Source organism: Candoia aspera, chromosome 1 (assembly GCF_035149785.1).
Source record: "Candoia aspera isolate rCanAsp1 chromosome 1, rCanAsp1.hap2, whole genome shotgun sequence".
Classification (NCBI taxonomy): domain Eukaryota; kingdom Metazoa; phylum Chordata; class Lepidosauria; order Squamata; family Boidae; genus Candoia; species Candoia aspera.
The window spans coordinates 234,451,823-234,523,911 of NC_086153.1; the positions used below are offsets into that span (position 1 = coordinate 234,451,823).

The 72,089-nt window shown below is 46.4% G+C and overlaps 1 protein-coding gene across 1 annotated transcript; it reads right to left on the reverse strand.

The window, feature by feature from the left end:
* Positions 1-16,347: 16,347 nt before the first annotated feature.
* Positions 16,348-36,098, reverse strand: LOC134487413 (acyl-CoA (8-3)-desaturase-like). Its single transcript, XM_063289201.1, has 12 exons — positions 35,877-36,098; positions 32,416-32,526; positions 29,738-29,935; positions 29,158-29,259; positions 28,341-28,469; positions 26,024-26,081; positions 25,427-25,503; positions 24,225-24,322; positions 21,197-21,293; positions 17,304-17,383; positions 16,562-16,687; positions 16,348-16,399 (listed from the first exon to the last, which is right to left on the reverse strand). The coding sequence occupies exons 1-12, from the start codon at positions 36,096-36,098 to the stop codon at positions 16,348-16,350; spliced, it is 1,350 nt and encodes a 449-aa protein (XP_063145271.1).
* Between the last annotated feature and the right edge of the window lie 35,991 nt (positions 36,099-72,089).

Consider the following 72,089-nt stretch of genomic DNA (forward strand, 5'->3'; position numbering starts at 1 on the left):
CTGTGAATACAAAAGTAGAAAACTCCCAAAATTTCAAAAAGAAGAAATTCCAAGTGTCTTTCAGAACAAGCTATCATGACAGCTAGGGAAAAAGGGAAGATGAAAGCCCTGGGCAACAAGAAGGGCATATGATGACTGAATGCACACTTTCAATGAAATCCAAAAGGGAGAAGGAGAGATATCATAGTTAAGAATGTAAACCAGAAGAATATAACACAAAAGGAAAATGTAAGATTTTTAAAGAATATCAGAGAAATCACAATAGGATAGAAATATTGAAGAGCTGTCACAGAAGAAATTTAATAGAGGCAAATGAGGTTCTGAACTTGACAGAACATGAAAGTTGCTGCTTGTGGTTGGAGACTGGACTGCCAAAGTTAGAAAGAGGAAAGAGGAAAACATAGTTGAATTGTATGGCCTAAGAAAGAGAAACAAAACAGGAGTTATACATTTCTGCCAATCCAATAATTCCTTCACTGCTAACATGGTTTTCAAACAAGCAAAATGATGCCTATACACATGGACATCATCAGATGGAGTATACAGAAATCAAATTGACTTCATTATTGGTAAAAAGAGGTAGAAGAGTTCAGTAATAACAGCAAAGTCATGGCCAGGGGCTGACCAAGGAACAGATCATGAATTGCTTATGTGTTATTTCCAAGTCAAGCTAAGGCAGAAGAACAGCCAACCAGTTTCCACAATATGATCTTGAGCATACAGTATATCTCTATTTTCAGGGAGAACATCAAGAACTGCTTTGAAGTCCTGAACCTCATTGATGAAAACCGGAGGGACTGTGGAATGGACCCAAAAAAGTTATTAACAGCAAAAAACAGAAGAAAGAAAACTGGATGTCAGAACAGATGTTGGAAAAAGAGAGAAACCAAACCCAAGAAAGACAAAGTTCCCAGGAAAGAACTTAACAATTTCAGATTGCTATTAGAAAAGACAAGAAGCAGTATTAAACAATATGTATAAAGACAATTTGAAGATGGAAACAGACCCAGAAAACATGGAAAGCCTTCCAAAAGATCTCTGAACTCAGAAGGCGATTCTAAACTCAAATTGGCATGCTAAAGTATACCAATGGACATATGGTAATTGATACAATTTTTAAAAAAAAAATGGAAGGAGGATTCTGAAATTCTTTACAATAGAGATGCCAATGTCCAAAATACCTTAGAAGATATTCCCTATTTACCAGAGCCAGTAGTAGTAGTAGTAGTAGTAGGAGTAATAAAAGATGAAGTTAAATCAGCACTCCAGTCATTAGCCAGTCAGAAGGCTAGTGGAATTTATGGAATATCTACAGAAATATGACAACCATCAGAAGAAGAATCAGTAATGATTCTTTTTTTTTGTATGAGTTTTTATTAGATTTAGAACAAAGATAAAAACTACAAAAAAAGCAAAAAACTACAAAAAGAAAAAAGAAAAAACTAAAACAGTGTGAAAACACAAAAAGAGAAAAAAAATTAAAGGTTAAATAAAGAGGTGACTTCCGACTTTTAACAGCAAGAATATACAACAATTTTCCATAATCAATCCCTTGTTGTCGTTTATTCGTTTAGTCGCTCCCGACTCTTCGTGACTTCATGGACCAGCCCACGCCAGAGCTTCCTGTCGGTCGTCAACACCCCCAGTTCCCTCAGGGATGAGTCCGTCACCTCTAGAATATCATCCATCCACCTTGCCCTTGGTCGGCCCCTCTTCCTTTTGCCTTCCACTCTCCCCAGCATCATCATCTTCTCCAGGGTGTCCTGTCTTCTCATTATGTGGCCAAAGTATTTCAGTTTTGCCTTTAATACCATTCTCTCAAGTGAGCAGTCTGGCTTTATTTCCTGGAGGATGGACTGGTTGGATCTTCTTGCAGTCCAAGGCACTCTCAGAATTTTCCTCCAACACCACAGTTCAAAAGCATCGATCTTCCTTCTCTCAGTGTCATGAGCACCGTTGAGCTGAATGCATCAGCACAACAGCACACATGACAATACCTCGGAAACTAGAGGAAGGGATTTAAAGATAAGCAAAGCACGCACAACAACAGACACAGACCCCGAGGAGAAGGGAACGATCCCGGCCGGAAGAACCAGTCATTAGAACACAAAGGGGGAAGAAAGAACGACAAAGACAGGGCGGATCACGAGGCACACCTGAAGCTGTCAGCAGGAATGCAACGGATATCGCCCAGCTGACAGCAATCACCAGCCAGAGGAAGAAAATGATTATGAGCGAAGCCCAGGGCACCAGCAGGGGCCCCGCGACCCCTCACCTACCGGCAATGAAGCATACAGGACTTGGGGGGATGACACAACCCAAGGTGGGGGGGGGCGCTGACCGGCGCGGGCTATTTAAACCCCGCACCGGTGCACTCCCTTCACTCTCAGCTTTTTCTAGCTATGCACTATGCTGAAATAAACCTGAACCTGATCTTCCCTGGATTAGTGTCTGTGTTTTACCCAGTAGTAGGCAGCGCATGACATAAAGCTGAGAGTCATAAACTCAGCCTCGCCAAGCCCCACCGGACAACAACGAGCCGCGGGAGGAACAGACGGCGAGAAGAACACGAGCGGAGAGCGATGGAGCCGACGCGTCGCAGGCAGGACGGGCGAGCCGCACGGCGAGAGGCGGAGGAGAACCGACAGAGGCCAGAGGCAACGCGGACCCCAGGAGCCGCGGACACCCTCCCGGCCCATCCCAAGCCTCAGCCCCACCCCCAGAGGGAGGCAGAGGCGACTCGACCACGGGAGGGAGCAACATACCTCCCGAGACCCGCGGAGACCTCCCCGCCCCACATCACACCCCAGCCACAGGCGTGGAGCTTCAGCCCAACTGCAACAAACGCGGTGGAGGACGGAGAGATGAACCAGCTGATTCGCCCCCAAGTCGAGGGAGCTGACCAGCGGACAGAAACGCCTGAACCCCACCGGTAGCCCAACTATGCGGAGACGCCGACCGGTCCGATCACAGCTGCGACGCGGACCTTGGACCGAGAAGCGCAAGCCAGACTCACAGCCATGGAGGCCCAACTAAGGGACCTCAGGACCATGCTGCAGTCGCTGATGTCCTCCATGCCTCACAGGAACATACCCGTGCAGGTACACACCCCTATTCAAACCCCGAGCGGGTCTTGGCACCCCCATAGGCCAAATGCTAACCGGCAAGCTTCCCCAGTGGAAGAAGCCATGGGTCGGGACGAGAGGAGAGGGGATCCACCAAACACCAGGGCCCCAAAGGACTTCCCCATTTTCTTCGACGGGAACCCCGCGAAGCTCTCGTTTTTCGTCACAAACGCCAGGGAGTTCATGGGGCGGCATGGACACTCTTTGACTCCGAAGCGGACAAAATCGCAGCCGTGGCAATCAAGTTGCAAGACAGGGCGGTGGACTGGTACGTCCAAATGTACGAGTCCAATTCCCCCGCCCTCTCTGACTTCCACGCCTTCATCACTGAGATGAAGCACTATTTTGAGGACCCGCTAGCCAAGGAGAGGGTTAAAAGCGTGCTTCAAGCCCTCAAACAGGGCGCACAAACTACGCCCTCGAATTTAAAGCCCTCGCAGGGAAGATTAATGACTGGTCCGAGACTACCCTGCTAGAGATTTTCAAAAGGGGCCTCAGCCACGAGGCACTCCAATGGGCACTCTACCGAGACGACCCGGAGACACTGCAAGGCTGGATCTACCTAGCGGGGAGAGCGGAACACACTCAGCGCACTTTCTTAATGATGACGGCAGAGGACAAAACAAACACCAGCCCAAAGGTACCCGCGCCACACTTGGGGCCGGCCGGTCCCACGTACCAAAAGAAGAAGTTTGCTCGCGGACCCTGCGCAACGTGCGGGAAAATGGGGCACAAAGCGGCAGACTGCTTCTCCAACCGAACACTAACTACCGCTCCCAAACCCGCACCGAAAACGACGTCCAAACCAACTAACCCACCGTCGCCCCCCCACCGCTGGATGACCAGAGCCACAGCGACACCGGACGAAGACGTGGACGCTTACTTGGCGGGGGAGGATGCCGAAGTCCCAGACCGGCCGGCGGGAAATGCTCCCTGCCTGCCTTAAAACGCACCGCAAGGCAGGCGGTGGGACAGGGGCACGACCCACATAGACAGAGCGACGAAAGCTCCGTAATAATGGGGTCAATCAGGCTTTCCTTCGGCAACAGAGCCACCACGGCCGCGGCGCTAGTGGACTCGGGGTGCTCCAAGAATGGATATGTCCTGCCATGGGTAGGCAGGGGTTGCCACAGGTTGCAGAAAGCCTTGAGGCTTGCCAGGTTTGCGCTTGGTTGTTGCGCACACAGGGCAAGCGGCCACATAAGTTTTAAGGTCCCTTAGAAGAGTTGGCCACCAGAATTGACGCCTGATGAGGTGAAGGGTTTTAAGGTACCCAAAATGTCCAGCCAACTTATCGTCATGGCAGCGCTGTAGGATCGTCTTTCGTAAAGCCTCAGGGACATACAGACGATTGTTTCACCAGGCAAAGTCCTCAGTAAAAGTTACAGTGTTTAAATTTGCTTGTAACCAAGTGTCAGATTTCAGGTGGAAAAGCAACTGTTGTTTCAAGTCTGATGGAATTGGCAGATGCGCCGAACGGGAGGGAGGCGGAGCGGTCTCGTGTTGAGCCTGTTGCGCTCGCGTCTGACTGCGTGTTACAGCTGCCAAACTCAATCGCTTTTCAGTCCATACAGTACCCTGTACCATTGGCCCAGGGCCAGCATCTTGGGGTCTGCGTGATAAGGCATCTGCTAAAATGGTTTTCCTGCCTGGGATAAATTTAAGTGTGAAATCAAAGCGAGTGAAAAATTTGGCCCATCGAAGTTGTTTGGGGCTGAGTTTTCGACTGGTGCTTAATGCCTCCAAGTTCTTATGATCAGTCCACACTTCGAAAGGGTGGGAAGCCCCTTCCAATAAGTGACGCCATGTTTCCAAGGCTGTTTTTACAGCAAACGCCTCCTTTTCCCAAACATGCCACCTTCTCTCTGTTTCTGTGAACTTGCGAGAGAGGTAAGCACAGGGTTTTAGAGTGCCAGATTGGTCTGCTTGAAGCAGAATTGCTCCAATGGAGAAGTCGGAGGCATCCACCTGCACTACGAAAGGCTTAGTTTGGTTAGGATGCTGCAAAATAGGTTCAGTGGTGAAAACCTGTTTGAGCGCATCGAACGCTTGCTGGCAGGCTGGGGTCCATTTAAGGAGCGCGCCTGGGTTCTTGGAGCGCCGCGTATCCCCTTGAGCTTTAGTTTTTAGTAGTTCAGTAAGGGGAAGGGCGGTTTCAGTGAAATTTTGGGCAAATGCCCTGTGAAAATTGGTGAATCCAAGGAAACTTTGTAATTGCCGCCTGGCACGGGGAGGTTCCCATGCCACAATGGCTTCAACCTTGGCAGGGTCCATCTCAATGCCCTCTGCTGAAATTCTATACCCTAAGTAATCAATCTGTGATTGATGGAAGGCACACTTGGACAGTTTTGCATACAACTCTGCTTTCCTCAGTTTAGCAAGCACTTGACGCACCAAGTGAATATGTTCTGTCATAGTTTCAGTATAAATTAACACATCATCCAAATACACTAAAACCCTTTTAAATAGGTGGTCATGCAAGACCTCATTGATAAGTTGCATAAAAACCCCAGGTGCCTCAGACAGACCAAAAGGCAACACTTTGTATTGGAAAGCCCCAAGAGGACAGTTAAACGTGGTTTTCCACTCATCCCCCTCCCTTATGCGAATGCGAAAGTATGCCTCCCTTAAATCTAACTTTGAGAAGATTTTGCCCTTGGCCAGATGTGATAACATGTCTTTGATGAGGGGCAAAGGATATTTATTTAATATTGATACTGCATTGAGCCCACGGAAATCGGTACATAGCCTCAAAGACCCATCTTTTTTTGGTCTAAAGAGGACAGGTGCCCCCACCGGGGAATTTGCCAGCTCAATAAAACCCCTAGCTAGATTTTTATCAATGAATTCCCTCAGCGTGGCCAGCTCTTTGGGAGACATGGGATAGATTTTTGGGTGAGGTAATTTCACATTGGGCAGAAATTCAATGGCGCAGTCTGTCTTTCGGTGCGGTGGTAAGCGATCTGCTTCCTTCTCTCCAAACACATCTGCCAGATCTTGGTATTGCTTAGGCAGTCCTTCTAGGGGTTGAAGTGTCTGTACAGTAGTGGTAGCCACCCATCCACCCTCAATGTCCTCCAACAAGTCCTTTTCTGGTGCTTTATAAAACCCATCAGCAAATGTTACAGTTCTATGCAACCAGTTGATAAAAGGATTTTGTTGTACGAACCAAGGCATTCCCAATATAACCAAAGGACCCCCCACTGGAGCTATGACAAAAGGCAATTTCTCCCAATGGGTACCCATTTGCAAAGCTACAAGTCCTGTAGAGTGGGTAACCGCTTTTCCCCCAGCCATAGTTCCATCCAATTGCGTGAAGATCATTGGTCGTTGCAAAGGAAACGTGGGCAGTTCTAGGGCGGCTACAACATCGGGGTGCATTAGTGAATGTGAACAGCCCGAAACTTGCATAGCCCAGACTTCGACAGTTTTGGTTTTAGATCCCAATTTCACTTTGACAGTCAGTGTAGGAAAATTCCCACTCACCGAATCGTGGTCGCGCCCAGTTTCTTCCACCTGCCCAATGGCGCCCTTCAGAGCAGGTGGTAGCCTTTTCCCGCCGACTGGTCGAAGTGCAATTCCTCCTCCTCTTCTCCAAATAGGAGTTCTGCAGGGTCGACTTCTGTGCAGGCAGCTCTCATCTTACGCGGTAATGCTGGCGATTTTCCCGGTGCTTTCGCCGGCCGCTCCTCTGGTCTGCGTCTCGGGCACGAAGTGGCACGATGCCCTTCTTTCCCGCATCTTAGGCACTGACCTTTCGCAAATCGTCGTTCCCTTTCCTCTTCCCAACTTTTCGTTTTCGGGCGGCTTGAAAATCCAGGGGCACGAGCCCCCCTACTAACTCTGGTTTGCCTCAGTTCCTTGCTATGGGCAAATGTTTGTAGAGCATTTTCCGCGCTGCCCGCCAACTGAATCCACCCATACAACGTTTTGGGGTCGTCCCGGCACAAAGCCCACCGGAGGACCTCCGTCTCCAGTCCCTGTTTAAACATTTCCACTAAAGTCGACTGGGACCAATCCTCCACTTTTCCCGCCAGGGCTTTAAATTCCAAAGCGTAGTCTGCGACGGAGAGAGTTCCTTGATAAAGTTTTTTCAGGGTGCTTTTCGCTCTCTCTTGAGCCAAGGGGTCTTCGAAGTGCTGTTTTAGTGCCCACAGAAACTCATCAAAGTCCTCTAACTCCATGGCTTCTGCTTGGCATAACTGCACATACCAATCCGCTGCCCTCCCCTTCAACTTGTTGGCAATAAAATTAATTTTGCCCTGCTCTGAACGAAAGCATCGCCCCCAATCATCCATGTAATGTCTAGCATTGGTAATGAAAAAAGAGAGCGTGGTAGGGTCGCCATCAAACTTTACCCCAAATGGTGGAAAGGTTCTCATCGGCTCTGCTGGCTGCGATGGCTCCGCAAACGTCAACGCACGTCAAGCCCCCAGTGGTGGCCACTCCCTCGTTGCTCTCGACTCCCTTCCCCTCGATTGTCGGGAAGCCCGAGTCCTACTTCTTCCCCTGAGTGACGGGGACCTCTCTCTCGGGTAAGCCAGCTGGGAGGGGTCTTCTTCCCAATCTTCCTGTAGGGACCCCGACCCTCTGGGAATATCCTTCAGGAGGGTCACTATCATGCCCATTTTATCCTCTATTGCCTTCATGCGGGCAGAGGTGACGGGCTCTTCTAGGGGTCTAGTTGTCACCACCACCCTCAGTGATAAGGGGATTTCATGTTCCCAGGATGGCTGTGGTGATTCCCTCCCTGTTCTTGCTTCCACCTCGGGTTGAAGTTCACCCCTTGTGGCACCCTGCACTGCCAACAATAGTTCATCCAATTGGGCATCCCACTTCTCTCAACGTGCTGCCCTTTGGGCTCGCAAAGTCGGAGCTACCAGGGTCTTTGTCGAGTCTGGCTCCTCTTCGCTCCCCTCACTCTCGCGTAGTTGAGGTTCTGTCATCGCTAGTGCTCCCCGTTACCCAAACTTTGGATGGGGCTAGCGGAAGATGTTTTAAATGATTCTCAGCTTTATGTAATGGTTGCCTAATCCCAAATACTCAGTCTCACAAGCTCGGGCTTAAAGATAACTGATTTATTAAAGGAATAGTATGCAAATACAGAGAAAGCTGAGAATGAGCAAAAGCGCACCAAATACAAACTTAAAAGCCTTGCCTCCACCCCAGCCCCACCCCGAGCGCTCGTTAGCAACCACCCCCTCCCAGGTGCTAGCAACCGTTACATCTGCCTGGGAAAGCAACCTTGAACAGAGTTGCAAACCCAAACATACCTTCCAAAGGAGCAAAATAAGGAGCACAGCAATAATGGAAAATACCAGCAAACATTCAAGCATGTAAGATACGGAAGAACGGTTTGACATGTGAAATGTTACGATGTGAACAACACATTGAAATGGTGAACATGACAACCTGCCACCCAGCCAAAGAAAAACCATCATCTGGGTGGTAAAAGACTATTTTTCCAAACAGGCACACTTCATACCCTGCGCATCCATCCCCTTGGCGCAACAGCTGGCACGCCTGTTCCTCACCCACATCTACAAAATCCACGGCGCCCCCTACCGTTTGGTGACAGATAGGGGTACACAATTCACCTCCAGGTTCTGGAAGGAATTCCTAAACCTCATTGGCACCAAGCAAGCACTGTCAACGGCCTGGCACCCCCACACAGATGGCTCTACGGAAATCCTCAACTCCACCCTGGAGCAGTTCCTGAGGGCATTCATTAACTACCAACAGGACAATTGGGTGGACCTCCTCCCCTTTGCAGAGGTGGCCTACAACAACGCAGTCCACCAAAGCACAGGTCACACCCCATTCAAGGTGGTTTATGGCAGAGACTTTGTACCAATCCCGGAACTGCCCCAACCAGACACCCCACCCTGTTCCCCGGATGACTGGGCAGCACAATTGGGCACGGTTTGGCCCATCATCCAGCTAGCCCTGGCTGAGGCACAAGCAACATACAAAAGGTTTGCAGATAATCACAGGGTGGCACAACCGAACTACAAAGTGGGAGATAGGGTCTACCTCTCCACTAAGTTCATCAAATCCCCACAGCCATCCAAAAAACTGGCACCCAAATTTATTGGGCCATTTCCCATCACAGAGATCATTAACCCAGTCACCTTTAAACTGGACTTACCACACAATCTAAGGTGCATACACCCCGTTTTCCACTGCGCCCTCCTGAAACCAGCCACACCTTCAAAATGGCACACAGAAACCCCACCACCCCCACCCATCATGATAGATGGGCAGCAACATTTTGAAATTCAAGACATATTAGACTCAAGGAGGCAAAGGGGCACACTTCAATATCTTGTAAAATGTAGGCATTTCCCACACCCAGAGTGGGTCCAAGCCCAACATGTCTCAGCAAAACGGTTGGCAAGGAACTTCCATGAAGCTTACCCATCGAAACCAGCACCCTAAAAGTTTCTTTGGGGGGGCGGCATGTCATGTCCCCCATTGCGAGGCATAGTGCCTCACAACAGGGAACATGCACATTAGGCAAGAGGAAGGGATAAGCGTAATCCCTTAATCACTCACACGTCCCCCTGGCACCCATATCAGTGAGGCATCCCAAACACAATAGATAAACCCATCAGACAGAAATTAAAACACATTGAAAGACTGGGGAAAACGCCTTACCAGATCCCCAGGGGACGCACCTGGTCCGGACGACGGTAGGAAGACAAAGGAGGTAATCGGGATCGCCCATCAGATGATGCATGGCAGCACAAGCACCCATCCGATCCTGACCCAGGGGGGGAGAAGCTCAACATCCACCGACAAAGTATAAATGGGGCACCCTGCCAACACAAAGGGATTCCCGTCTTTTTTCTCGCATGCACTCCATTCTAATAAATCCAGAAATCCTTAGAACCTCTAAGTGAGTCTGTGTTTTGTTTGGAGCGTGGCTGCCCTGACAGTTATGCAGAGTGCGTTTTCTTGGCAAAATTCTATCAGCCTATGTCCTGCTTTGTTTTGTTCTCCCAGGCCATGTTTACCTGTAATTCCAGGTGTCATTTGACTGCCCACCTTAGCATTCCAGTCTCCCATGATGAAAATAACATCTCTTTTAGGCATGTTGTCCAGTAGGTGCTGCAGATCCTCATAGAACTGCTCTACTTCAGCTTCTTCAGCATCTGTGGTTGGGGTGTATATTTGGATCACTGTGATGTTAGATGGTTTGCCCTGAATTTGAATTGAGATCATTCTGTCGTTTTTTGGATTGTATCCAAGCACTGCTTTAGCCACTTTACTATTAATCATGATGGCTACCCCATTTCTTCTGTGGTCCTCTTGTCCACAGTAGTAGATCTGGTGGTCATTTGATCTGAAGTGGCCCATTCCAGTCCATTTCAGTTCACTGACGCCCAAAATGTCTATCTTTAATCTTGACATCTCACCAATAACCACATCCAATTTGCCCTGGCTCATAGATCTTACATTCCAGGTTCCAATGGTGTGTTGATCCTTAGAAGATCGGATTCGCCGTTCACCACCAGCACCGTCAGCCGCTAGCCGTCCTTTCGGCTTTGAGCTAGCTGTGCCATCATGTCTTGGGCTAGTTGAGCTCATCCTCTGTTCCTCCCCAGTAGCATTTTGACCATCTTCCGACCTGGGAGTCTCATCTTCCAATGGTATACCGACATATCTCTGGTTGTACTGAGTTTTCACGGCAAGAATACTGGGGTGGGTTGCCATTACCTTCCCCAAGGATCGCATTTAGTCTGACCTCTGTGTCATGACCTTCCCGTCTTGGGTGGCCCTTCACGGTTTAGCTCATGGCATTATTGAGGTGCTCAAGCTCCAGCACCACAACAAGGTAATGATCCTTTGCTGAAGAATCAATCCCTTACTCTATATTAAACCAAAATCACATTATTTCTATAAATCGTTCTATTAGCACATTATAAAAATTAGTAAATACATTTGCTCCTTCCCCTTATATTAAAAAAAAGAAAGAATATAAACCTAATACAAGCTAAGCTTCCTCAGAGTGCTGTCTGTTCTTTGGGAGGCAAAGTAAAGGGTAAAGCTTCTAACTTTGTCTCACTCGATGTTTCCTTCCATTTCCCTTTCAAGTGAATGCCTTGAAATATCTGGGTGAAATAAGGGTTAAATAGGGGCTATGAGGTGCGTTTTATTAGTCGGCAGAAGAGATAGAGAACTAGGCAGCTATTGAACCTTAGCTAGCTAGATTCTTGACTGGCATTAATCCAAAAGACAGAACCTATCCTGCTTCTAAAATGTGAGTATGAGTTCAAGTGGAAAGAACACATTAAAGAATTGCTGACCTTCTGTATTAACAGAAGAAGACCGACAGCCAGTCTGGTGCAGCAGTTAAGGAGCTAGGCTAGAAAGCAGGAGACTATGAGTTCTAGTCCTCCCTTAGGCATGAAAGCCATCTGGGTGACTTTGGGTGATCATTTTCTCTCAGCCCAACCTAACTCAAAGGGTTGTTGTGAGAAAAAATAGGAGATGGAAGCATTATGTATGCTGCCTTGAGTTGTAGGCTATAAGTTTAATGAGAGCCAGTTTGGTGTAGCAGCTAAGGCACCAGGCTAGAAACCAGGAGACTGTGAGTTCTAGTCCCACTTAGGCACAAAGCTAGCTGGGTGACCTTGGGCCAGTGGCTCTCTCTCAGCCCTAAGAAGAAGAAGGCAATGGCAAACCATTTCTGAAAAACCTGCCAAGAAAACTGCAGGACTTGTCCAGGCAGTCTCTGAGAATTGGACACAATTGAACAGATTTAAAAAAAATTAACAACAACAACATCAGTTGGGAAGCCTGCCATTCATTAGATTAGCCAGGGGAGGGTGGAATATTATGGAGCTGATTTCTAGCTTGAGGTTCTGCTTGCCATGCTCAGGTTCTCAGGAAAACATGCAGATTTGTTTCTTCACATTCTGGGGGCAAAACCTACCATATATTTAGCAACAAGGTGAGATTATTCACACAATGCATGTCTTCTGAATCACAGTTTCAGTCAGAATGAGATTTTACCTTTGATTGCCCTTTTCCAGAGTTAGGATGGGAAGGGGAACTTACTTTTAAAATGCCAATACTTTAAGTCCAATATTTTTATTGTGCTTGTACACAGTATAGCTTAAAAGGGGAATGATCTCTAACACTGCAAATATACTGATCATGGTGACCCCTGCGGATCATTGCTATTTTTGATAGGCATCTCATAATGGCAGTGAAAGAGAAATGTATGTCTTCAGCATTCGGATCATGCCTCTGGCTTCTTTTCTGAAGTGGCTGATTGCTGCAATATCATTCGCTTTAGAATTAATCATTATTCCTCTAGCTGCTTGTCCATGAAAATCACCCAACTCAGGGGAACAATGCTAGAGAGCTGAAGATTTTGGTAGACACAGAAGCACTGAAGGTGAGAAATGGTATTCCACTGATGCCTGGATATTGATCCTCACATGCCAAAAGCTGTCAAATAGTTCACAGCTCTATATTCTGCTGTGCACTTCAGAAACAAGTATGTGATGTTCTACTACATCACCATCCATTGCTGTAGGTCACCCAGCTCTGCCAGTTTGGTTTGATAATGTATTTGTCCAGCATGTGTTGATCGGACTGGCAATAGTGGCATATTGGGATCTATTGTTTTTCCTCAAACCCAAAGCATCCTTTGTGATTGAAGAGAATGTGTGAGTGATACAGACAGCCTCAGGCACTACATTCATCATATTCTTCCCTTTCCTGGGGATCACAGGTGAGCAGGGACCCACCCAGCCACTATTATTTATTGTAGTATTGATTATATTTTTGCTCATGTGTAGAATTGGACTATGGACTATGACTTTCACCTGAACAATAGCTTTTCTATACTTTGTCTTCAAAGTTCCAATGCTGTTGATTTCTGCTGTTGTCTTTACAATCAACCATCTCAACTACGGTATGAGAGAGACAAACATCTACCATGATTACTTGAGATATCAAGGAGAAGAGCATCTGTGGCTCTGCCCTCTGCAACTGAGCTAATAACTTCTCCATGGCTGTCTGGCCCAGGAGTGTGTCAGCTGGACTGCTTAAAAGAGTGTGTGATGGCAGTGATGGCAATGTGTGTTAAAGGCCTATAAACTATATGATGTGTTGACTCTGACAACTTCTATAATGCTTAAGCACTAGTCGCTTAATGTCAACATGTTATAAATAACCAATGTGGTTGGTTATTTTAAAAGGCAGAGAGAGAGAGAGAAACTCCTGATACATTCTTGCTACCTAGCTTCTATGCCCCTAGTGGGCAATTCACAGTCTACAACCCACGTAACAGGCTCATGCAGCCCACTGTGAGAGTGGCTGCCCCTCTGATCTCCCCTGCAGACCTTGATTCAGTTGATTGATTGAGTGCTGGGAGCTGAATTACTGTTGGGAAGCTTCTTTCTAAAAATATTAACTGTAGGATCATTATAGGTTCACTCCCATTACAGTTATGACTGACAAACTGATTGGAGTTGGAGAAAAGGAAATTCAGAATTGTTCCACTTCCAGTTGCAAGGTCAACCTCTGTTGAGAAATCACCCAGTGATGCAATAGAGTAATTCTTATGGGAACACCACTTTGTGCAATAGTTATTTAATGCATGCGGCTGTGCTGATAACCACAGAAAGCTGATTGGAGAACAGATGTCTGTATGTATCAGAGAAGGTAGTAAACTAATCACCTAATCATGTGATGCATAAAGATGGCCAGACAGGATTATTTTGTAATTGAGTTAATTAATATATAGTGGCAAGTAAAAGCCTGTTTTTACACACCAAGATCTTATAATTTCAGCAAGAAATTAGGCTTTGGGAATTTTCTTCAAAGCTTTCTATAAGAAACAAAACTGAAGAAAATTTAACTCCTTTTCATTTCAGATACTCCAAAGAACAGGAGTACATCAGTATATCTACTCTTTGGCAGGAGTCTTTTGCAGCAAAAAGAAAAAGAAAATTCTTTTGACATCTTAAGCAGGAACAAATTTATTATTGTATATGCTTTCATGGATCACAGTCTAGTGCATGGAGTGTTATTCTAAACGAATAAATAAATATGAATACAGGTAGTCCTCAATAACCATTCATTTAGTGACAATTCAGACTTACGATGGTGCTGAAAAAACCAACTTACAACCAGTGCTCACACTTACAACCGTTGATCACAATTTGGGTGCTTGGCAACTGATTTGCATTTATTACTATCACAGCATCCTGTGGTCACGTGATCACCATTTCTGACCTTCCCAACCTTCCTGACCTTTTGGCAAGCAAAATCAATGGGGAACCGCATGATTCGCTTAACAACCATGGTGATTTGCTTAATAACTGCTGCAAAAAAGTTGTAAAATCGGGTCAGATTAACTTAATGACCACTTCGTTTAGCAACTGAAATTCTGGTCTCAGTTGTGGTCATTAAGCAAGGACTACCTGTCAATCTGCATCCAGTCTGAAGTATTAAGGGAGTGTGTCTGTTGCATAGCTGGTACACTCTGCCTGGTTTTGTCTTCTGCACCTGGAGCTCTTGTGACAATGCAACAGCTCAACTCTCATTTCTCTTGAAATATTTTGCTTCTTTAGTACATTGCTATGTATCATTGCAAGAAAACTGAGACAAGCATCTGGTGAAACTAAAAAAAAAAATTGGAACAGTAAAGAGGCCCTTCAAATGAAGTTCAAGAGGCCCTTCAAATGAAGTTGGGGACTGCAAGGACATATTCATGCAATTTTCTTGGCAACAGCATAGAAGTCTTTTGAGGGAGATGGGCAGTGACAAAATTTGATAAATAAATAAACAAGTGGTTTTTAATTGTCTTCTCCTGAAATGTTTTTTCAACTCCCTGCCTGGTGTAGCCTACAGTTATTTCCTCATGTTGCCCCCCATCCAAGTACTCACTTAGCCTGAACATGTTTTGCTTCCAAGCCACTTTCACTGCATTTGATATTTATGCTCTCTCTCTCCCCCATCTATATTCTATTTTTCTATTAATATTTTTAAATATATATATTTAAACAGGGGTATTGACAATCTAACCATTTTAGCAAATGTCTGATTTGCACTTACGATATACTTCTTACCAGTAATTCTTATAACTGTAGCCTCATCTATGCTTTGCTAAGCCATCCTTCCCTTCCCTATCACACCCAACTCTGAAAAAGACAGTGCTCCCGACTTCAGATAGGGTATACCCAAATGCCTATGGCAAACGTATTATTGCCTGATTTAACTATAATGCATAATTAGTATGTAAAATTAAATTAGGAATAAATCGTCTCCAAGAGATGGGAAAGGACGAAAAGTAAGACTGCTGTAGGTGAAGAAGAATATTGCCTAATCTAGAAGATAAGTAACAAAACATTTATGAATTCTGAAGATGTGATTCTATCCTATTAAAAGAAATGGAAGAAAGGAAATCTTGAAAGAGCATCAGCACAACTATAAAAAAATTATATAATTTCAATAAAAAATCCTTTCCTGATGTTGCCATAGTAGCACAGAACTTGAATTGGGTACAATGGCCTTTCAAAATTCTCCACCAACTTTGTGAGGAAAGAGACTGAGTGCGTGATTTTTCTGAATTTCTCTACAGAAAGAAGCAGTTAAAAGTGCAAAAAGGAAGATGAAAATCGGAACTCCAAAACAAGAGGTGCTTCCTTGTGAAATATTTTTATTTTTGTTATTATGGCAAGGCAAGGCAAAGAATAGAAATAAATTATAGATGTACAGCACTTTCAAAACTCAGAATGGTTGCAATTTGGGGCCAAGCTACTGGTGATATCCTGTAGTCACACAATCAGTCTAAACTTCAGAACAGATTTGCCGTTGAAAACTGTATATAGAGAGGTGGAAAAAACCAAATCATCCACTCATCTTGTACGTTTTCAGAAGTTTTCAATTCCTCTCTGTCTCTAAATGGACTAGCAGATTTTTCTCTGGACTTTCCATTAAATATGGAGAGGTTTTCTAGAAGGATGGAAATCTGCCTTACAAGATTTCACCTGAGGAGCTGCTTATTTTAGCACTGCCTCTTTTAAGTCCCTGGCCTGTCTAAAGTCCAGAGAAGCAACTGAAGGAGGAAAACTGCTCACAATCTGACATTGGGATATTCCTATCCCCTAGCTGCAGAATTAAGTTCACCCTTTCCCATTAAGAACATTTGTGCTGTGGATTTGAAGGGCTGCCTGAGATTCCTTTCCAAGATACGATTTTCTTATCCCTGGTGATAAGCATTCTGCCAATGCTTCCCTGATTCCTTCAGGCTGCTGCAGAGGAGAAGAGAAAAGGGATCACATTCATCTCAGAAAGCACATTTTCACAGTAGTGATATCTCCCATGCTACTGTCCACTTTTGATGTTCTCTTGCCCCACTGATTCTCCCTTGGTGACGTGCCTGCAAATGGACTTTCCTGTTCACAAATACTTACTGCCATATATCCACAAAAGCAGTGAGTAGCGGCTTGCACTGATACTTAATGTTATGCTTGGCACACAGGGATTTCACCAGGGGAGCCACCTTCCAATAATTATGTCGAGGCATGGTTGGAAAGAGGCTGTGGAAAGAAAGGAAAAATATCAAGGGGATCAGTAGAAGATAGTTTGGGTCCTGCTCTCATTACCGCCATTCACATCCCAGTGCCAGAGAGATGTCATCTCCCACTGAGTACTGCATACAGGCAAGTTCATCCAGTAGGAGATGATCTTTCACCTGTCTAGTTCCCAAAGAATTTTGGACAGGGACGAACAAGCTGAGGTCCTTCTGATTGTTGCTGAGCCAGGATCCTTCCTAATGAGTCCTCTTGTCTTAGGGCACTAGGAGCTCAGTCCAGAAAGAAATTATCAAGTACTCCCTCTGCTCTAAAACTCAATGAAAAATGTGAAAAGCCCAAGCTCTAGACATCAGTGTTGCTGCAGCATTTTGTATGAAATGCTGCTTCTAGGCACTTTTTTCAGGACAGACCCCAGAGTCCAGTCTGGAATAGCCAGGGCATGTAACTGGGACAAGTCCTGCCTTCTTTAAAACTAGCCAAAGCTCCTGGCCACAGCCATCATTTGGAACAAAGCTTGAACCATAGTATTCATGTGGTGCACAGTTTTATGAAAAAAAAAATACAAAATACAAAAGCTGTATTATATACTGTACAATCTTTCTATTTAACTTATACTCACTGATGTTCAATCTGGAAATTCAAGTGCCCAGTGTACCAGTCATTGAATAGAGATTGATCCACATTACATGTTGCTGAGAGCTAAGGGAGAAATAGAAGCATGTAGAGTTCCAATGACTTCCTTCAGTGCTAAACATTATATTTCTTCAGTAGTTTCTGTCAGCGTTATCGTATGGTAGACCGTAATTCCTTTTTTATTGTTTTTGTATATTTATTGTATGTTCACTGCCCACAAGGACATTAGAAATGTTTCTGAATCCAGAGCAACTACTGCACTGTATGTATGAGATGAAATCCAATGACATATATGTGTGGGGGAGAATTTGGCACATAGTAGGGTACTGGAGACGTTTCAGATTCAATTGCATATACTGCTTAACAGGCTAGCTGCATTTCAGGAGAAATATAGTTCTCTTTCTCGGATTTAGATTGAATCAACCAACCAACCTGTGAATCTAAAATTGGCTTCCCTGAGAGACATCCTTATTGAACTACTTCTTTAGAAGTAGACATGGAAATATTAAATTATTTCTGCAGGAGTTAGAATTTAGGATCAAGAAGACTGATGTCCAGATCTCCATTCAGCCATCAGCAGACTGAGGAACTTTAGACCAAACATTTATTTCTCTTCTATTTTCAGAGGAAAGTACCCTTCTAAGATAGTTTATGAATTATTATGATATTTTATTTTTTTAAAATACAGAAAACAGAAACCAATTTAAAAGGTTTAATTGATTAGAAAAATAGTTTGTTTGTTTTTCAAAAATTGATAAATCACATATTTCTTGAATCCAGGTCTTAATATCCAGAGAAATAGTACTTTTCCAATCTTGCAATATCTTTTACTTGGCTGTTCCCAATATAACTAAAGACCACCACCACCCAAAAAAACAGAACAGCTTCCATGATTTTGGAATATATTCGAAATAACATTTATGTCTTTAATATGTAAACATTTATTCATACATCTACTTATATATGTTTCAATATTATTCCAAACAGAAATCAAAACTGGATATGACCAAATCATATGAATTAATATACCCTCCAATTTCAATAATAATAATAATAATAAAAATAATAATATAAACATGCACCAGTAGTTAACCACCTCCCCACCCACTCACCCCAGTTAAATCATGCTACTACAAACATAAAAAAACAAAGAACAAAACAGAAATTAGAACAGGGAAAGTGTGTGTGAATAAATCGATCTTTATGGCTACCTAAAAACTGGCACTAAGCCCCATAAAGAAAAGGTGGAATCTAAATAAAATATATACATGCCTAATATAAGGATAAGGGACGCGGTGGCGCTGCGGGTTAAACCGCTGAGCTGTCGATCGGAAGGTCGGCGGTTCGAAACCGCGCGGCGGGGTGAGCTCCCGTTGCTCGTCCCAGCTCCTGCACACCAAGCAGTTCGAAAACATGCAAATGTGAGTAGATTAATTGGTACCGCTTCGGCGGGAAGGTAACGGCGTTCCGTGAGTCATGCTGGCCACATGACCCGGAAGTGTCCTATGGACAACGCCGGCTCCAAGGCTTTGAAACGGAGATGAGCACCGCCCCCTAGAGTCGGACACGACTGGACTTTACGTCAAGGGAAACCTTTACCTTTACTAATATAAGGATGGAAGAACAGAAATTATGTAATAAAGGATGGCACTTGCTTAGTTTTGGAGGACATACAAGATGATAAACAACTAGCCATTGTGCATTTGTATTTATGGTTAACCTGTTAAAAAAGATAGAAAAGCTATCTTTTCTCTCATCATCTCTCATTCGCTCTTTGTGATAGGTCAGGTTATCTATGGAGAAATGACCTGGTATTAATGTCACAACAACTATATAATGTTTCTCTTCTTAAGTTACATCCTTGTGATCAGGTTTCAGGGCATCACCTTTAATTTGCCTAATGCTTGCCAGAGGCCTATTCGTATAATCTATTCATCTAGACACATCCCTTAATTGTCTTGCCTCAACCACCGTCTTGAAATTGTAGTATTACAGCCATTTCCAATTCAATCTCTAGTTCCATAATATCCTGTGCAAAGCCCTAAGGGAAAAGGGCACTAAGAAAGCTTGAAAGACATGCTTTTAAAAAACTAAAACGAACAAAAAAAATAGTTTTTTTTTCAAGTGCACATAGTCACTCTAAGCTATCTGGGGAGATTGCCCTTGCTACCACCAAAGATGATGGCTGAAAGCGAAGAGGAACTGAGGAGCCTTATGATGAAGGTGAAAGAAGAAAGTGCAAAAGCTGGCTTGCAGCTAAACCTCAAAAAAACCAAGATCATGGCAACCAGCTTGATTGATAACTGGCAAATAGAGGGAGAAAATGTAGAAGCAGTGAAAGACTTTGTATTTCTAGGTGCGAAGATTACTGCAGGTGCTGACTGCAGTCAGGAAATCAGAAGACGCTTAATCCTTGGGAGAAGAGCAATGACAAATCTCGATAAAATAGTTAAGAGCAGAGACATCACACTGACAACAAAGGCCCGCATAGTTAAAGCAATGGTGTTCCCCGTAGTAACATATGGCTGCGAGAGCTGGACCATAAGGAAGGCTGAGAGAAGGAAGATCGATGCTTTTGAACTGTGGTGTTGGAGGAAAATTCTGAGAGTGCCTTGGACTGCAAGGAGATCAAACCAGTCCATGCTCCAGGAAATAAAGCCAGACTGCTCACTGGAGGGAATGATATTCAAGGCAAACCTGAAATACTTTGGCCACATAATGAGAAGACAGGACACCCTGAAGAAGTTGCTGATGCTAGGGAGAGTGGAAGGCAAAAGGAAGAGGGGCCGACCAAGGGCAAGATGGATGGATGATATTCTAGAGGTGACGGGCTCGTCCCTGGGGGAGCTGGGGGTGTTGACAACCAACAGAAAGCTCTGGCGTGGGCTGGTCCATGAAGTCATGAAGAGTCGGAAGCGACTGAATGAATAAACAACAAACCACCAAAAGAATTAGACCTCCTCCAATATGTTCTTCTCTCCAATACAGAAAGAAGATGGCAGTGTTTCTTCCATCACCATCAATGTTGGGCTAGTCCTATCTGGAATCAGTATGTTGGCATTGTGGATCTATGAAGTGTTCATTCTGTGGACCAATGCATCTTACAAAGTCCATTTTTTATGCCATTAAATATCTGGGTTCATGACCACTTATCCAGTTGTCATGAAGAAGGTGCAGGGGAGATCAACAGGCAATGGACCACATTGTTTACTACCAGTGATCTCATCACCTACCATGGACAATGAGATCATTTTTGGTCCCCCCACTTCTTTCTCATGAGAAGAGAAAGGGCATCTTTCTGGGGGTGGTTAGTGCCCTAAAGAGGCCCCTGTGTATTTATGAATTTAAATTAAGAACTTATAATATCACCATCCTGGATTTCGTATTTTGTATTTCTTTAAGCAGACTACCTAGAGACTTTGTATTTCTAGGTGCGAAGATTAGTGCAGGTGCTGACTGCAGTCAGGAAATCAGAAGACACTTAATCCTTGGGAGAAGAGCAATGACAAATCTCGATAAACTGTTTTTATTGTATTTTAATCTGTATTTAGTTTTAGTTTTATTGTAAACTGCTCAGAGTCCCTCTTTTGAGGGAGATGGGTGGTGACCAAATTTGAAATATAAATAAATAAATATAAATAAATCATAGTCAATTGCATTTTTCCCAGTGACTGCAATATGAAAGTGATTTCTAGCTGCCAGCATAGACATATCATTTGCATTACCTGCTCTTTACCAGATCATGTTCCCATGTAGATAAGGGCATGAAGTATTTAAGAAAACAGCAGTGTAATCTGCTTTCAGTACTAAGGACCCAACATTTGTGAATAAGATTATCTAATGAAAGGAAATTTCCCCTTTAAATAGAAACTCTCTTACCTGAGCAGAGAACCAGTCTAAATTCTGATCATAGTCAATGTTCATTGGAATGTGGTTCATCTGTGAGACCCAGATAAACCATGTACTTTCTAAATACCTGTGTAGACATACAAGCAGTAACGATCATTTCAAACAAGCTCTCTAAATGGTTTATTTACTAGTAAAACTACTTTGCTTATATCTGCCCAATACGTGCCATGATCATTACTATACCATACATTCATTGGAATGGAAAAGTTTTAAAGTTTCAATTGTTTTTGTAAAGAAGATTGTTTACAAGACAATGTATTTTGGGATTTCAACAATGTGAATGTAGCCCATCTTTATCTAGAATGTGTAACAAAACTGCATCTATGAATTTGAAGTTTCTGGCATCTTTAGAAATGTATATTTTCACCCACACACCTTTATGCACCACAACATTATAGACTATATAAGGAGGCAAATTTTTATAGATAGAAGCAGGGAGTTAAAGCTATAGTATTTTGTAACAACCCTGTAGATTAATGTATCACACTTTAAGCCCTCGTGTCCAATTAGAAGTTTCAGGTATTCTAAAGATGTGCAAGAACTCACATCTTCAGAGTTCTCAACTAAGCAAGTAGTGCTATTAGTTGCACAAGTTGATGGGCTGCCCACACTTGGATTACCTGTTGGGCAAGAAAGGTGGATAAAAGTGCTTAAGTTCAGCTTTGTTTCTAAAGAGAAAGAAAAGCTCTTAAGATTTGCCTTCATAGCTCCTTTTCCATATTGACTTCCACATCATCAGTCTTCCCATTTGCAAATAATCTCAACTTACTTTAAAATCAGCCTGATTTCTCCACTGTGTCCTCACTACCAATTGATCAAAATCACTTTTAGTTCAATGATAATTATATACTTAGAAGTTTGGGTGTCATAGACATCACCCTGAGCCAATTGTTGCTCAGTCTGAACTAGCCAACAGCAACACTGAGAATCCCAGCCAATGAATCCTCATTCTTCTGGCTTGAAAATCACTAAGTGCACTGTCCCCAGAGCTTTCAATGGCATATGAGTTACAAACAGCTCCTTCCTCTTCTTTCACAAAAAGAGCAAAGAAGTTTCTAGTCCTCCCCACAAAACACACCCGTCCAGGCATTTATCAACATGCATTTGTGTGTTTGTTTAGGAAACAATCTTTCTAGTACAGTAGATTGCTAAGGGGATTGCAATGGAGGACTGATTTGTGAAAGTGTTAAAGAAGTCTAAAAATCCTTCATTTCCATGGTGCCAGATCAGCCTTAAAGTTGATTGTCCCGGCAAATCCTGAGAGGGTTTCAGGGCTACAAAACTGCATTTGAGGGCTTTTGCCTTGAGGTAGATTGGATGAAGCACAAGTTGGGAGGCAGGTTATATATGCATATGGCAGGCAGCTCTCCAAATGCCCTCATGCCTTGGATGAAATCACTGAGATGTGGTTTTTTATTCAACTTTGAAGAGCAAGAGGAAGAAATAGTGCAGGTTTCTCTGAGGGTAGAAAATAGATTGTTTTAGAAGTTTGCAGCCCATGACTGCTAGATTGCAATCAATTTCATGATATCAGCAGCAAAGGTGGAATAAAATTGCCTTGTGGTATGGTTCTTTATCTGTTCCTTTTAGCTGGGCATTTAGCTGAGCAGGTTTAGCCTCTTTACCTGTTTCTTTAGTAATTATATTAATTACAGTTGTTTGAATGAGGGGAGGGGAGCATCATTAGCTCCTGAAACATCAAACGTCTAATGTTTACTTACAAAGCCTTCAGTCACTTGGAGCAGACCAGTCCTTAAAGAAATGTCTATTCCTCTACCAACCTGCTTATAGTCCAAGGTCATTCTTTTAAATGCCATTCTCTATTATTAGATGAAGCTATTTGGCAATTAATGAAGAGCATGTGAGACTAGGAAACCTATTTTGAGAACCACTCTTCTGAAGTGGCATCTCTAGCAGATGTGCTGTCATTTCCACCCTGGGACCTAAGCAGAGTCCTCTGAGACCAAGGCTTCTTCTACCAAGACCATCTCCAATCAGATTTGGCCTTACCTTGACTATATTGGCTGGTGCCAACAGAAATATTGGGGCACTTGACACCAGCAGCTCACTCTTCTAAAAAGCTTGGCTCCCATTTTTAATTTCCCAAAATATTCTCTCCCAGAAATCTAAAGCAGTGTCTCTCAACCTCAGCAACCATAAGATTCGTGGACTTCAACTCCCAGAATTCCCCAGCATGATCAGGGGTATTGAGTATTGGCCTTCTGGGAAATTTAAAATGGTAATATTCTTCCAAAGGGATGTGTACTAGCACATTTACTAGGTAAGGCTGCCAGTTTGGGGAAAGGGTCAGTTACTGTTGTGGTGCTGTAGGGTATAAATATTGACAGTGATGGCATGGAAGACATAATTGGTGGTTGCAGAGGTGCTGGCAAGTAATATTTTGATAACTGCTGATGACCTGAACAATGACAGGAGTTTGATCAAGGTCATTGCTTGGTGGTTGTGCTGTTTTAATGGCATGGCTGTTTTTCACTTATTTTAGTTTTTACATGTTACAAACTAGTTTGAGGTGAGCTTGAGGAAGGATGACATATAGTTTTTTAAGTTAAAAGCTCAGTCAGTATAGACATAGATATTACTTGTTGCCTTTTTGAGGCAGGCACCTTGTGGAAGATTTTCTATTCCATCTCTCAAATCTGTAGTCACTAACTCCATCCACAGCAAATAAAAGTCTTGTGATTATAATGACACTTGCTCTGATGCAGAAACCATTGTATCATGTGAAAAGGTCAGTAATAGTGTATACTGATTTTAACAGGGGCTTGTCTGTTTTAGGTCCACACACTGTTAAGTCAAGATGAAATGGAAACCTCATTATCTTTTTCAGGTTGGAGAACAAAGCTAGCAATGTTCTGGTACAAATTAATTAGGAAGACGTTAATTTGTACATATTGAAGGTCACCTTTTGACTTCACATTCTTTAAAAGCTTTAGTTGTGTAATGGAAACAAGATAGAATTTTATAAAATTATTATTACCTGGCTAACCAGTAGTAAGCCATGAAGCTCTTAAATCCCATTAAAGGAACATACATGAGGCAGACACGGAAGTTGAAGAAAAGAGTGATAAACAGCTCCTGCCAAAGAATAGAGTGTTGAACAACTGCAATAGCAACAACATATGGATCACTATTATGAGTTCTTTTGTTAATTTCAGACTAATTGCCTGTACTGTGGCAAACAGAGCAGCTAAAGGCTACAGTGCAATAACGTTCAGAGTAATAGGCAATCTGCAGTGTAGTGCTGATGGACTTTCAGGGTCTCCTCGTTCCTGCACCTCATATAACTCCCGCGTGATGAAGGAGTGAGGGTGGAGAGAGAATCTGTCCCACTACTAGCATCAGTTGTGCAGAAACCCTGTTTTACATCAAAAGGGAAAGAATTTTCTAGAGCAGGAATGGGCATTCTTGAAGCTGTTAAAGGTCTCAGTGTCTTTTGGAGTGGCTGAGGATTGCAGTGGATGGGGACCTGACTCTACCTGAGCAGAGTTGTGTTACACACATGGGTAGGACTGAGGTTTTCTACCTACAGTATGTATAACTGTGGAGCATTAAATTATAGCCACATGCCCCAGATGAGTGCCCCAGATAATGCCTCCCCCACCTCTCTGCAACTGCACCTCAGTACCCATGGCAACTAGAAATGCAGTCTCTCCCTCTGCTCATCATCCCATGCTGTTCCGGTGCTGCCTCTGCCTCTACCTGGAGGAGTGTATGCTTGTTTTCTGAATTTCAGGTTGACTTGGAAAATTAATTAAATGATTTTCAGTCTTGGAGATAACTTTACTAATTTCTGATGCAATCCAGTGGGAACAGCCTCATTGCTAACATCAAGGTAGCTATTGTGGTCTGCTCTTTGGGGCTGTGACAAATGTTCCTTGGCTTCCATTGTATCATGCCAGTTGCTCACCCTTCCCTTCCCAGACAAACCAATTGTACTTTCTGCTCAGTGGTGCCCAGAAAAAGGAGTGTCAATAAAAGCATGAATGGCAGGGAATGTTCTCATGATATTAAGGATATTACCAGTTCCCATGATATTACAGAGAACTAAGAAAAGGAGAGAAGCTGCATTTTTCCAGTGCATCTCCTGTAGCTCATTAGAAAGGAGGAGGATTCAATACATCTATGTATTACCCTTGACCATACACCAATCCCCTAAAATAAAGAGCCATTGTGACTTACCAACCATTTTTTCCTTTGGAATAAATAGCGGAACACAACCAGTTGGACACCGATCGTTAACGTCAATGGGGCTAAGACTAATGTAAAAATGCAAAAGAAGAATACAGAAATGAGTGTGTGACATGAACTAAAATAAAGGTAGAACATATCCAAGAGGAAAAAACAACCACTGCTTCTGAACCCTATCTTGCATTAAACTATCCATCTTATTCCCTAACATATTGTCCAAATGTCCATCAGGGTATTTCTGTAGTGATTGAGTCAGAGACCTGATGTAGAGGGAATAGGGAACAGCCTTGAAGGGCAGGAGGAAGAGCTGCTACCAAGGCAATGATCAGACAAGTATGGCTTGAGCCCTTCCCAAGAAACTAAATTGAGTAAATGTCTCAGGCCACTCCCTGGTTCACATGAAGATAAAGGGAGGAAGCACATTCAGACTTGCAAGATCCTGTTACTATAGCTGTTCCAATACAAGTAGTCCTGATTTATATGGCATCGGTTTCTTAGTCTGATCTAGCTTATAGGTGACATGTGATACATGACCTCATTGGTTATCCTCCTCCAAATTCAGGCCCTGTGAATATGGCAAACACTTACAGATGAAGTATTTATGTTGGTGCTGGTAAGGCATATACTTCATTTTCTTCTTTCCGAGCTGCACGTGGATAGAAAGAGCACAACAGTTAAATTCACACTTACGTAAATTCCACATCAGTGTTGGGTTGTCAGGGCTCATTGTTTACAATATGACTCTTGAAGAGTTTGATCTTTGCAGATTGCTATATCACAGATCACTGGGTCTGTGTCTCTTGATCTTCTGCAGTGCACACAGCCTTTTATGGGCTGAGGGCTGCACCTGATCTTTGAGGGTGGCCACCTTTCCAAAATAGACAGGGCCAGGGCCAAAAAGTGGACAATACCAAAATAAAATGTCATGTCATGTCATGTCATGTCATTTCAATTTGATTCTGTTTAATTCAGTTCATATATTGGATTCCCGTGTATTAAATTACTTCCTTTTTTTGTCACATTAAAAATTACAGTTTGTCAACTTTTGGAGAGGCATTGGGATCCAAGATTTGGGAGATCCTATGCATACCCTACATCTAATGTGGAGGTGAAAACTATGCTGTCCACTAACTGATAGATTTTCAATGTTGTGATGAAGTTCTCAGTTGTTTAAATATATCCATGTATGCAATTAATAGTACTTAGATATGTAAATTAAGGGAAAATAGGCAGTTGAACAAAGTGTGCCTTTATTATGAGGCCATTCTCCCCCTGTGAAAGTGAGCAAAGCTTTTGTTGAATTTGTTTTAAGGACATCAGAGTTAGGCTTACTTGTAAATATTAGATGACCAAGTGTTCTGTACAGCTATATTAGTTCTTTTCGTCACTGCTAAGTAGCAAAAGTTTTTGATCATCTTTTATTTGAAGGCAGAATACCAGCCTGAATTTTTTTTCTTTTTGAATTTGCCTAAGCCCATAAGAGAAAGCCAGTTTTTGAGGTCATTTTTATTGTGTCCTTAAATATGCACAAATCACTTGCTTATATTTTTTTCCTTTGCATTCATCTAAACACAAATTTTGGGAGGAGGAATGCCCAGAGTCCCTCTTTTGGGGGAGATGGACAGTAACAAAATTTGAATAATAAATATTTATATTGCACTTTGCGAGAAAATGTGGATTAAAACATGTTCTTTTAAAAAAAAAATGAAAAATTTACAGATTAATGCAGAAGTGCAGTGGAACTTCGTGTCATTAAATGTAGCTCAGAATGGGAATAGATCTGCCCATAGAACTATATAATGTAGGGAAAATATTCTTAAAGTTATGGCTGGGCCCAAGAAAGTGTGAAATATCAGAAAACCAAATATGCAAAATAAATGTAAAAGTTATGTTGTGGTTGTAAATTTGTACTAAGAAACGGTGTTCTGAGCAGGGAAGGTGTCTATGTTGGGAGTCAGTCCTGTGTACAGTGTCAGTATTGAGATCTGTTAAGACAGGGATAGCTTTCCAATCACAGCTGCCCTCTCTTGTTGTTGTTGTTTATTCATTTAGTTGCTTCCGACTCTTCGTGACTTCATGGACCAGCCCACGCCAGAGCTTCCTGTTGGTCGTCAACACCCCCAGCTCCCCCAGGGATGAGCCCGTCACCTCTAGAATATCATCTATCCATCTTGCCCTTGGTCGGCCCCTCTTCCTTTTGCCTTCCACTCTCCCCAGCATCAGCATCTTCTCCAGGGTGTCCTGTCTTCTCATTATGTGGCCAAAGTATTTCAGTTTTGCCTTTAATATCATTCCCTCAAGTGAGCAGTCTGGCTTTATTTCCTGGAGGATGGACTGGTTTGATCTTCTTGCAGTCCAAGGCACTCTCAGAATTTTCCTCCAACACCACAGTTCAAAAGCATCAATCTTCCTTTGCTCAGCCTTCCTTATGGCCCAGCTCTCGCAGCCATGTGTTACTATGGGGAACACCATTGCTTTAACTATGCGGGCCTTTGTTGTCAGTGTGATGTCTCTGCTCTTAACTATTTTATTGAGATTTGTCATTGCTCTTCTCCCAAGGGCCCTCTCTTGTAAGTTCCAGTAATTTAGAGAAAATTAAATGTAGCAACAGGCTGTGATATACTGTAGCTGGCATGCAAACATGTAACATAAACATTGCTACCCAAAAGAAGAAAATATGTGTGACAGATTCATTAAAGAAGCAGAGACTAGGAAATAAGGTAGTGACTGAACTAATCCATCAGCAGCATGAGCCACTGTAAAGAAATCTGGGAGATGGGAAGAACAAAGTTCCTTCCTTCCCACTTTCTTAGACTGCTCATCAGAGGTATGGTGGGCTTTTTTTTTTAGTACTGCTAATTATTTTCTGAGTCTTTTGTCTACCCAAGACTTTCTATTTATTCACCTCCACAGAGAGTTTCTTCCCCAAGCTGAAAAAGAATGGGTGCATATTGAGATCAGGGTCCTTCCGGAAGCAATTGGGTTTGGCATGATGCTGGTTATGCATGTGGGTCCATTGAGTCGCTGGTCCTCCCTTGAGAAATACAGAAATACAAACAATAATTCCATCTATTTGTGAATAATGCTGCATCCTATATATATTGCCTACTATCTACAAAAGAAATAGCTATAGTTCTGTTGGTTTACATTTCCTTCCGTCTGGCAGGAATTGAATTATACAGCATCAGCACTCTGACCTCCATCACTTCTGTATAAACTAGCTCCATGTCTTCTCCTGTAATGATGTCTTCTTATTAAGTACCTGAAAAGGTTTCATTCCAAGACTGACTTTTAAAAATTCCAGTTTTGATGCTAAGTGTGTGTGTATGAAACAAAGACTGGAAACATTCCACTACTTTCTGTTCAGTAGTGAAAAAGCAAAGCAGGTATAGTGCAGTATTGTTAAAATTGTTGTTAAAATTGTTTCATAGCTATGAAATCTTGACGATAGACTTATACCTGCCAGATTTCTCTTAACCCCATCTCCCTTTTCTGTAAGCCAGCACTTCTAATGCTAGCCTTCTTTATGGGAGTGTTGCAAAAGATGATCCTATATTTGCAGTACTTCAGTGCTTAAAGTGTGCTATATAAATGCATTGTCCTAATCCTGCTTTTAAATAGCCTAGAGACCCAAAATAACAATGGATGGCAGACCCAATTTCAAATATATAAATCATCACAATGAATCCATAAATCATCCCTTCTCCTGGATGGATTCTGACCTTAAGAATGCCAAGCACCACGATGTGAGCTAGTCTGTTCCACTTGGGCTTCTGAAAGACTGAAACGTGACCAAGATCATGCTGGAAAAAACCATACTGGATCTGGAAGAAAAAATCAACAGTCAGACAACATGATGCATATGTATGTGGCGTCTCCATGTTTTTTCTGCATGGAGTAATTGGTAGAACATCACTGATCACCACTGAAAAAAAACCACGGTTATACTATGCATATTGTTTGATTATGTACTGTATCTTCTCTAGTGCCAGCAAATACCATTGTCTGAAAGAAGAGTGCCTTCCTTCCAAACATTTTAATTCCAGGAGATAAATAAGGTGAAATAATATCAAGCTTATTCTCCAGAATAATTTGCTCAGGTCTTGAGGCAATAAGAATAGTAGTTTTCTTAGTTTATGTGCAGTTGAATTACTATATTTAGATTCAACAGCTCAGAGAAATGAAAATTGAGATAAGTGTACAAGGTGTTAAATTAATTCTTAATGTAAACAATTAAATTGTTCTTAGGATGTTGAAGACTGTTCTACAACCATAATATACTCTGCAACACAAAGAGATTACCTGTGCAATGGTGAACAGTGTTACTCCAGTAAGGAAAGGCATCCAGGATTTTCCAAAATACCAGACTGTAAACCAAGATGCAATGTCTAGTATGAAAGCATGCAGAAACATGAAAGCAAAGAAGGTATATCTTGTTGTCAAGAGTCCCATCTTCTTCACCGCTGCACGCAGTTCATGAAAATCATGTACCAGCATTTCCTAAAAGAAGTCATGACAGGATTTTTTAAAAATTGCCTCAAAACATAAGAACCCTTTTGGTAGATTAGACCAAAAGCCCATCGTGACTTTTATGCATTAAACATAATATTGGACTTGGATCAGGATGAACCAGTTTCAAGTCCCTACTTGACCATGCAGCTTATTGGGTGACTTAGGCCCAGCTGTTCTCTCTCAGGCCAAGCTGTAACATTGAGTTGTTGGGAGGAAATAAGCAGAACCCCATTTATGCCATCTGGAGCTTCAAAGAAAGTGCATGATATAAATGCAATACATAAATAAATAATGATCCATCATCTTGATTCCACAGTTTGGAGATCTTTGGGAATCTCACATGTGGGATATCATATCTTCTCAATCGTATCTCCTCACCAAGGATAACCAGAGTGCTTTCAGAAATTGCTATGTATTCTCCTTTCAATGAAATTACCAAATGAATGAAATTAATACCCAAAAATTTGTTTCAGTGATATGACTTGAAGACCAGAAAATTGTGTCTAGGACATTGTCTCAGAGATACATCTGGAAAATGCTTTCCATTCTGTCTTCACACTAAGCAGGACAAACATTCTTCTGGGCAGCAAAACAATCTTTGCACCCAAATCTCATGACAAAGAACCAAGGCGTCAATATTTGGAGTTAATAATATAGCAGTAACACTAGAAATCTGCAATGGGGCTTCCCCAGGCCCTTTAAAAAAGCTCTCCTTTAATACAAGTGCAGATACTAATCCCTGGTTTTCATCAGTAGACTCCTTTTTGCCTCACCCTGGGCCATAACACTTATAATCTCAAGAAAAGCTGAAGAAGAGCTCCTGCCCCAGTGCCTTGAGCCTTGTGGGACAAGTCTAAAGAAACTTTCCTTCTCCATCTAATGGTGCTCAGTTTTGGGGTGGGATAATTGGTGGTGAATAGATGCCAAGTGGATGAGAAATCACACCAGAGGGATCCTCTGCCAGCAGATCACTCTACCAGTGATAGCTGTGCAGAGTTTTTCTTGGTGATTGAGTACCAAGTCACTCCCCCACCCCAAACAGAGGAAGTAGAGTGTGCAGTCATTGCTTGAACTGGGTACGTGAAGGCACTTGATTTTCTAACTGAGTGCAGTATTGAGAGTATTGAATACGCACTCTTGCAAATGCTTTTGACTTTATTGCCCTAGATCCCTATCATACATGCTAGCTGAGCCAAATGGAAATGTAGCTTGAGTAGGAATCAGGATGCATTTATCATGTTCTGGAGCATCATAAAAATCATATATTTGAGGTTATGCCATTTAATGCTGTACATTGTACCAAAGATTACAATTAAGGATTCCAAGTTATATATAAATGGTGAAAAATTAGAGAAAGTACATGAATTTGTGTCCCTTGATAATTCTATCAACAAATTAGTAAGAGGTGAATGGGTCAAGCCAAAGGGGAAGACTGAGGAAGTTGTGACTGGATAGACCTGGGTAGAGTTGATGATATCCTTAAAAAGAAAGAGGTGAGAAGGTTAAAGTACAATCAGTGTATAAAATGGTATATAGGCATAGATGAAGAGCACTAATGCAGGATTTTGCTGGCAAGCTACCAGAATTATTCTCTCTCTCACACATTTGTATAGCTGCTCATCTTCGCTTTCTAAGAATAGAAAGACATGAAGAGATAAAGTGGATAGTATGGATGTAACCTACAGTAGATTTAGCTATTTGTCTTTTTCCTTTTCTTACCTCATACCTTTAATTCCTTTAGCTTACTGTTTCTTACTCCTCTGCATTCTGCAAAATGTTGCTTATCCTGAAAGGGATTAGTGTGATGGATATATATGTATGCATGTATGCCTAAGTATCTACAACAATAAAAGTTGTGGTTCTGCAAAAGGAATCCAGCAGCTGAGATCATCATCACCCAGATGTGCTTTGACTCACTTAATGCAAAAATGAGGAAATGATGAGATCTATCAAGCTACACCATTATAATTAGGTGGAAAAATAGTGGCCAAGAGCCAGTATAGGGGCAATATTCATTTATTTCTCTTCCAGAAATTAATCCCTTCATGAGGACACTGAGCATATTGCTCATTCAAGGTGTTTGGGTTCAGTCACAGCACTGAAGCTTGCCTTATTCACATATTCTTTTGTATGCAAATATAGAATTTTCTGAGGAGTTTCTTAGTTATCTAATAAAGGAGAGGATATTTGTTTTGTTCTCATTCCTGCCAAGTCACTGAAAGCCAGAAATTTCTATTGCAGATAGTAGTGCTCTACTACAGATCACTGGGGGATGTAGCTATGGATCCCAAACTACTTTCTACCTATTCTATGCCAGAGCACTAATGCAGGATTTTGTTGGCAAGCTACCAGAATTCTTCTCTCTCTGTGTCTCTCTCACACACGTACACACACACACACACATACACTAGAATACACAGACATGCAGAAACAGGATTATGCCTCGTTTTCAAAGGGGATATACTCACATTTTTGGTGGGCTCACAGCTCGGTTGACCTGGTGCAAGTTCCCCAATTAGGAGTGCATTCAAATATTTCTTTACTAGATCCTCATCCTTGTGGAAAGCTGCAAAAGCATCCTAAAATATACACACAAAAAATAAAGTTTACATGGAGAAGACTGCATGTCTAATGTGATGGACATGCCAGTTAAGTTGGCTAGGTGTCATTTTGGAAAATAATGAAATATGCACAGTACTGTAGGTGATGCTTCCCAACTAACTCTCTTGGAGACCAATTCCATGACATTGGCTCATTTTGAGGACTGAAGCAGTGTTATTTTAGTTTACCTGAAACAAGAACAAGGCAAGACCATCTTCCCCTGCAATGCTCAGGTTTGTGGGAGAGCTGGCTTTGCTCCTGATTCACCCTGCCAGTCAGTATGGTGCAATGGAAAGATCTTGGCATTCTACATGAAATGGCCAGACGAAGAGGCCCCTGTGTGAACCGCTTTCTAGGGCTGCAGTTACTGTGCTTCCTATGGGATCCAGCATCAAAGAAGCCCTTGATGGTTATTGCTCTTCCTTAAAGAGGCCCATCTAGCATTTGTGTCTGAACAGCAAAGCTTGGCAATGCAGCTGCCTCTGGAGCTCTCAGGCCTGAAGGCCGGAAGGAAGGGAGGAAAGAGTTCAAGGCTGACTGTGAGAAGAAAGGAAGAGTAAAAAAAAAAGAAAGAATGGAACTGCATGGTTGTCTGTCAGGAGCAAGAATGGAGAAAGTGTGAGGGTGAAAGCAAGAAGAAAACGTGAAAAAGGAAAATGACATTTTTTTTCTCCTGTCCCATGGAGGAACCCCCTCCCTTTCAGACTTGAGCTCTTTCTTCTGGAAGGAGCAGAGTTTTTCCTCTCTGCTCCAAAAAGGAGGAGGAGATTTAGAACGTGTAGAGACAGCACTAACCTGGCTCAGATGAGAGTCGGAGGCTGCAGGCGGAGGAGGAGAGCAGTGAACCAATCATGCCAGCAGAGCCAACCAAGAACCCAGGAGAGAATGGAGGTCAAGGGGAGATGAAATAATTCCCCCCGCCCGCTTCCCCAGAGTTGTTGAGGGGACGTGTCAGAATGCTCAACATGGTAGGCACAGCATCATGCTGTGCCGTCCAAGCTTTGCCCCTTTTGTAGAAGTACTTTTATGCTCTTGCACACATATCATCACCTGCCATCTTGCAGTTTCTGACCCCTCCTTGCAGACTGCCTGCCCTCCTCCTTCAGAGTGAGCAAGCAAGCCCTTTGTTAACAAATTGAGAGCACTCTTTCCACAAAAGAGAAAAAGGGAATATGCAGTTAAAGATAGAAAATACACAAAAGGAGGGACAGCACAATCTGACTTGCAAGGTTCTGTTATTATAGCCAATCTCAATAAAAGTAGTTTTAGCCTTCCTGTGGATTTGATTTCCTGGTCTGGTCTACCTAGTGGGGCTGACATAAACCCACACAAATGATACAATTCTGTCAGGATCCTGAGATAGTTTTTCACTGCTTGAGACTTAAGGAATACTTTCAAGACAAGAAACAGGATACAGATATACAGCCATCATCAATCCAAAAAATGCTGAGAGAACCCACAACTACAGGTCACAACAAACTCCAAATACTTTAAACCAGGGTTTCTCAACCAGGGTTCCCTGGGAGATCATGATTTATTTAAATGTTATTTCAAATTCGGGCAACTTCACATTAAAGAGGTAAGTTTCATTATTTTTAGTTTAAGAACACTGTTAATACATATATATACAGGCCTACGCATGAAATGAATATAATAATTTTGCAACTTCTGGCCTATATTTGAGCCTGAATGTGCAGAGGTTCCCCGAGGTCTGAAAAAGATTTCAGGGATTCCTCCAGGTTCAAAAGGTTGAGAAAAGCTGCTTCAAACAAACAAACCCACATGGACGCCCCCAGATGGATGCACCCCTGAATTGGATTTGTACATCGAGTGCTTTCATCAACAAACACGTGCTGCAATCATCAATTGAAAAAACAGCTCATATGCAACAATCTCAGCAGGGAAGAACAAGATGCTATCTAAGGCTGTAAGAACAGCAATGATTTTGTAATTAAACAAGCTAACAGAGGAGGGACAGTTGTCATTATAATGGTGTTGATTATGTTCATGAAGCCAAAAGACAACTCTCCAACATGACATTGTATCAACTTCTATTCTGAGATCCCACACCAAGATACCAGAAAGAACCATGCAATCATATGAAAGAATTTCCTAAGGACTTACAAGACTGAATCTATATATAAACACCGCAGGAGCTCTGGCCAGGCATCTGCTACCTTCTACCCCAAATACATAAAACAGGCAATCCTGTCCCATTGTTTCAAGCATTGGAAGCATTACACCTAGAATATTATGTTTCAGGGACCTTATGCTACCAGTGCTCCCACCTATATAAGACACACCACAGACTTCCTATGTAATTTGAAATCCATTGGCAATATCCCTGACAACACCATTTTAGCTACTGTGGATGCTGAGCCACTATATACAACATCCCTCACAAACATGGACTTCAAAGTATCAAAAAGATAATATCAGATGGCAGCACAGCACAGCATACTTTATGACTTTGTACTCACCAATTACTACTTTTACTCTGGCAACAAATATATCTATGCATCAATGGCACACTTACACGCATATACATGGCTCAGAAATATCCAAGATGTTCATGGAAGGTTTCAAATCTTCTCAACTCTTACCCATGAAACCCTTCCTTTATATGAAATTTATTTATGACATTTTCATCATCTGTACCCATGGAAACAGTCCCTCATAAAAGACCTCGACACTTCCATACCACCATCAACCTAAGCCTAGACGTATACAAGAACAAGCCCACTTCTTTCATAATAGAGATATAATGGACACCTAAACACCACACTGGGATCTTCAAACCCAAGCTGCATTTTGGCACATGGGGAGTTGTTCACATTTCCTAGAAGTCAGTGAGGTTTAAGCAACCAAACTGCAGCCAGACATTTACCTAAACTGAAAATACGCCTGCAGTTTACAGCAACCTGCTTCTCTGGGGATCAGCTGCCATGCCCCTGCCCCTGCCCCAGCCCCCTTTCCAATGCCACCTCTTCTAAATTTGGGTCAGATTTTGTCACTCAGTCCTACAGAGTTGCCAAGGGATACAACCACCACCTGGAGCTTCCTTACATCGTGTCAAACCACTGGGCTCTCCAACCCAGGATGACTACTGTACCCTGTGTACTCTGTCATGTTAGGAATTCCCTATGGCTTCAGGCAATAAGGTTTCTCTCCCTCTCTCCCTTTCTTTCTCCCTCCCTCTCTCTCTCTCAATCTGCTACCTAAGAACCTTGGAAATTACTGGTAAAGACAGGACCTCAGCTAGCACCAAATGCTTTGGGGCAGCCTTCAGGTCATCCTGAACTCCTCTTTCCCCCCAGCAAGTACTCACCGTGGCATCTTGCCCGGAATAGTGTCTGATGAGACGAGGCCCTCCTGGATGCCGCAGATAGAACTGACTGACGTCATAAACCTTTCGGTCGATGACCAGCCATCTCTCCTCCTTGAAGTTCTCATTGCCTGTGCGGAGCCCCACCTCCTCCCAGGTGAAAAGCTGTGTGAACCCCGGCCCAACGCCTGGCTTCCCTGCACTGGCTCCTGACTGAGGGGGCATCCTGGCTGGGATGCTTAGAGCTGCTGTTCCAGCTAACTCCTGGGCTGGGCTGCTTATCCTGTGGAAAGCTGAAGCAACTCTGCCTCTTCATTCTGCTAGATGTTGCTGACAACTTTATATACACCTCTAGCAACCACCCACAATGAAGGTTGCTCTTCACCACCTGTTGCTCCAGGCATGCTCTTGCAAGGCTTCCTGCTCCTCCTTCCTGTTTTATCCCCCAACAATGCTGTATCTGTAACTCTTCTTACAGATAGTACAGACTTTTATTGGATCATAAACGTGGATATTATTGTTGTGTTTTTTTAAATAATAAACAACAGAATAATAAACCACTATATAAAATATTTATTCTGTGTAAGAATTGTCTAACCACAATGACAGCTCTCCATAGGAGTCTAGCAGGCATCATCACCAACAGTCACCGCTGAGGGCTTCTTCTTTTAAATATCAAAAGCAGAAAAGCAGAGAATTAGGAAACCTACTCAGGGACAGGAACTGTCCTGGCTAAGCAAAGACCACGCCGAGACGAGGAGGAAGTCTCTAGTGTTTTATTACTCCTATTGAAGACAGAAAATCCTACCAAACTGAAGAAGCGTGGGAAAACCCAGACAGATAAACCCCAAAACTCAACGCGGGTCTGTTCTGGGTTTCTTTGAATGACAGCTCAAAGTCTCTAAACTACACATGAGTTTTCCCCCCTGGATAGGGGCCTCCTCCTGCTCACCATCCATACTCATGACAGGAACTTTGCAGAATCAGCATTTCATAAGGACTGCTTCCAGAGCTTTAAGTCCTTCCAGGCATGGCAATGTTCCTACCACTCACTTTTCCAAGTATATTGTCACCTCTAATTTCATACCCCAAGTCAATGCATTTTCAAAATGGGAGAGACACTTGTGTGAGCCTAGTTGTGAATTAAACAAGAAATACAAATCAAACTGAGGAGAGCAAGCAACTTTCTGCCTTCTTGAAGCTTTGTGTTATGAGTGTCTGTCCCAACCAGCATGGCCAATAGTCAGGGATTAAAACAGCTATAGTCCAAATATCTAGAAGACTGCTAAAATGCCATGAATTTGGATGAAGGTTTAATTTTAGATCCTGACTCTCTCCCCACCCCAAGTCCTGTTCTGCTGCCCCACTGTGGTGGTGGGGTGGTGGACCGCAATCTTTCTGGAAGGAATGGGTGACGAATCCTGGGAGTATATAAGATTATATGCTCCTACTACAGCCAACCAAGGTATGAATGTCATCTCAGTTGCCCAGGAGGTACCTATATCAGGCAACAGCAATATAAGATATTGAAGGTAAATTATAACTTTAGTAACAATGTTTTGTTGTTTATTCATTCAGTTGCTTCCGACTCTTTGTGACTTTATGGACCAGCCCACGCCAGAGGTTCCTGTCGGTCGACAGTAACAAAGGAATAATTTCATACTATGTAACAGAATGCTATGGAAAACCACATGGATAGACAAGGTAAAGTGACTGACAGTAGAATGATGGGCCCCTTGGGTCAGATAACAGTCAACATGGTATGGAGGAAGAGCTGTAGATCTTTCAGAGTAGTTATAGTGATTATGAGGCAGTTAGATTAAAGAGTTCTAGATGTCTAGTTGCTGATGTTGCCATGCAGTGAAGGAAATTCCAAAGCTGCAAAGACAATTACAGTGGGAACATTGAAACATAAACAGAATCAATACGGGAAAGCTCCGAATAGTGAAAAACTAAATGAATTCATTTAAGATTATGAGGCATCAGTTAATTGAAATAGACTCAAATTGAATACTTTCAGTGAGAAGATCATACTGTTTACTACTCAGACAAAGAAGAAACAGAGTTGCCTTCATAGCCAGGAAAGATATAGCAAGGACAGTATTTGGGCACAATGCAGTCAATAACTGAATAATGTCAATTAGACTTCATGAACATTTTAAAATGACAGTTATCTAGGTTTATGATCCAATCTCTGATGCAGAAGGGGGGGGCGGTTTGACAAGTTTTGTGGCCAACTTCAGTCCTGACAGAAACTGGAAACTGGATGTGTTACCTGTGATTGGAGACTAGAATGTCAAAATTGGTAACAGTAAGGAGGAAAATGTAATTGGACTGTATCATCTAAGAAATAGAAATGAAGCAGTATAATGGCTCATCAGTTTCTTCCATTCCAGTAATTTCTCTGGATTTCTCTGGATCTTCACAGTCTTCAAACAATTAAATCAATGCCTGCATACATGCACATCACCAGATCAAGTACAGAAAAGTCAAATTGACTTATTATTGACACAAGGAGGTGGAAGAGCTCACTTATAGCACTAAAGACATAGCTAGGGGCTGATGGTAAACAAATCATGAGCTGCTCATGTGCAATTTCCAAATTAAGCTGAAGAGGAAACAAAGCCAACCATATGTCATGATATTGTCATGTTCATTGTTTCAATGTGCCTGGTACATAGTAACGTTTCGGGCAGGCAGCTCCAAAGTTTCCTTGGATTTTCCAACTATTATCGCCAATTCATCCAGGGGTTCTCAGAAATTGCATTACCTCTCACTGACTTATTGCGAACAAAGGGTCTGGGGGACACACACAGGGTAAAGAACCCGGGAGCATTGCTTAAGTGGACACCCGAATGCCAGGTGGCTTTTGACAAGCTAAAAAGCCTGTTCATGGCAGAGCCTATCCTGCAACACCCTGATCCCACTAAACCTTTTGTGGTTCAAGTGGATGCCTCTGATTTCTCCATTGGAGTGCTTCTGTTGCAGGCAGATGCTGCCGGCTGCCTAAAGCCCTGTGCGTATCTCTCTCGCAAATTTTCTGAGACAGAAAGACGATGGCATGTTTGGGAAAAAGAGGCTTTTGCAGTCAAGGCAGCTTTGGAGGCATGGCGCCACCTTCTAGAGGGGGACAAATTTCCTTTTGAAGTTTGGACAGACCATAAGAATTTAGAAGCGCTCAGTACACCCCGTAAGCTCAGCCCCAAACAAATTCGTTGGGCTCAATTCTTCAGCCGTTTCAATGTTAAGTTGAAGTTCATTCCTGGTAAGAAGAACTTCCTGGCTGATGCGCTTTCCCGCCTGCCACAGGATTCGACTTCAGTACCAGACGTAGTGGGTACATTATGGACTGAACCTCAGTTGGGTCTGCAGGCTGTCACTCGCAGCCAGACTCGTGCACAGCTGCCCTCAGATTCAGTTTCACCGGCTGGGAGGAGGCTCTCAATTCCTTCCCAATTGCAACAGCAGTTTCTCTCCGCACTGAAATCTGACACTTGGTTGCAAGCAAATAAAGACAATGTTACATTCAACCAAGGTTTTGCATGGAGGCAAAACCGTCTCTATGTCCCAGACAGTGTACGAAGAGACGTTCTGATCAGGTCTCATGATGATAAAGTGGCTGGTCATTTTGGCTTTGTAAAAACCTTACACCTGATACGGCAACAATTCTGGTGGCCTACACTACGGCGTGATGTCAAAGACTATATTGCTTCTTGCCCTGTATGTGCCATGTCCAAACGGAAGGGGGGCAAGCCGCAAGGCTTGCTGCAGCCAGTGGCCAGCCCCTCCTATCCTTGGGAGGAAATCTCCATGGATTTTATTGTCGATTTACCTCCTAGTCAGAGAAAGACTGTGATTTGGGTGGTCAAGGACTACTTTTCCAAGCAAGCCCATTTCATTCCATGTGCCTCTATTCCGTCTGCTCAGCAGTTAGCCCGCCTCTTCCTGGTCCACGTGTACAGAATCCATGGGAGCCCCACCCATTTGGTCATGGACCGCGGGACACAATTTACTTCCCAGTTTTGGTGGGCATTTCTAAAACTGGTGGGCACCAAACAGGCGCTATCCACTGCGTCGCATCCGGAGACTGACGGATCTACAGAGGTTCTTAATTCAACCTTGGAACAATATCTGCGGGCCTTTGTTAACTATCAGCAGGACAATTGGGTTGATCTCCTGCCTTTTGCAGAAGTGGCTTACAACAACGCTGTGCATCAGAGTACAGGGCACACCCCTTTCCGTACTGTGTTCGGCCGGGATTTTGTACCCATTCCTGATCTACCTCAACCAGCTTCACTGCCTTCTTCACCATCTGACTGGGCTGCACACCTGGGGGACTCTTGGTCAATGATTCAGCAAGCGTTGGCTGATGCCCAGTCCGCTTACAAGCTCCATGCTGATAAGAAATGAGCTTTGCAGCCTGCCTTCAAAGTGGGTGATAAGATCTATTTCTCCACCAAGTTCATTAAATCACCTCAACCCTCTAAAAAGTTGGCGCCCAAGTTTGTCGGTCCTTTTCCCATTATTGGAGTTGTTAACCCTGTTACTTTCAAATTGGATTTACGACACAATCTTAAACGTTTGCACCCTGTTTTTCATTGCAGCTTGCTCAAGCCTCTCAACCACTCCGCGCTCTGGCATGCCCAACCTGCACCTCCTGCACCCATCATGATTGATGGCCAACAGCATTTTGAAGTGAAGGAGGTCCTTGATTCCCACAGGCTTCGTAACACCCTGCAATACCTTATCTGCTGGAAACATTTTCCCCACCCTGAGTGGGTGGCTGCCCACAATGTTCACTCTCCTATTTTAGTCCAGCATTTTCATGCTGCTTACCCTCTAAAACCTGCTCCTTAGTATTTTTTGGGGGGCGGTATGTCATGTTCACCGTTTCAATGTGCCTGGTACATAGTAATGTTTCGCATGTCATTTCCCTGATACGTGTTTGATTTAGGAGGGAGGAGGATTCCACTTCGGGGAGTTGTTATCTCTTGACTGCCGGTCTGGAATGTGTTTGGGTTATCTCATGTGTTCAAGGTTTCTTTCTCAGGACCAGTGGAAAATGCTTACCAGCACCTGGGAGGGGGGTGGTGGTTGCTGCAGTGGGGCGAGGGGAGGGATTATGTTGCTAGCTGAGGGTTTTTAGTTTGTATTTGGCGCACTTTTGCTCATTCTCAGCTTTCTCTGTGTTTGCATACTATTCTTTTAATAAACCAGACATCATAAAGTACCTGCTTGTGAGTCTGAGTGTATTGAATAGGCAATCCTTACATAAAGCTGAGAATCTTAAACCTTTACCGCTACCATCCTTCCAGAGCATCTGTGGGGAAATAAAGTTAGCGATGACTGAGCCTACTCCTTTCTCGGGAGACAGTGAAGATTCAAGCGCGGGGGAACCGGACTCCACAGTAAAGAGAAGGGACAGGACCCCCGATCTGGAATCGGAGGACCTATCGGAGACCTCAAGTTCCAGCCCAGCAAAAGGAAAAGCGGTAAAATCCAAAGTGGTCAAGAAAGCAGGAGAGTCGCCGGCGGATCGGATGATGTGGGGGGAGGAACAAGGAGCCCAACCAGGGACGTCTAAGACATCTGGGCCGCAGAGGTATCCGCTGTCCCCGATTGTTCTCAGGGTTGATAAGGCAGGGTCGGAAGACTCCGAGGCCCTGGAGAAATCACAAGGGTGGGAAGCCAGGATACGGTCCCTAGAAGACATGATGGCGAAGATGTCTTTGGCGTAGGGCAGCCAGGACAGAGGGGGAAGGGAACATCATGACCAACAGTTGGCCCCATCTGTCTCCCCCTCCCCCCCAAGCGTGAGGAAGAAGGACCGGAGGAGGCATCGGGCGGGATCGCCATCGCGCAGCCCCAGATGTTCATCCCCATCGCCCCCTCCGCGGTGTTCAGAAGCCAGAGGAAGGGAGAGAAGTAAGGCTGAAAAGAGAAATCCCAGAGCTAGGGTCTCGATTTCCCCTCCCTGAGAGGAGAGGTCCCCGGTGGCCAGGAGAAGGGCTGAGCAAAAGGAGAGGAAGAGGAGCCCACAGGGGGCAAGATACAGGGATTTCACGGTCAAGTTTGATGGGGATCCTACGAAGCTGTCATTCTTCCTGACCAATGCTAAAAGCTATATGGAGGAGTTTGGGAGGCTGTTCCCATCGGAAAGGGCCAAGATAAATGCTGTGGCCACCAAACCGAAGGGGAGAGCAGCTGATTGGTTTGTCCAATTAAATGAGATGGAGGCCCTGGAGTTGGAAGATTTTGAAGACTTCCTGTGGGTGCTCAAGTTGCATTTTGCTGACCCATTAGCTAAGGAGAAAGCCAAGGTGGCTCTGAGGGAACTGATCCAGGATTCCAGGTCCGTTGCAGATTATGCCCTAGAATTCCAAGCCTTAGCTGCAAAGGTGGACGATTGGTCACAAATGACCTTAGTAGAAATGTTTAAAGATGGCTTGAGACCCGAGTTGCTGAGATGGGCACTGGGAAGAGCAGATCCTACTACCCTATACGACTGGATTCAACTGGTGGGGAACGTTGAGCAAGCCCACGCTAAGTTTGCCCAAAGCAGGAGGGGCCCCAAGCAATTGGCTATGATGAGGGTGGCCAAGCCACTGGGCACCACTGGCAGAACGGGGCACACGGCCTGGCAGGAGGAGAAGGAGAGCCGTTTTGCAAAGGGGCAATGCCGCCGGTGTGGGAAAGAAGGGCACTGAGCAGTGGCGTGCCCGAAAAGAAAACCCAAGGAACATCTGGCCAAGTCATCAGGGAAATCCCCCTGCTTACCCAGGAAGATGAAGGCCGCGTCGGGGGAGACCGAGACGGAAGACATCCCTTTCTTTGGAGATGATGGGGAGCCCGAACTCGGCCAGCCGGCGGGAAACGCCAGCCACCTGCCTTAAAGGGTGCCGCTGGGCAGGTGGTAGAGGAGGGGTGCGATCACATTTTGGTGAGTGGCAACTACCCCACGCTGACAGTGAAGGTGAAATTGGGCTCCCGTACAAAAACGGTGGAAGTATGGGCGTTGATCGATTCAGGGTGTTCACATTGCCTAACGCACCCTGATGTGGTGGCTGCTTTGGAGCTACCTAAATTTTTGCTGAAATGGCCCATGATCTTTACCCAGCTGGACGGAACTACGGCGGGGGGAAAGCCAGTCACTCATTCCACGGGCGTGGTGGTGCTGCAAATTGGTAGCCACCGGGAGGGGCTGCCTTTCATTGTGGCGCCAGTGGGGGGTCCTTTGGTCATTTTGGGGATCCCCTGGTTGGTCCAACAAAACCCATATATAAATTGGGTGCACAGGACTTTGACTTTTAGGGATGGGTTCTATCAAGCTCCTGAAGAAGATGACGCCCCAGAGGTGGCAGTGGGGAGGGCGGCAGCCGCAACTCCGCATTTTGCAGCCACCCCACTAGAAGGGTTGCCGGAGCAATACCAGGGTTTTGCAGATGTGTTTGGCGAGAAGGAGGAGGACCAACTCCCCCCACATCGGAAGACTGACTGTGCCATAGAGTTGGTCCCAAATGCCCAACTGCCCAAGCCAAAAATCTATGCCATGACCCAAAAAGAACTGGCAGCGCTGAGGGAGTTTGTGGACAAAAATTTGGCAAGGGGTTTTATCGAACCAGCTAATTCACCAGTGGGGGCACCTGTTTTATTTCGAGCAAAGAAAGATGGGACATTGAGACTTTGTACAGATTACCGCAGATTGAATGCAGTTTCAATATTAAACAAATATCCGTTGCCGATAATAAAAGATATGTTAGCACATCTGGCCAAGGGGAAAATCTTCTCTAAGCTGGATCTGAGGGAGGCATATTTCCGTATCCGCATACGGGAAGGGGATGAGTGGAAAATTGCATTTAATTGTCCCCTGGGCTCTTTCCAGTACAAAGTTTTGCCGTTTGGGTTGGCAGGGGCCCCTGGGGTATTTATGCAATTGATCAATGAAGTGTTGCATGAGCATTTGTTCAAAGGGGTACTGGTTTATTTGGATAATGTTTTGATTTACACTGAAACGATGGAGGAACATGAGCGTTTAGTGAAACAAGTGCTCAGCAAGCTGAGGAAGGCTGAGCTGTATGCTAAACTATCTAAATGTGAATTTCATAAGACTCAACTTGATTATTTGGGGTACAGAATCTCTGACAAGGGTATTGAAATGGATCCTGCAAAGATCCAAGCCATTTTAGAGTGGGAGCGGCTGCGCACGCGCAGGCAGCTCCAAAGTTTCCTTGGATTTTCCAACTATTATCGCCAATTCATCCAGGGGTTCTCAGAAATTGCATTACCTCTCACTGACTTATTGCGAACAAAGGGTCTGGGGGACACACACAGGGTAAAGAACCCGGGAGCATTGCTTAAGTGGACACCCGAATGCCAGGTGGCTTTTGACAAGCTAAAAAGCCTGTTCATGGCAGAGCCTATCCTGCAACACCCTGATCCCACTAAACCTTTTGTGGTTCAAGTGGATGCCTCTGATTTCTCCATTGGAGTGCTTCTGTTGCAGGCAGATGCTGCCGGCTGCCTAAAGCCCTGTGCGTATCTCTCTCGCAAATTTTCTGAGACAGAAAGACGATGGTATGTTTGGGAAAAAGAGGCTTTTGCAGTCAAGGCAGCTTTGGAGGCATGGCGCCACCTTCTAGAGGGGGACAAATTTCCTTTTGAAGTTTGGACAGACCATAAGAATTTAGAAGCGCTCAGTACACCCCGTAAGCTCAGCCCCAAACAAATTCGTTGGGCTCAATTCTTCAGCCGTTTCAATGTTAAGTTGAAGTTCATTCCTGGTAAGAAGAACTTCCTGGCTGATGCGCTTTCCCGCCTGCCACAGGATTCGACTTCAGTACCAGACGTAGTGGGTACATTATGGACTGAACCTCAGTTGGGTCTGCAGGCTGTCACTCGCAGCCAGACTCGTGCACAGCTGCCCTCAGATTCAGTTTCACCGGCTGGGAGGAGGCTCTCAATTCCTTCCCAATTGCAACAGCAGTTTCTCTCCGCACTGAAATCTGACACTTGGTTGCAAGCAAATAAAGACAATGTTACATTCAACCAAGGTTTTGCATGGAGGCAAAACCGTCTCTATGTCCCAGACAGTGTACGAAGAGACGTTCTGATCAGGTCTCATGATGATAAAGTGGCTGGTCATTTTGGCTTTGTAAAAACCTTACACCTGATACGGCAACAATTCTGGTGGCCTACACTACGGCGTGATGTCAAAGACTATATTGCTTCTTGCCCTGTATGTGCCATGTCCAAACGGAAGGGGGGCAAGCCGCAAGGCTTGCTGCAGCCAGTGGCCAGCCCCTCCTATCCTTGGGAGGAAATCTCCATGGATTTTATTGTCGATTTACCTCCTAGTCAGAGAAAGACTGTGATTTGGGTGGTCAAGGACTACTTTTCCAAGCAAGCCCATTTCATTCCATGTGCCTCTATTCCGTCTGCTCAGCAGTTAGCCCGCCTCTTCCTGGTCCACGTGTACAGAATCCACGGGAGCCCCACCCATTTGGTCATGGACCGCGGGACACAATTTACTTCCCAGTTTTGGTGGGCATTTCTAAAACTGGTGGGCACCAAACAGGCGCTATCCACTGCGTCGCATCCGGAGACTGACAGATCTACAGAGGTTCTTAATTCAACCTTGGAACAATATCTGTGGGCCTTTGTTAACTATCAGCAGGACAATTGGGTTGATCTCCTGCCTTTTGCAGAAGTGGCTTACAACAACACTGTGCATCAGAGTACAGGGCACACCCCTTTCCGTACTGTGTTCGGCCGGGATTTTGTACCCATTCCTGATCTACCTCAACCAGCTTCACTGCCTTCTTCACCATCTGACTGGGCTGCACACCTGGGGGACTCTTGGTCAATGATTCAGCAAGCGTTGGCTGATGCCCAGTCCGCTTACAAGCTCCATGCTGATAAGAAATGAGCTTTGCAGCCTGCCTTCAAAGTGGGTGATAAGATCTATTTCTCCACCAAGTTCATAAAATCACCTCAACCCTCTAAAAAGTTGGCGCCCAAGTTTGTCGGTCCTTTTCCCATTATTGGAGTTGTTAACCCTGTTACTTTCAAATTGGATTTACGACACAATCTTAAACGTTTGCACCCTGTTTTTCATTGCAGCTTGCTCAAGCCTCTCAACCACTCCGCGCTCTGGCATGCCCAACCTGCACCTCCTGCACCCATCATGATTGATGGCCAACAGCATTTTGAAGTGAAGGAGGTCCTTGATTCCCACAGGCTTCGTAACACCCTGCAATACCTTATCTGCTGGAAACATTTTCCCCACCCTGAGTGGGTGGCTGCCCACAATGTTCACTCTCCTATTTTAGTCCAGCATTTTCATGCTGCTTACCCTCTAAAACCTGCTCCTTAGTATTTTTTGGGGGGCGGTATGTCATGTTCACCGTTTCAATGTGCCTGGTACATAGTAATGTTTCGCATGTCATTTCCCTGATACGTGTTTGATTTAGGAGGGAGGAGGATTCCACTTCGGGGAGTTGTTATCTCTTGACTGCCGGTCTGGAATGTGTTTGGGTTATCTCATGTGTTCAAGGTTTCTTTCTCAGGACCAGTGGAAAATGCTTACCAGCACCTGGGAGGGGGGTGGTGGTTGCTGCAGTGGGGCGAGGGGAGGGATTATGTTGCTAGCTGAGGGTTTTTAGTTTGTATTTGGCGCACTTTTGCTCATTCTCAGCTTTCTCTGTGTTTGCATACTATTCTTTTAATAAACCAGACATCATAAAGTACCTGCTTGTGAGTCTGAGTGTATTGAATAGGCAATCCTTACATAAAGCTGAGAATCTTAAACCTTTACCGCTACCATCCTTCCAGAGCATCTGTGGGGAAATAAAGTTAGCGATGACTGAGCCTACTCCTTTCTCGGGAGACAGTGAAGATTCAAGTGCGGGGGAACCGGACTCCACAGTAAAGAGAAGGGACAGGACCCCCGATCTGGAATCGGAGGACCTATCGGAGACCTCAAGTTCCAGCCCAGCAAAAGGAAAAGCGGTAAAATCCAAAGTGGTCAAGAAAGCAGGAGAGTCGCCGGCGGATCGGATGATGTGGGGGGAGGAACAAGGAGCCCAACCAGGGACGTCTAAGACATCTGGGCCGCAGAGGTATCCGCTGTCCCCGATTGTTCTCAGGGTTGATAAGGCAGGGTCGGAAGACTCCGAGGCCCTGGAGAAATCACAAGGGTGGGAAGCCAGGATACGGTCCCTAGAAGACATGATGGCGAAGATGTCTTTGGCGTAGGGCAGCCAGGACAGAGGGGGAAGGGAACATCATGACCAACAGTTGGCCCCATCTGTCTCCCCCTCCCCCCCAAGCGTGAGGAAGAAGGACCGGAGGAGGCATCGGGCGGGATCGCCATCGCGCAGCCCCAGATGTTCATCCCCATCGCCCCCTCCGCGGTGTTCAGAAGCCAGAGGAAGGGAGAGAAGTAAGGCTGAAAAGAGAAATCCCAGAGCTAGGGTCTCGATTTCCCCTCCCTGAGAGGAGAGGTCCCCGGTGGCCAGGAGAAGGGCTGAGCAAAAGGAGAGGAAGAGGAGCCCACAGGGGGCAAGATACAGGGATTTCACGGTCAAGTTTGATGGGGATCCTACGAAGCTGTCATTCTTCCTGACCAATGCTAAAAGCTATATGGAGGAGTTTGGGAGGCTGTTCCCATCGGAAAGGGCCAAGATAAATGCTGTGGCCACCAAACCGAAGGGGAGAGCAGCTGATTGGTTTGTCCAATTAAATGAGATGGAGGCCCTGGAGTTGGAAGATTTTGAAGACTTCCTGTGGGTGCTCAAGTTGCATTTTGCTGATCCATTAGCTAAGGAGAAAGCCAAGGTGGCTCTGAGGGAACTGATCCAGGATTCCAGGTCCGTTGCAGATTATGCCCTAGAATTCCAAGCCTTAGCTGCAAAGGTGGACGATTGGTCACAAACGACCTTAGTAGAAATGTTTAAAGATGGCTTGAGACCCGAGTTGCTGAGATGGGCACTGGGAAGAGCAGATCCTACTACCCTATACGACTGGATTCAACTGGTGGGGAACGTTGAGCAAGCCCACGCTAAGTTTGCCCAAAGCAGGAGGGGCCCCAAGCAATTGGCTATGATGAGGGTGGCCAAGCCACTGGGCACCACTGGCAGAACGGGGCACACGGCCTGGCAGGAGGAGAAGGAGAGCCGTTTTGCAAAGGGGCAATGCCGCCGGTGTGGGTTAGAAGGGCACTGAGCAGTGGCGTGCCCGAAAAGAAAACCCAAGGAACGTCTGGCCAAGTCATCAGGGAAATCCCCCTCCTTACCCAGGAAGATGAAGGCCGCGTCGGGGGAGACCGAGACGGAAGACATCCCTTTCTTTGGAGACGATGGGGAGCCCGAACTCGGCCAGCCGGCGGGAAACGCCAGCCACCTGCCTTAAAGGGTGCCGCTGGGCAGGTGGTAGAGGAGGGGTGCGATCACATTTTGGTGAGTGGCAACTACCCCACGCTGACAGTGAAGGTGAAATTGGGCTCCCGTACAAAAACGGTGGAAGTATGGGCGTTGATCGATTCAGGGTGTTCACATTGCCTAACGCACCCTGATGTGGTGGCTGCTTTGGAGCTACCTAAATTTCTGCTGAAACGGCCCATGATCTTTACCCAGCTGGACGGAACTACGGCGGGGGGAAAGCCAGTCACTCATTCCACGGGCGTGGTGGTGCTGCAAATTGGTAGCCACCGGGAGGGGCTGCCTTTCATTGTGGCGCCAGTGGGGGGTCCTTTGGTCATTTTGGGGATCCCCTGGTTGGTCCAACAAAACCCATATATAAATTGGGTGCACAGGACTTTGACTTTTAGGGATGGGTTCTATCAAGCTCCTGAAGAAGATGACGCCCCAGAGGTGGCAGTGGGGAGGGCGGCAGCCGCAACTCCGCATTTTGCAGCCACCCCACTAGAAGGGTTGCCGGAGCAATACCAGGGTTTTGCAGATGTGTTTGGCGAGAAGGAGGAGGACCAACTCCCCCCACATCGGAAGACTGACTGTGCCATAGAGTTGGTCCCAAATGCCCAACTGCCCAAGCCAAAAATCTATGCCATGACCCAAAAAGAACTGGCAGCGCTGAGGGAGTTTGTGGACAAAAATTTGGCAAGGGGTTTTATCGAACCAGCTAATTCACCAGTGGGGGCACCTGTTTTATTTCGAGCAAAGAAAGATGGGACATTGAGACTTTGTACAGATTACCGCAGATTGAATGCAGTTTCAATATTAAACAAATATCCGTTGCCGATAATAAAAGATATGTTAGCACATCTGGCCAAGGGGAAAATCTTCTCTAAGCTGGATCTGAGGGAGGCATATTTCCGTATCCGCATACGGGAAGGGGATGAGTGGAAAATTGCATTTAATTGTCCCCTGGGCTCTTTCCAGTACAAAGTTTTGCCGTTTGGGTTGGCAGGGGCCCCTGGGGTATTTATGCAATTGATCAATGAAGTGTTGCATGAGCATTTGTTCAAAGGGGTACTGGTTTATTTGGATAATGTTTTGATTTACACTGAAACGATGGAGGAACATGAGCGTTTAGTGAAACAAGTGCTCAGCAAGCTGAGGAAGGCTGAGCTGTATGCTAAACTATCTAAATGTGAATTTCATAAGACTCAACTTGATTATTTGGGGTACAGAATCTCTGACAAGGGTATTGAAATGGATCCTGCAAAGATTCAAGCCATTTTAGAGTGGGAGCGGCTGCGCACGCGCAGGCAGCTCCAAAGTTTCCTTGGATTTTCCAACTATTATCGCCAATTCATCCAGGGGTTCTCAGAAATTGCATTACCTCTCACTGACTTATTGCGAACAAAGGGTCTGGGGGACACACACAGGGTAAAGAACCCGGGAGCATTGCTTAAGTGGACACCCGAATGCCAGGTGGCTTTTGACAAGCTAAAAAGCCTGTTCATGGCAGAGCCTATCCTGCAACACCCTGATCCCACTAAACCTTTTGTGGTTCAAGTGGATGCCTCTGATTTCTCCATTGGAGTGCTTCTGTTGCAGGCAGATGCTGCCGGCTGCCTAAAGCCCTGTGCGTATCTCTCTCGCAAATTTTCTGAGACAGAAAGACGATGGTATGTTTGGGAAAAAGAGGCTTTTGCAGTCAAGGCAGCTTTGGAGGCATGGCGCCACCTTCTAGAGGGGGACAAATTTCCTTTTGAAGTTTGGACAGACCATAAGAATTTAGAAGCGCTCAGTACACCCCGTAAGCTCAGCCCCAAACAAATTCGTTGGGCTCAATTCTTCAGCCGTTTCAATGTTAAGTTGAAGTTCATTCCTGGTAAGAAGAACTTCCTGGCTGATGCGCTTTCCCGCCTGCCACAGGATTCGACTTCAGTACCAGACGTAGTGGGTACATTATGGACTGAACCTCAGTTGGGTCTGCAGGCTGTCACTCGCAGCCAGACTCGTGCACAGCTGCCCTCAGATTCAGTTTCACCGGCTGGGAGGAGGCTCTCAATTCCTTCCCAATTGCAACAGCAGTTTCTCTCCGCACTGAAATCTGACACTTGGTTGCAAGCAAATAAAGACAATGTTACATTCAACCAAGGTTTTGCATGGAGGCAAAACCGTCTCTATGTCCCAGACAGTGTACGAAGAGACGTTCTGATCAGGTCTCATGATGATAAAGTGGCTGGTCATTTTGGCTTTGTAAAAACCTTACACCTGATACGGCAACAATTCTGGTGGCCTACACTACGGCGTGATGTCAAAGACTATATTGCTTCTTGCCCTGTATGTGCCATGTCCAAACGGAAGGGGGGCAAGCCGCAAGGCTTGCTGCAGCCAGTGGCCAGCCCCTCCTATCCTTGGGAGGAAATCTCCATGGATTTTATTGTCGATTTACCTCCTAGTCAGAGAAAGACTGTGATTTGGGTGGTCAAGGACTACTTTTCCAAGCAAGCCCATTTCATTCCATGTGCCTCTATTCCGTCTGCTCAGCAGTTAGCCCGCCTCTTCCTGGTCCACGTGTACAGAATCCACGGGAGCCCCACCCATTTGGTCATGGACCGCGGGACACAATTTACTTCCCAGTTTTGGTGGGCATTTCTAAAACTGGTGGGCACCAAACAGGCGCTATCCACTGCGTCGCATCCGGAGACTGACAGATCTACAGAGGTTCTTAATTCAACCTTGGAACAATATCTGTGGGCCTTTGTTAACTATCAGCAGGACAATTGGGTTGATCTCCTGCCTTTTGCAGAAGTGGCTTACAACAACACTGTGCATCAGAGTACAGGGCACACCCCTTTCCGTACTGTGTTCGGCCGGGATTTTGTACCCATTCCTGATCTACCTCAACCAGCTTCACTGCCTTCTTCACCATCTGACTGGGCTGCACACCTGGGGGACTCTTGGTCAATGATTCAGCAAGCGTTGGCTGATGCCCAGTCCGCTTACAAGCTCCATGCTGATAAGAAATGAGCTTTGCAGCCTGCCTTCAAAGTGGGTGATAAGATCTATTTCTCCACCAAGTTCATAAAATCACCTCAACCCTCTAAAAAGTTGGCGCCCAAGTTTGTCGGTCCTTTTCCCATTATTGGAGTTGTTAACCCTGTTACTTTCAAATTGGATTTACGACACAATCTTAAACGTTTGCACCCTGTTTTTCATTGCAGCTTGCTCAAGCCTCTCAACCACTCCGCGCTCTGGCATGCCCAACCTGCACCTCCTGCACCCATCATGATTGATGGCCAACAGCATTTTGAAGTGAAGGAGGTCCTTGATTCCCACAGGCTTCGTAACACCCTGCAATACCTTATCTGCTGGAAACATTTTCCCCACCCTGAGTGGGTGGCTGCCCACAATGTTCACTCTCCTATTTTAGTCCAGCATTTTCATGCTGCTTACCCTCTAAAACCTGCTCCTTAGTATTTTTTGGGGGGCGGTATGTCATGTTCACCGTTTCAATGTGCCTGGTACATAGTAATGTTTCGCATGTCATTTCCCTGATACGTGTTTGATTTAGGAGGGAGGAGGATTCCACTTCGGGGAGTTGTTATCTCTTGACTGCCGGTCTGGAATGTGTTTGGGTTATCTCATGTGTTCAAGGTTTCTTTCTCAGGACCAGTGGAAAATGCTTACCAGCACCTGGGAGGGGGGTGGTGGTTGCTGCAGTGGGGCGAGGGGAGGGATTATGTTGCTAGCTGAGGGTTTTTAGTTTGTATTTGGCGCACTTTTGCTCATTCTCAGCTTTCTCTGTGTTTGCATACTATTCTTTTAATAAACCAGACATCATAAAGTACCTGCTTGTGAGTCTGAGTGTATTGAATAGGCAATCCTTACATAAAGCTGAGAATCTTAAACCTTTACCGCTACCATCCTTCCAGAGCATCTGTGGGGAAATAAAGTTAGCGATGACTGAGCCTACTCCTTTCTCGGGAGACAGTGAAGATTCAAGCGCGGGGGAACCGGACTCCACAGTAAAGAGAAGGGACAGGACCCCCGATCTGGAATCGGAGGACCTATCGGAGACCTCAAGTTCCAGCCCAGCAAAAGGAAAAGCGGTAAAATCCAAAGTGGTCAAGAAAGCAGGAGAGTCGCCGGCGGATCGGATGATGTGGGGGGAGGAACAAGGAGCCCAACCAGGGACGTCTAAGACATCTGGGCCGCAGAGGTATCCGCTGTCCCCGATTGTTCTCAGGGTTGATAAGGCAGGGTCGGAAGACTCCGAGGCCCTGGAGAAATCACAAGGGTGGGAAGCCAGGATACGGTCCCTAGAAGACATGATGGCGAAGATGTCTTTGGCGTAGGGCAGCCAGGACAGAGGGGGAAGGGAACATCATGACCAACAGTTGGCCCCATCTGTCTCCCCCTCCCCCCCAAGCGTGAGGAAGAAGGACCGGAGGAGGCATCGGGCGGGATCGCCATCGCGCAGCCCCAGATGTTCATCCCCATCGCCCCCTCCGCGGTGTTCAGAAGCCAGAGGAAGGGAGAGAAGTAAGGCTGAAAAGAGAAATCCCAGAGCTAGGGTCTCGATTTCCCCTCCCTGAGAGGAGAGGTCCCCGGTGGCCAGGAGAAGGGCTGAGCAAAAGGAGAGGAAGAGGAGCCCACAGGGGGCAAGATACAGGGATTTCACGGTCAAGTTTGATGGGGATCCTACGAAGCTGTCATTCTTCCTGACCAATGCTAAAAGCTATATGGAGGAGTTTGGGAGGCTGTTCCCATCGGAAAGGGCCAAGATAAATGCTGTGGCCACCAAACCGAAGGGGAGAGCAGCTGATTGGTTTGTCCAATTAAATGAGATGGAGGCCCTGGAGTTGGAAGATTTTGAAGACTTCCTGTGGGTGCTCAAGTTACATTTTGCTGACCCATTAGCTAAGGAGAAAGCCAAGGTGGCTCTGAGGGAACTGATCCAGGATTCCAGGTCCGTTGCAGATTATGCCCTAGAATTCCAAGCCTTAGCTGCAAAGGTGGACGATTGGTCACAAACGACCTTAGTAGAAATGTTTAAAGATGGCTTGAGACCCGAGTTGCTGAGATGGGCACTGGGAAGAGCAGATCCTACTACCCTATACGACTGGATTCAACTGGTGGGGAACGTTGAGCAAGCCCACGCTAAGTTTGCCCAAAGCAGGAGGGGCCCCAAGCAATTGGCTATGATGAGGGTGGCCAAGCCACTGGGCACCACTGGCAGAACGGGGCACACGGCCTGGCAGGAGGAGAAGGAGAGCCGTTTTGCAAAGGGGCAATGCCGCCGGTGTGGGAAAGAAGGGCACTGAGCAGTGGCGTGCCCGAAAAGAAAACCCAAGGAACGTCTGGCCAAGTCATCAGGGAAATCCCCCTCCTTACCCAGGAAGATGAAGGCCGCGTCGGGGGAGACCGAGACGGAAGACATCCCTTTCTTTGGAGACGATGGGGAGCCCGAACTCGGCCAGCCGGCGGGAAACGCCAGCCACCTGCCTTAAAGGGTGCCGCTGGGCAGGTGGTAGAGGAGGGGTGCGATCACATTTTGGTGAGTGGCAACTACCCCACGCTGACAGTGAAGGTGAAATTGGGCTCCCGTACAAAAACGGTGGAAGTATGGGCGTTGATCGATTCAGGGTGTTCACATTGCCTAACGCACCCTGATGTGGTGGCTGCTTTGGAGCTACCTAAATTTCTGCTGAAACGGCCCATGATCTTTACCCAGCTGGACGGAACTACGGCGGGGGGAAAGCCAGTCACTCATTCCACGGGCGTGGTGGTGCTGCAAATTGGTAGCCACCGGGAGGGGCTGCCTTTCATTGTGGCGCCAGTGGGGGGTCCTTTGGTCATTTTGGGGATCCCCTGGTTGGTCCAACAAAACCCATATATAAATTGGGTGCACAGGACTTTGACTTTTAGGGATGGGTTCTATCAAGCTCCTGAAGAAGATGACGCCCCAGAGGTGGCAGTGGGGAGGGCGGCAGCCGCAACTCCGCATTTTGCAGCCACCCCACTAGAAGGGTTGCCGGAGCAATACCAGGGTTTTGCAGATGTGTTTGGCGAGAAGGAGGAGGACCAACTCCCCCCACATCGGAAGACTGACTGTGCCATAGAGTTGGTCCCAAATGCCCAACTGCCCAAGCCAAAAATCTATGCCATGACCCAAAAAGAACTGGCAGCGCTGAGGGAGTTTGTGGACAAAAATTTGGCAAGGGGTTTTATCGAACCAGCTAATTCACCAGTGGGGGCACCTGTTTTATTTCGAGCAAAGAAAGATGGGACATTGAGACTTTGTACAGATTACCGCAGATTGAATGCAGTTCCAATATTAAACAAATATCCGTTGCCGATAATAAAAGATATGTTAGCACATCTGGCCAAGGGGAAAATCTTCTCTAAGCTGGATCTGAGGGAGGCATATTTCCGTATCCGCATACGGGAAGGGGATGAGTGGAAAATTGCATTTAATTGTCCCCTGGGCTCTTTCCAGTACAAAGTTTTGCCGTTTGGGTTGGCAGGGGCCCCTGGGGTATTTATGCAATTGATCAATGAAGTGTTGCATGAGCATTTGTTCAAAGGGGTACTGGTTTATTTGGATAATGTTTTGATTTACACTGAAACGATGGAGGAACATGAGCGTTTAGTGAAACAAGTGCTCAGCAAGCTGAGGAAGGCTGAGCTGTATGCTAAACTATCTAAATGTGAATTTCATAAGACTCAACTTGATTATTTGGGGTACAGAATCTCTGACAAGGGTATTGAAATGGATCCTGCAAAGATCCAAGCCATTTTAGAGTGGGAGCGGCTGCGCACGTGCAGGCAGCTCCAAAGTTTCCTTGGATTTTCCAACTATTATCGCCAATTCATCCAGGGGTTCTCAGAAATTGCATTACCTCTCACTGACTTATTGCGAACAAAGGGTCTGGGGGACACACACAGGGTAAAGAACCCGGGAGCATTGCTTAAGTGGACACCCGAATGCCAGGTGGCTTTTGACAAGCTAAAAAGCCTGTTCATGGCAGAGCCTATCCTGCAACACCCTGATCCCACTAAACCTTTTGTGGTTCAAGTGGATGCCTCTGATTTCTCCATTGGAGTGCTTCTGTTGCAGGCAGATGCTGCCGGCTGCCTAAAGCCCTGTGCGTATCTCTCTCGCAAATTTTCTGAGACAGAAAGACGATGGCATGTTTGGGAAAAAGAGGCTTTTGCAGTCAAGGCAGCTTTGGAGGCATGGCGCCACCTTCTAGAGGGGGACAAATTTCCTTTTGAAGTTTGGACAGACCATAAGAATTTAGAAGCGCTCAGTACACCCCGTAAGCTCAGCCCCAAACAAATTCGTTGGGCTCAATTCTTCAGCCGTTTCAATGTTAAGTTGAAGTTCATTCCTGGTAAGAAGAACTTCCTGGCTGATGCGCTTTCCCGCCTGCCACAGGATTCGACTTCAGTACCAGACGTAGTGGGTACATTATGGACTGAACCTCAGTTGGGTCTGCAGGCTGTCACTCGCAGCCAGACTCGTGCACAGCTGCCCTCAGATTCAGTTTCACCGGCTGGGAGGAGGCTCTCAATTCCTTCCCAATTGCAACAGCAGTTTCTCTCCGCACTGAAATCTGACACTTGGTTGCAAGCGAATAAAGACAATGTTACATTCAACCAAGGTTTTGCATGGAGGCAAAACCGTCTCTATGTCCCAGACAGTGTACGAAGAGACGTTCTGATCAGGTCTCATGATGATAAAGTGGCTGGTCATTTTGGCTTTGTAAAAACCTTACACCTGATACGGCAACAATTCTGGTGGCCTACGCTACGGCGTGATGTCAAAGACTATATTGCTTCTTGCCCTGTATGTGCCATGTCCAAACGGAAGGGGGGCAAGCCGCAAGGCTTGCTGCAGCCAGTGGCCAGCCCCTCCTATCCTTGGGAGGAAATCTCCATGGATTTTATTGTCGATTTACCTCCTAGTCAGAGAAAGACTGTGATTTGGGTGGTCAAGGACTACTTTTCCAAGCAAGCCCATTTCATTCCATGTGCCTCTATTCCGTCTGCTCAGCAGTTAGCCCGCCTCTTCCTGGTCCACGTGTACAGAATCCATGGGAGCCCCACCCATTTGGTCATGGACCGCGGGACACAATTTACTTCCCAGTTTTGGTGGGCATTTCTAAAACTGGTGGGCACCAAACAGGCGCTATCCACTGCGTCGCATCCGGAGACTGACGGATCTACAGAGGTTCTTAATTCAACCTTGGAACAATATCTGCGGGCCTTTGTTAACTATCAGCAGGACAATTGGGTTGATCTCCTGCCTTTTGCAGAAGTGGCTTACAACAACGCTGTGCATCAGAGTACAGGGCACACCCCTTTCCGTACTGTGTTCGGCCGGGATTTTGTACCCATTCCTGATCTACCTCAACCAGCTTCACTGCCTTCTTCACCGTCTGACTGGGCTGCACACCTGGGGGACTCTTGGTCAATGATTCAGCAAGCGTTGGCTGATGCCCAGTCCGCTTACAAGCTCCATGCTGATAAGAAATGAGCTTTGCAGCCTGCCTTCAAAGTGGGTGATAAGATCTATTTCTCCACCAAGTTCATTAAATCACCTCAACCCTCTAAAAAGTTGGCGCCCAAGTTTGTCGGTCCTTTTCCCATTATTGGAGTTGTTAACCCTGTTACTTTCAAATTGGATTTACGACACAATCTTAAACGTTTGCACCCTGTTTTTCATTGCAGCTTGCTCAAGCCTCTCAACCACTCCGCGCTCTGGCATGCCCAACCTGCACCTCCTGCACCCATCATGATTGATGGCCAACAGCATTTTGAAGTGAAGGAGGTCCTTGATTCCCACAGGCTTCGTAACACCCTGCAATACCTTATCTGCTGGAAACATTTTCCCCACCCTGAGTGGGTGGCTGCCCACAATGTTCACTCTCCTATTTTAGTCCAGCATTTTCATGCTGCTTACCCTCTAAAACCTGCTCCTTAGTATTTTTTGGGGGGCGGTATGTCATGTTCACCGTTTCAATGTGCCTGGTACATAGTAATGTTTCGCATGTCATTTCCCTGATACGTGTTTGATTTAGGAGGGAGGAGGATTCCACTTCGGGGAGTTGTTATCTCTTGACTGCCGGTCTGGAATGTGTTTGGGTTATCTCATGTGTTCAAGGTTTCTTTCTCAGGACCAGTGGAAAATGCTTACCAGCACCTGGGAGGGGGGTGGTGGTTGCTGCAGTGGGGCGAGGGGAGGGATTATGTTGCTAGCTGAGGGTTTTTAGTTTGTATTTGGCGCACTTTTGCTCATTCTCAGCTTTCTCTGTGTTTGCATACTATTCTTTTAATAAACCAGACATCATAAAGTACCTGCTTGTGAGTCTGAGTGTATTGAATAGGCAATCCTTACATAAAGCTGAGAATCTTAAACCTTTACCGCTACCATCCTTCCAGAGCATCTGTGGGGAAATAAAGTTAGCGATGACTGAGCCTACTCCTTTCTCGGGAGACAGTGAAGATTCAAGTGCGGGGGAACCGGACTCCACAGTAAAGAGAAGGGACAGGACCCCCGATCTGGAATCGGAGGACCTATCGGAGACCTCAAGTTCCAGCCCAGCAAAAGGAAAAGCGGTAAAATCCAAAGTGGTCAAGAAAGCAGGAGAGTCGCCGGCGGATCGGATGATGTGGGGGGAGGAACAAGGAGCCCAACCAGGGACGTCTAAGACATCTGGGCCGCAGAGGTATCCGCTGTCCCCGATTGTTCTCAGGGTTGATAAGGCAGGGTCGGAAGACTCCGAGGCCCTGGAGAAATCACAAGGGTGGGAAGCCAGGATACGGTCCCTAGAAGACATGATGGCGAAGATGTCTTTGGCGTAGGGCAGCCAGGACAGAGGGGGAAGGGAACATCATGACCAACAGTTGGCCCCATCTGTCTCCCCCTCCCCCCCAAGCGTGAGGAAGAAGGACCGGAGGAGGCATCGGGCGGGATCGCCATCGCGCAGCCCCAGATGTTCATCCCCATCGCCCCCTCCGCGGTGTTCAGAAGCCAGAGGAAGGGAGAGAAGTAAGGCTGAAAAGAGAAATCCCAGAGCTAGGGTCTCGATTTCCCCTCCCTGAGAGGAGAGGTCCCCGGTGGCCAGGAGAAGGGCTGAGCAAAAGGAGAGGAAGAGGAGCCCACAGGGGGCAAGATACAGGGATTTCACGGTCAAGTTTGATGGGGATCCTACGAAGCTGTCATTCTTCCTGACCAATGCTAAAAGCTATATGGAGGAGTTTGGGAGGCTGTTCCCATCGGAAAGGGCCAAGATAAATGCTGTGGCCACCAAACCGAAGGGGAGAGCAGCTGATTGGTTTGTCCAATTAAATGAGATGGAGGCCCTGGAGTTGGAAGATTTTGAAGACTTCCTGTGGGTGCTCAAGTTGCATTTTGCTGACCCATTAGCTAAGGAGAAAGCCAAGGTGGCTCTGAGGGAACTGATCCAGGATTCCAGGTCCGTTGCAGATTATGCCCTAGAATTCCAAGCCTTAGCTGCAAAGGTGGACGATTGGTCACAAATGACCTTAGTAGAAATGTTTAAAGATGGCTTGAGACCCGAGTTGCTGAGATGGGCACTGGGAAGAGCAGATCCTACTACCCTATACGACTGGATTCAACTGGTGGGGAACGTTGAGCAAGCCCACGCTAAGTTTGCCCAAAGCAGGAGGGGCCCCAAGCAATTGGCTATGATGAGGGTGGCCAAGCCACTGGGCACCACTGGCAGAACGGGGCACACGGCCTGGCAGGAGGAGAAGGAGAGCCGTTTTGCAAAGGGGCAATGCCGCCGGTGTGGGAAAGAAGGGCACTGAGCAGTGGCGTGCCCGAAAAGAAAACCCAAGGAACGTCTGGCCAAGTCATCAGGGAAATCCCCCTCCTTACCCAGGAAGATGAAGGCTGCGTCGGGGGAGACCGAGACGGAAGACATCCCTTTCTTTGGAGACGATGAGGAGCCCGAACTCGGCCAGCCGGCGGGAAACGCCAGCCACCTGCCTTAAAGGGTGCCGCTGGGCAGGTGGTAGAGGAGGGGTGCGATCACATTTTGGTGAGTGGCAACTACCCCACGCTGACAGTGAAGGTGAAATTGGGCTCCCGTACAAAAACGGTGGAAGTATGGGCGTTGATCGATTCAGGGTGTTCACATTGCCTAACGCACCCTGATGTGGTGGCTGCTTTGGAGCTACCTAAATTTCTGCTGAAACGGCCCATGATCTTTACCCAGCTGGACGGAACTACGGCGGGGGGAAAGCCAGTCACTCATTCCACGGGCGTGGTGGTGCTGCAAATTGGTAGCCACCGGGAGGGGCTGCCTTTCATTGTGGCGCCAGTGGGGGGTCCTTTGGTCATTTTGGGGATCCCCTGGTTGGTCCAACAAAACCCATATATAAATTGGGTGCACAGGACTTTGACTTTTAGGGATGGGTTCTATCAAGCTCCTGAAGAAGATGACGCCCCAGAGGTGGCAGTGGGGAGGGCGGCAGCCGCAACTCCGCATTTTGCAGCCACCCCACTAGAAGGGTTGCCGGAGCAATACCAGGGTTTTGCAGATGTGTTTGGCGAGAAGGAGGAGGACCAACTCCCCCCACATCGGAAGACTGACTGTGCCATAGAGTTGGTCCCAAATGCCCAACTGCCCAAGCCAAAAATCTATGCCATGACCCAAAAAGAACTGGCAGCGCTGAGGGAGTTTGTGGACAAAAATTTGGCAAGGGGTTTTATCGAACCAGCTAATTCACCAGTGGGGGCACCTGTTTTATTTCGAGCAAAGAAAGATGGGACATTGAGACTTTGTACAGATTACCGCAGATTGAATGCAGTTCCAATATTAAACAAATATCCGTTGCCGATAATAAAAGATATGTTAGCACATCTGGCCAAGGGGAAAATCTTCTCTAAGCTGGATCTGAGGGAGGCATATTTCCGTATCCGCATACGGGAAGGGGATGAGTGGAAAATTGCATTTAATTGTCCCCTGGGCTCTTTCCAGTACAAAGTTTTGCCGTTTGGGTTGGCAGGGGCCCCTGGGGTATTTATGCAATTGATCAATGAAGTGTTGCATGAGCATTTGTTCAAAGGGGTACTGGTTTATTTGGATAATGTTTTGATTTACACTGAAACGATGGAGGAACATGAGCGTTTAGTGAAACAAGTGCTCAGCAAGCTGAGGAAGGCTGAGCTGTATGCTAAACTATCTAAATGTGAATTTCATAAGACTCAACTTGATTATTTGGGGTAGAGAATCTCTGACAAGGGTATTGAAATGGATCCTGCAAAGATCCAAGCCATTTTAGAGTGGGAGCGGCTGCGCACGCGCAGGCAGCTCCAAAGTTTCCTTGGATTTTCCAACTATTATCGCCAATTCATCCAGGGGTTCTCAGAAATTGCATTACCTCTCACTGACTTATTGCGAACAAAGGGTCTGGGGGACACACACAGGGTAAAGAACCCGGGAGCATTGCTTAAGTGGACACCCGAATGCCAGGTGGCTTTTGACAAGCTAAAAAGCCTGTTCATGGCAGAGCCTATCCTGCAACACCCTGATCCCACTAAACCTTTTGTGGTTCAAGTGGATGCCTCTGATTTCTCCATTGGAGTGCTTCTGTTGCAGGCAGATGCTGCCGGCTGCCTAAAGCCCTGTGCGTATCTCTCTCGCAAATTTTCTGAGACAGAAAGACGATGGCATGTTTGGGAAAAAGAGGCTTTTGCAGTCAAGGCAGCTTTGGAGGCATGGCGCCACCTTCTAGAGGGGGACAAATTTCCTTTTGAAGTTTGGACAGACCATAAGAATTTAGAAGCGCTCAGTACACCCCGTAAGCTCAGCCCCAAACAAATTCGTTGGGCTCAATTCTTCAGCCGTTTCAATGTTAAGTTGAAGTTCATTCCTGGTAAGAAGAACTTCCTGGCTGATGCGCTTTCCCGCCTGCCACAGGATTCGACTTCAGTACCAGACGTAGTGGGTACATTATGGACTGAACCTCAGTTGGGTCTGCAGGCTGTCACTCGCAGCCAGACTCGTGCACAGCTGCCCTCAGATTCAGTTTCACCGGCTGGGAGGAGGCTCTCAATTCCTTCCCAATTGCAACAGCAGTTTCTCTCCGCACTGAAATCTGACACTTGGTTGCAAGCGAATAAAGACAATGTTACATTCAACCAAGGTTTTGCATGGAGGCAAAACCGTCTCTATGTCCCAGACAGTGTACGAAGAGACGTTCTGATCAGGTCTCATGATGATAAAGTGGCTGGTCATTTTGGCTTTGTAAAAACCTTACACCTGATACGGCAACAATTCTGGTGGCCTACGCTACGGCGTGATGTCAAAGACTATATTGCTTCTTGCCCTGTATGTGCCATGTCCAAACGGAAGGGGGGCAAGCCGCAAGGCTTGCTGCAGCCAGTGGCCAGCCCCTCCTATCCTTGGGAGGAAATCTCCATGGATTTTATTGTCGATTTACCTCCTAGTCAGAGAAAGACTGTGATTTGGGTGGTCAAGGACTACTTTTCCAAGCAAGCCCATTTCATTCCATGTGCCTCTATTCCGTCTGCTCAGCAGTTAGCCCGCCTCTTCCTGGTCCACGTGTACAGAATCCATGGGAGCCCCACCCATTTGGTCATGGACCGCGGGACACAATTTACTTCCCAGTTTTGGTGGGCATTTCTAAAACTGGTGGGCACCAAACAGGCGCTATCCACTGCGTCGCATCCGGAGACTGACGGATCTACAGAGGTTCTTAATTCAACCTTGGAACAATATCTGCGGGCCTTTGTTAACTATCAGCAGGACAATTGGGTTGATCTCCTGCCTTTTGCAGAAGTGGCTTACAACAACGCTGTGCATCAGAGTACAGGGCACACCCCTTTCCGTACTGTGTTCGGCCGGGATTTTGTACCCATTCCTGATCTACCTCAACCAGCTTCACTGCCTTCTTCACCGTCTGACTGGGCTGCACACCTGGGGGACTCTTGGTCAATGATTCAGCAAGCGTTGGCTGATGCCCAGTCCGCTTACAAGCTCCATGCTGATAAGAAATGAGCTTTGCAGCCTGCCTTCAAAGTGGGTGATAAGATCTATTTCTCCACCAAGTTCATTAAATCACCTCAACCCTCTAAAAAGTTGGCGCCCAAGTTTGTCGGTCCTTTTCCCATTATTGGAGTTGTTAACCCTGTTACTTTCAAATTGGATTTACGACACAATCTTAAACGTTTGCACCCTGTTTTTCATTGCAGCTTGCTCAAGCCTCTCAACCACTCCGCGCTCTGGCATGCCCAACCTGCACCTCCTGCACCCATCATGATTGATGGCCAACAGCATTTTGAAGTGAAGGAGGTCCTTGATTCCCACAGGCTTCGTAACACCCTGCAATACCTTATCTGCTGGAAACATTTTCCCCACCCTGAGTGGGTGGCTGCCCACAATGTTCACTCTCCTATTTTAGTCCAGCATTTTCATGCTGCTTACCCTCTAAAACCTGCTCCTTAGTATTTTTTGGGGGGCGGTATGTCATGTTCACCGTTTCAATGTGCCTGGTACATAGTAATGTTTCGCATGTCATTTCCCTGATACGTGTTTGATTTAGGAGGGAGGAGGATTCCACTTCGGGGAGTTGTTATCTCTTGACTGCCGGTCTGGAATGTGTTTGGGTTATCTCATGTGTTCAAGGTTTCTTTCTCAGGACCAGTGGAAAATGCTTACCAGCACCTGGGAGGGGGGTGGTGGTTGCTGCAGTGGGGCGAGGGGAGGGATTATGTTGCTAGCTGAGGGTTTTTAGTTTGTATTTGGCGCACTTTTGCTCATTCTCAGCTTTCTCTGTGTTTGCATACTATTCTTTTAATAAACCAGACATCATAAAGTACCTGCTTGTGAGTCTGAGTGTATTGAATAGGCAATCCTTACATAAAGCTGAGAATCTTAAACCTTTACCGCTACCATCCTTCCAGAGCATCTGTGGGGAAATAAAGTTAGCGATGACTGAGCCTACTCCTTTCTCGGGAGACAGTGAAGATTCAAGTGCGGGGGAACCGGACTCCACAGTAAAGAGAAGGGACAGGACCCCCGATCTGGAATCGGAGGACCTATCGGAGACCTCAAGTTCCAGCCCAGCAAAAGGAAAAGCGGTAAAATCCAAAGTGGTCAAGAAAGCAGGAGAGTCGCCGGCGGATCGGATGATGTGGGGGGAGGAACAAGGAGCCCAACCAGGGACGTCTAAGACATCTGGGCCGCAGAGGTATCCGCTGTCCCCGATTGTTCTCAGGGTTGATAAGGCAGGGTCGGAAGACTCCGAGGCCCTGGAGAAATCACAAGGGTGGGAAGCCAGGATACGGTCCCTAGAAGACATGATGGCGAAGATGTCTTTGGCGTAGGGCAGCCAGGACAGAGGGGGAAGGGAACATCATGACCAACAGTTGGCCCCATCTGTCTCCCCCTCCCCCCCCAAGTGTGAGGAAGAAGGACCGGAGGAGGCATCGGGCGGGATCGCCATCGCGCAGCCCCAGATGTTCATCCCCATCGCCCCCTCCGCGGCGTTCAGAAGCCAGAGGAAGGGAGAGAAGTAAGGCTGAAAAGAGAAATCCCAGAGCTAGGGTCTCGATTTCCCCTCCCTGAGAGGAGAGGTCCCCGGTGGCCAGGAGAAGGGCTGAGCAAAAGGAGAGGAAGAGGAGCCCACAGGGGGCAAGATACAGGGATTTCACGGTCAAGTTTGATGGGGATCCTACGAAGCTGTCATTCTTCCTGACCAATGCTAAAAGCTATATGGAGGAGTTTGGGAGGCTGTTCCCATCGGAAAGGGCCAAGATAAATGCTGTGGCCACCAAACCGAAGGGGAGAGCAGCTGATTGGTTTGTCCAATTAAATGAGATGGAGGCCCTGGAGTTGGAAGATTTTGAAGACTTCCTGTGGGTGCTCAAGTTGCATTTTGCTGACCCATTAGCTAAGGAGAAAGCCAAGGTGGCTCTGAGGGAACTGATCCAGGATTCCAGGTCCGTTGCAGATTATGCCCTAGAATTCCAAGCCTTAGCTGCAAAGGTGGACGATTGGTCACAAATGACCTTAGTAGAAATGTTTAAAGATGGCTTGAGACCCGAGTTGCTGAGATGGGCACTGGGAAGAGCAGATCCTACTACCCTATACGACTGGATTCAACTGGTGGGGAACGTTGAGCAAGCCCACGCTAAGTTTGCCCAAAGCAGGAGGGGCCCCAAGCAATTGGCTATGATGAGGGTGGCCAAGCCACTGGGCACCACTGGCAGAACGGGGCACACGGCCTGGCAGGAGGAGAAGGAGAGCCGTTTTGCAAAGGGGCAATGCCGCCGGTGTGGGAAAGAAGGGCACTGAGCAGTGGCGTGCCCGAAAAGAAAACCCAAGGAACGTCTGGCCAAGTCATCAGGGAAATCCCCCTCCATACCCAGGACGATGAAGGCCGCGTCGGGGGAGACCGAGACGGAAGACATCCCTTTCTTTGGAGACGATGGGGAGCCCGAACTCGGCCAGCCGGCGGGAAACGCCAGCCACCTGCCTTAAAGGGTGCCGCTGGGCAGGTGGTAGAGGAGGGGTGCGATCACATTTTGGTGAGTGGCAACTACCCCACGCTGACAGTGAAGGTGAAATTGGGCTCCCGTACAAAAACGGTGGAAGTATGGGCGTTGATCGATTCAGGGTGTTCACATTGCCTAACGCACCCTGATGTGGTGGCTGCTTTGGAGCTACCTAAATTTCTGCTGAAACGGCCCATGATCTTTACCCAGCTGGACGGAACTACGGCGGGGGGAAAGCCAGTCACTCATTCCACGGGCGTGGTGGTGCTGCAAATTGGTAGCCACCGGGAGGGGCTGCCTTTCATTGTGGCGCCAGTGGGGGGTCCTTTGGTCATTTTGGGGATCCCCTGGTTGGTCCAACAAAACCCATATATAAATTGGGTGCACAGGACTTTGACTTTTAGGGATGGGTTCTATCAAGCTCCTGAAGAAGATGACGCCCCAGAGGTGGCAGTGGGGAGGGCGGCAGCCGCAACTCCGCATTTTGCAGCCACCCCACTAGAAGGGTTGCCGGAGCAATACCAGGGTTTTGCAGATGTGTTTGGCGAGAAGGAGGAGGACCAACTCCCCCCACATCGGAAGACTGACTGTGCCATAGAGTTGGTCCCAAATGCCCAACTGCCCAAGCCAAAAATCTATGCCATGACCCAAAAAGAACTGGCAGCGCTGAGGGAGTTTGTGGACAAAAATTTGGCAAGGGGTTTTATCGAACCAGCTAATTCACCAGTGGGGGCACCTGTTTTATTTCGAGCAAAGAAAGATGGGACATTGAGACTTTGTACAGATTACCGCAGATTGAATGCAGTTCCAATATTAAACAAATATCCGTTGCCGATAATAAAAGATATGTTAGCACATCTGGCCAAGGGGAAAATCTTCTCTAAGCTGGATCTGAGGGAGGCATATTTCCGTATCCGCATACGGGAAGGGGATGAGTGGAAAATTGCATTTAATTGTCCCCTGGGCTCTTTCCAGTACAAAGTTTTGCCGTTTGGGTTGGCAGGGGCCCCTGGGGTATTTATGCAATTGATCAATGAAGTGTTGCATGAGCATTTGTTCAAAGGGGTACTGGTTTATTTGGATAATGTTTTGATTTACACTGAAACGATGGAGGAACATGAGCGTTTAGTGAAACAAGTGCTCAGCAAGCTGAGGAAGGCTGAGCTGTATGCTAAACTATCTAAATGTGAATTTCATAAGACTCAACTTGATTATTTGGGGTACAGAATCTCTGACAAGGGTATTGAAATGGATCCTGCAAAGATCCAAGCCATTTTAGAGTGGGAGCGGCTGCGCACGCGCAGGCAGCTCCAAAGTTTCCTTGGATTTTCCAACTATTATCGCCAATTCATCCAGGGGTTCTCAGAAATTGCATTACCTCTCACTGACTTATTGCGAACAAAGGGTCTGGGGGACACACACAGGGTAAAGAACCCGGGAGCATTGCTTAAGTGGACACCCGAATGCCAGGTGGCTTTTGACAAGCTAAAAAGCCTGTTCATGGCAGAGCCTATCCTGCAACACCCTGATCCCACTAAACCTTTTGTGGTTCAAGTGGATGCCTCTGATTTCTCCATTGGAGTGCTTCTGTTGCAGGCAGATGCTGCCGGCTGCCTAAAGCCCTGTGCGTATCTCTCTCGCAAATTTTCTGAGACAGAAAGACAATGGCATGTTTGGGAAAAAGAGGCTTTTGCAGTCAAGGCAGCTTTGGAGGCATGGCGCCACCTTCTAGAGGGGGACAAATTTCCTTTTGAAGTTTGGACAGACCATAAGAATTTAGAAGCGCTCAGTACACCCTGTAAGCTCAGCCCCAAACAAATTCGTTGGGCTCAATTCTTCAGCCGTTTCAATGTTAAGTTGAAGTTCATTCCTGGTAAGAAGAACTTCCTGGCTGATGCGCTTTCCCGCCTGCCACAGGATTCGACTTCAGTACCAGACGTAGTGGGTACATTATGGACTGAACCTCAGTTGGGTCTGCAGGCTGTCACTCGCAGCCAGACTCGTGCACAGCTGCCCTCAGATTCAGTTTCACCGGCTGGGAGGAGGCTCTCAATTCCTTCCCAATTGCAACAGCAGTTTCTCTCCGCACTGAAATCTGACACTTGGTTGCAAGCAAATAAAGACAATGTTACATTCAACCAAGGTTTTGCATGGAGGCAAAACCGTCTCTATGTCCCAGACAGTGTACGAAGAGACGTTCTGATCAGGTCTCATGATGATAAAGTGGCTGGTCATTTTGGCTTTGTAAAAACCTTACACCTGATACGGCAACAATTCTGGTGGCCTACACTACGGCGTGATGTCAAAGACTATATTGCTTCTTGCCCTGTATGTGCCATGTCCAAACGGAAGGGGGGCAAGCCGCAAGGCTTGCTGCAGCCAGTGGCCAGCCCCTCCTATCCTTGGGAGGAAATCTCCATGGATTTTATTGTCGATTTACCTCCTAGTCAGAGAAAGACTGTGATTTGGGTGGTCAAGGACTACTTTTCCAAGCAAGCCCATTTCATTCCATGTGCCTCTATTCCGTCTGCTCAGCAGTTAGCCCGCCTCTTCCTGGTCCACGTGTACAGAATCCACGGGAGCCCCACCCATTTGGTCATGGACCGCGGGACACAATTTACTTCCCAGTTTTGGTGGGCATTTCTAAAACTGGTGGGCACCAAACAGGCGCTATCCACTGCGTCGCATCCGGAGACTGACGGATCTACAGAGGTTCTTAATTCAACCTTGGAACAATATCTGCGGGCCTTTGTTAACTATCAGCAGGACAATTGGGTTGATCTCCTGCCTTTTGCAGAAGTGGCTTACAACAACGCTGTGCATCAGAGTACAGGGCACACCCCTTTCCGTACTGTGTTCGGCCGGGATTTTGTACCCATTCCTGATCTACCTCAACCAGCTTCACTGCCTTCTTCACCGTCTGACTGGGCTGCACACCTGGGGGACTCTTGGTCAATGATTCAGCAAGCGTTGGCTGATGCCCAGTCCGCTTACAAGCTCCATGCTGATAAGAAATGAGCTTTGCAGCCTGCCTTCAAAGTGGGTGATAAGATCTATTTCTCCACCAAGTTCATTAAATCACCTCAACCCTCTAAAAAGTTGGCGCCCAAGTTTGTCGGTCCTTTTCCCATTATTGGAGTTGTTAACCCTGTTACTTTCAAATTGGATTTACGACACAATCTTAAACGTTTGCACCCTGTTTTTCATTGCAACTTGCTCAAGCCTCTCAACCACTCCGCGCTCTGGCATGCCCAACCTGCACCTCCTGCACCCATCATGATTGATGGCCAACAGCATTTTGAAGTGAAGGAGGTCCTTGATTCCCACAGGCTTCGTAACACCCTGCAATACCTTATCTGCTGGAAACATTTTCCCCACCCTGAGTGGGTGGCTGCCCACAATGTTCACTCTCCTATTTTAGTCCAGCATTTTCATGCTGCTTACCCTCTAAAACCTGCTCCTTAGTATTTTTTGGGGGGCGGTATGTCATGTTCACCGTTTCAATGTGCCTGGTACATAGTAATGTTTCGCATGTCATTTCCCTGATACGTGTTTGATTTAGGAGGGAGGAGGATTCCACTTCGGGGAGTTGTTATCTCTTGACTGCCGGTCTGGAATGTGTTTGGGTTATCTCATGTGTTCAAGGTTTCTTTCTCAGGACCAGTGGAAAATGCTTACCAGCACCTGGGAGGGGGGTGGTGGTTGCTGCAGTGGGGCGAGGGGAGGGATTATGTTGCTAGCTGAGGGTTTTTAGTTTGTATTTGGCGCACTTTTGCTCATTCTCAGCTTTCTCTGTGTTTGCATACTATTCTTTTAATAAACCAGACATCATAAAGTACCTGCTTGTGAGTCTGAGTGTATTGAATAGGCAATCCTTACATAAAGCTGAGAATCTTAAACCTTTACCGCTACCATCCTTCCAGAGCATCTGTGGGGAAATAAAGTTAGCGATGACTGAGCCTACTCCTTTCTCGGGAGACAGTGAAGATTCAAGTGCGGGGGAACCGGACTCCACAGTAAAGAGAAGGGACAGGACCCCCGATCTGGAATCGGAGGACCTATCGGAGACCTCAAGTTCCAGCCCAGCAAAAGGAAAAGCGGTAAAATCCAAAGTGGTCAAGAAAGCAGGAGAGTCGCCGGCGGATCGGATGATGTGGGGGGAGGAACAAGGAGCCCAACCAGGGACGTCTAAGACATCTGGGCCGCAGAGGTATCCGCTGTCCCCGATTGTTCTCAGGGTTGATAAGGCAGGGTCGGAAGACTCCGAGGCCCTGGAGAAATCACAAGGGTGGGAAGCCAGGATACGGTCCCTAGAAGACATGATGGCGAAGATGTCTTTGGCGTAGGGCAGCCAGGACAGAGGGGGAAGGGAACATCATGACCAACAGTTGGCCCCATCTGTCTCCCCCTCCCCCCCCAAGTGTGAGGAAGAAGGACCGGAGGAGGCATCGGGCGGGATCGCCATCGCGCAGCCCCAGATGTTCATCCCCATCGCCCCCTCCGCGGCGTTCAGAAGCCAGAGGAAGGGAGAGAAGTAAGGCTGAAAAGAGAAATCCCAGAGCTAGGGTCTCGATTTCCCCTCCCTGAGAGGAGAGGTCCCCGGTGGCCAGGAGAAGGGCTGAGCAAAAGGAGAGGAAGAGGAGCCCACAGGGGGCAAGATACAGGGATTTCACGGTCAAGTTTGATGGGGATCCTACGAAGCTGTCATTCTTCCTGACCAATGCTAAAAGCTATATGGAGGAGTTTGGGAGGCTGTTCCCATCGGAAAGGGCCAAGATAAATGCTGTGGCCACCAAACCGAAGGGGAGAGCAGCTGATTGGTTTGTCCAATTAAATGAGATGGAGGCCCTGGAGTTGGAAGATTTTGAAGACTTCCTGTGGGTGCTCAAGTTGCATTTTGCTGACCCATTAGCTAAGGAGAAAGCCAAGGTGGCTCTGAGGGAACTGATCCAGGATTCCAGGTCCGTTGCAGATTATGCCCTAGAATTCCAAGCCTTAGCTGCAAAGGTGGACGATTGGTCACAAATGACCTTAGTAGAAATGTTTAAAGATGGCTTGAGACCCGAGTTGCTGAGATGGGCACTGGGAAGAGCAGATCCTACTACCCTATACGACTGGATTCAACTGGTGGGGAACGTTGAGCAAGCCCACGCTAAGTTTGCCCAAAGCAGGAGGGGCCCCAAGCAATTGGCTATGATGAGGGTGGCCAAGCCACTGGGCACCACTGGCAGAACGGGGCACACGGCCTGGCAGGAGGAGAAGGAGAGCCGTTTTGCAAAGGGGCAATGCCGCCGGTGTGGGAAAGAAGGGCACTGAGCAGTGGCGTGCCCGAAAAGAAAACCCAAGGAACGTCTGGCCAAGTCATCAGGGAAATCCCCCTCCATACCCAGGACGATGAAGGCCGCGTCGGGGGAGACCGAGACGGAAGACATCCCTTTCTTTGGAGACGATGGGGAGCCCGAACTCGGCCAGCCGGCGGGAAACGCCAGCCACCTGCCTTAAAGGGTGCCGCTGGGCAGGTGGTAGAGGAGGGGTGCGATCACATTTTGGTGAGTGGCAACTACCCCACGCTGACAGTGAAGGTGAAATTGGGCTCCCGTACAAAAACGGTGGAAGTATGGGCGTTGATCGATTCAGGGTGTTCACATTGCCTAACGCACCCTGATGTGGTGGCTGCTTTGGAGCTACCTAAATTTCTGCTGAAACGGCCCATGATCTTTACCCAGCTGGACGGAACTACGGCGGGGGGAAAGCCAGTCACTCATTCCACGGGCGTGGTGGTGCTGCAAATTGGTAGCCACCGGGAGGGGCTGCCTTTCATTGTGGCGCCAGTGGGGGGTCCTTTGGTCATTTTGGGGATCCCCTGGTTGGTCCAACAAAACCCATATATAAATTGGGTGCACAGGACTTTGACTTTTAGGGATGGGTTCTATCAAGCTCCTGAAGAAGATGACGCCCCAGAGGTGGCAGTGGGGAGGGCGGCAGCCGCAACTCCGCATTTTGCAGCCACCCCACTAGAAGGGTTGCCGGAGCAATACCAGGGTTTTGCAGATGTGTTTGGCGAGAAGGAGGAGGACCAACTCCCCCCACATCGGAAGACTGACTGTGCCATAGAGTTGGTCCCAAATGCCCAACTGCCCAAGCCAAAAATCTATGCCATGACCCAAAAAGAACTGGCAGCGCTGAGGGAGTTTGTGGACAAAAATTTGGCAAGGGGTTTTATCGAACCAGCTAATTCACCAGTGGGGGCACCTGTTTTATTTCGAGCAAAGAAAGATGGGACATTGAGACTTTGTACAGATTACCGCAGATTGAATGCAGTTTCAATATTAAACAAATATCCGTTGCCGATAATAAAAGATATGTTAGCACATCTGGCCAAGGGGAAAATCTTCTCTAAGCTGGATCTGAGGGAGGCATATTTCCGTATCCGCATACGGGAAGGGGATGAGTGGAAAATTGCATTTAATTGTCCCCTGGGCTCTTTCCAGTACAAAGTTTTGCCGTTTGGGTTGGCAGGGGCCCCTGGGGTATTTATGCAATTGATCAATGAAGTGTTGCATGAGCATTTGTTCAAAGGGGTACTGGTTTATTTGGATAATGTTTTGATTTACACTGAAACGATGGAGGAACATGAGCGTTTAGTGAAACAAGTGCTCAGCAAGCTGAGGAAGGCTGAGCTGTATGCTAAACTATCTAAATGTGAATTTCATAAGACTCAACTTGATTATTTGGGGTACAGAATCTCTGACAAGGGTATTGAAATGGATCCTGCAAAGATCCAAGCCATTTTAGAGTGGGAGCGGCTGCGCACGCGCAGGCAGCTCCAAAGTTTCCTTGGATTTTCCAACTATTATCGCCAATTCATCCAGGGGTTCTCAGAAATTGCATTACCTCTCACTGACTTATTGCGAACAAAGGGTCTGGGGGACACACACAGGGTAAAGAACCCGGGAGCATTGCTTAAGTGGACACCCGAATGCCAGGTGGCTTTTGACAAGCTAAAAAGCCTGTTCATGGCAGAGCCTATCCTGCAACACCCTGATCCCACTAAACCTTTTGTGGTTCAAGTGGATGCCTCTGATTTCTCCATTGGAGTGCTTCTGTTGCAGGCAGATGCTGCCGGCTGCCTAAAGCCCTGTGCGTATCTCTCTCGCAAATTTTCTGAGACAGAAAGACGATGGTATGTTTGGGAAAAAGAGGCTTTTGCAGTCAAGGCAGCTTTGGAGGCATGGCGCCACCTTCTAG

Coding starts and splice junctions, on each gene's coding strand:
- LOC134487413 (XM_063289201.1), bottom strand. CDS start 36,098: ATGCCCCCTCAGTCAGGAGCCAGTGCAGGGAAGCCAGGCGTTGGGCCG. Junction 32,527..35,876: donor ATTCCGGGCAAGATGCCACG/GTGAGTACTTGC, acceptor TGTATATTTTAG/GATGCTTTTGCAGCTTTCCA. Junction 24,323..25,426: donor TCCAAAGGAAAAAATGGTTG/GTAAGTCACAAT, acceptor ATTCTTTGGCAG/GAGCTGTTTATCACTCTTTT.